The sequence below is a fragment of the Pristis pectinata genome, chromosome 34 (assembly GCF_009764475.1).
Source record: "Pristis pectinata isolate sPriPec2 chromosome 34, sPriPec2.1.pri, whole genome shotgun sequence".
Lineage (NCBI taxonomy): Eukaryota > Metazoa > Chordata > Chondrichthyes > Rhinopristiformes > Pristidae > Pristis > Pristis pectinata.
Window position 1 is genome coordinate 15,915,236 of NC_067438.1, and position 72,089 is coordinate 15,987,324.

The 72,089-nt window shown below is 54.3% G+C and overlaps 2 protein-coding genes and 1 long non-coding RNA gene across 3 annotated transcripts in view; 1 reads left to right on the forward strand and 2 right to left on the reverse strand.

Annotated features, from left to right (window-relative positions):
* Positions 1–11,584: 11,584 nt before the first annotated feature.
* On the reverse strand, positions 11,585–54,088 carry LOC127585898 (uncharacterized). The gene is made up of 10 exons (XM_052043625.1): positions 53,971–54,088; positions 50,270–50,541; positions 42,079–42,339; positions 41,303–41,575; positions 38,026–38,319; positions 35,807–36,067; positions 34,901–35,173; positions 21,031–21,294; positions 14,101–14,148; positions 11,585–12,053 (listed from the first exon to the last, which is right to left on the reverse strand). The coding sequence occupies exons 2-9, from the start codon at positions 50,316–50,318 to the stop codon at positions 14,102–14,104; spliced, it is 1,722 nt and encodes a 573-aa protein (XP_051899585.1). The 5' UTR covers positions 50,319–50,541; positions 53,971–54,088; the 3' UTR covers positions 11,585–12,053; position 14,101.
* On the forward strand, positions 14,363–23,152 carry LOC127585913 (uncharacterized). Its single transcript, XR_007958614.1, has 3 exons — positions 14,363–14,498; positions 20,512–20,613; positions 21,886–23,152. It is a non-coding gene; the product is annotated as an uncharacterized LOC127585913 (long non-coding RNA).
* Positions 54,089–61,118: 7,030 nt separating the features above from the next.
* The window catches only part of LOC127585983 (butyrophilin subfamily 3 member A3-like), a 511,579-nt gene continuing 500,608 nt past the window's right edge, over positions 61,119–72,089 (reverse strand). The window contains exon 8 of the mRNA XM_052043741.1: positions 61,119–61,451. The gene's annotated coding sequence lies outside the window, so the exon portion shown is untranslated. The remainder of the gene's footprint in view (positions 61,452–72,089) is intronic.

Genomic DNA, 72,089 nt, shown 5'->3' on the forward strand with positions numbered 1-72,089 from the left:
GGGTTATTAGGGAGTGATGGGTTAGTAGGGATCAGGAGTTAATGGGGATCAGGGGATAATGGGGAGTAATGGGTTAATGGGAATCGGGAGTTAATGGGGATTCGGGGATAATGGGGAGTGAGGGGTTAATAGGGATCAGGGGATAATGGAGATCGGGGATAATGGGGAGTAATGGGTTAACAGTGACCCCCATGGATGAGGTGACCATCTGTCCCATCACCTCCACCACTCTGAGCTACAGCCTCTCCCTGTCCAACCAGTAACCCTGGTTTCAGACAACGGGTGTGTGGTAACCTGCCTCAATGACTACCGTCCGGTACCGTGAACATCAACCGTAATGAGGTGCTCCGAGAGGTTGGTTCTGGCACAAGTCAACTCCTGCCTCAGAGATGACCTGGATACGCTCCAATTTGCCTCCCACCACAACAGCTCAACAGCAGATGTGATTTCTCTGGCTCCTCACTCTGCACTGGGCCACCTGGACGACAGGAGCTCATACGTCAGGCTGCTGTTCATCGACTACAGCTCGGCGTTCAACACAATCAGCCCATCCCAACTCATCATCAAACTCCAATACCCGGGCCTCTGTACCTCCCTCTGCAACTGGATCCTCAACTTCCTCATCGGCAGACGTCAATCAGTGAGGATTGACAACAACATCTCCTCCTCGCTGACCATCAGCACAAGTGCACCTCAGGGCTTCGTGCTTAGCCCCCTGCTCTACTCTCTACACACACATGACTGTGTGGAAGAGCACAGCTGAAATGCCATGTACAAATTTGCCGACGATACCACTGTTGTTGGACGACTCACAGGCAGCGATGAGTCAGCGTACAGGAGTGAGATAGGACACGTGGGTGAGTGGTGATACAACAACAACCGCTGGCAACGTCAGCAAAACTAAAGAGCTGATTGTTGCCTTCAGGAAGGGGAAGAAGGGTGAACATGCGCCGGTCTACATTGGGGGAATCGGTGGTGGAGAGAGTCAGCAGCTTTAAATTCCTGAGTGTTAACATATCGGGCGACCTGTCCTGGGCCCAGCACATCGATGCAGTCACAAGGAAGGCGTGCCAGTGTCTTTATCTTCTATGAAGGTTAAAGAGGTTTAGTGTTCCACCGAACCCTCCAACAAACTTCCACAGATGTCCTGTTGAAAGTATCCTGGAGGGTTGCATCATGGTCTGGGACGGCAATTTGAATGTGCAGGAATATAGGAGGCTGCAGAGAGAAGTGGGCTCAGCCCAGTACATCACGGGCACATCCCTCCCCACCATCAGTGTGGAGTGCTGCATCCAGAAGGCAACATCTACCATGAAAGATCCCCACCATCCGGGCCGTGCCTTATTCTAGTAGCTCCCATCCTGAAGTCCCACACCACCAGGTTCAGGAACAGCTACTTCCCTTCAACCATTCGGTACTTGAACCGACCCACACAACGCTGATTATTTCCTCAGTATAGCAACATGATGACTACTTTGTACTTTGTAATGGACTTTATTTTGTTCTAATTTTCTTGTAGAGTTTATGATTAACTTATTTTTTTTTGTGAATATTGTGGATCTGATACGATGTGCCGGTGATACTGCTGAAAGTAAGTTTTTCATTGTACCTGTGCATCCAGGTAGAACATAGAACATAGAACAATTACAGCACAATTCAGGCCTTTTGGCCCACAAAGCTGTGCTGAACATGTCCTTACCCTAGAAATTACTAGGCTTACCCATAGCCCTCTATTTTACTCAGCTCCATATCCCGATCTAACAGACTCTTGAAAGACCCTATTGTATCCGTCTCCACCACCGTTTCCGGAAGCCCATTCCCCGCACTCGCCACTCTCTGAGTAAAAAACTTACCCCTGACATCTCCTCTATATCTACTCCCCAGCACCTAAAGAGGACATAGGAATGGCCACCAATACAGCCCTGGGGAAAACCCTCTGACTATCTACCCTATCAATACCTCTCATCATCTTATACACCTCTATCAGGTCCCCCCCATCCTCCGTCTCTCCAAGGAGAAAAGGCCGAGTTCCCTCAACCTGCTTTCATAAGGCATGCTCCGCATTCCAGGCAGCATCTTTGTAAATCTCCTCTGCACCCTCTCTATGGCTTCCACATCTTTTCTGTAGCGAGGCGACCAGAACTGAGCACAATACGCCAAGTGGGGTCTGACCAGGGACCTATATAGCTGCAAAAATACCTCTTGGCTCCTAAATTGAATTCCACGATTGATGAAGGACAATACACCATATGCCTTCTTAACCACAGAGTCAACCTGCACAGCCGTTTTGAGCGTCCTATGGACTCGGACCCCGAGATCCCTCTGATCCTCCACACTGCCAGGAGTCCTACCATTATATTCTGCCATCATATTTGACCTACCAAAATGAACCACTTCACACTTATCTGGGTTGAACTGCATCTGCCACTTCTCAGCCCAACTCTGCATCCTATCTATCTCCCTCTGTAACCTCTGTCAGCCCTCCAAACTATCCACAACACCCCCAACCTTCGTGTCATCCGCAAACTTACTAACCCACCCCTCCACTTCCTCATCCAGGTCGTTTATAAAAATCACAAAGAGTAAGGGTCCCAGAACAGATCCCTGAGGTACACCACTGGTCACCGACCTCCACTCAGAATACTGTACTTGTGCAGATGACAATAAACTCAGCATTGGAACTGGCACTGAGCTGGAAAGACCCCAGAAGTGAAACCACGAACCAAGCCACAGAAACCATCGACTGCATGTGAGGTTTCCCACCTCCCTGCCAGAACTGTCCAATCGCAGACTGATCCTTCTTTGCGTCTGCGGTTGCCGGATAAACTGTGCAGCTGGTGGTGTCACTGAGCCCCAGTGGGTGCGGGCTGACCCCCAGAGGCAGCTGGCGGGACTGCAGGTGTGGCGCAGCCACCGTCACTCCCCAGTCTGTGGGGAGACCCGGGTCCTGATGTGGCCGATCATTCAAAGAGATATCAGGCCGCGCTGTTTGACCCAGAGCCCAGGTGCAGCTGGTTCCCAGAGCTCCAGTCCCCAGGCCTGGAATTCCATTTAATGTTCAGCTAATGTTGTGCCTTAATTTCAGAAGGGCAACAGGGATAAACCAGGGAACTGCAGGCCGGTGAGACTTCCATCAGTGGTGGAAACGTTGCTGGAAGGGATTCTGAGGGACAGGATTTAAGGCAAATCCCAACTTTCCCCAGATCCCTGCCATTCCTATCTGGATGTATCACGGCTTGGTACGGCAACTGCTCTGCCCAGGACGGCAAGAAACTGCAGAGAGTTGTAGGCACAGCCCAGTGCATCACGGACACCAGCCTCCCCTCCTTGGACTCTGTCTTTACCTCCCGTTGTCTTGGTGTAGCAGCCAGCATAATCAAACACCCCACCCATCCGGGACATTCTCTCTTCTCTCCTCTTCCATCGGGTAGAAGATACAGGTGCCTGAGGGCACGTACCACCAGACTTAAGGACAGCTTCTACCCCACTGTGATAAGACTATTGAATGGCTCCTTTATACAATGAGATGGGCTCTGACCTATGACTTCATGACCTCACGATCTACCTTGTTGTGACCTTGCACCTTATGGCACTGCACTTTCTCTGTAGCTGTGACACTTTACTCTGTACTGTTATTTTTTTTACCTGTACTACATCAATGCACTCTGTACTAACTCAATGTAACTGCACTGTGTAATGAATTGACCTGTACAATCGGTACGCAAGACAAGTTTTTCACTGTACCTCGGTACAAGTGACAATAATAAACCAATACCAATACCAATTCGCTGTGTATGTCCTGTCCTGGTTTAACTTCCCAAAATGCAGCACCTCTCACATGTCCGAGTTAAATTCCCCATTTGATCTGAACCCTGTGTAACCTTTGACAAGCTTCTTCACTGTTAGATCACACTTGTGTGCAGTTCTGTTCATACTCTGAGAAATATGTGACTAAATTCGAGAAGCTGCAGAAGGGATTCACAAGCATGTAGCCCAGATTGGAGAGACTTGAATTCTCAGGAGAGATTGGATTGGCCGGGCTTGTTTTCCCTGGAGTGAAGGAGGCTGAGGGGTGAAATGATTGGGGGATATAACATGAGAGGCATAAATAGCGTAGAGAGCCAGAGTCCATTTCCCCGTGGGAGGGGTGTCTTGAACTGGAGGGCATGGGTTTAAGGTGAGAGGGAGGAGGTTGAATTGGGCTCTGAAGGGTAAGATTTTCATTCAAAAAGTAGTTGGTATCTGGAATGAGCTGCCAGATGAAATGGTCGAGGCAGGAACAATAACAGCATTTAAGAGGCTTCTGGACAGGTACTTGAATGAGCAGGGCATTGAGTGATACAGAATGAACGCAGACAAGTGGGATTAGTAAAGATAGCCATGGTGGACAGCACAGAGATGGTGGGCCGAAGGGCCTGTTTCTATGCTGTACAACCCCATGATTCCATAATCCACAAACAGGCAATGACAGCCACAGGCACCATGACCTTTATTCATAATAAAAATACAGTATACAAAAGAACAAACATAGTGCAAAAATCCTTTTACATTCCTAGTGTCCCATGGTGAATACATCCAGCGGTGTTGACAGTTTTTTTTAATCCACAGCATCATGTGGCCCCCTGGGGTGATTCACCATTTCAATGTCTGAAGGGCTTCCCCACCCACCTCTGCCCCTCCGTGTGCGGTAGGGGAAGGAGCCCAGACCCAGAAGGAGCGAGAGATACCGGTTTCACGTGTTTACTACACAGCAAGGTGTCCCTGCACCGACTGCCCAGCACCAGCCGGCTGGGTTCAGCTGCTCCACCGGCTCTGTTCCTATCCTTCGGTAACGTTCCGGCTTCTTTCTGTATTTCCCTGTGATCCATTCTCTCAAGCACGGGCCATCTCCCAGACAAGAATAAAGGAATCAGTGATCAGCTGGGAACCTGGGGAGAACAGGTTATGGGGAAAGTTAGTGGGGAATGGGATTGCTGTGAGGTGGCATAGACTGGGCTGAAATGGCCTCCTACTCTGTCAAGTAGAAATGTAACCTGACTGCAACCTCAACCCATCCATAGAGACCTTTCACCCCTGATTAACATGCACCTTATTCACTTCTGTATTTAAAAGTTTCAAAAGACTCTGCATCCACTGCTGTTTGAGGGTAGAGCTGCAAACGTCATGACTCTCTGAGAAAAAAAATTAGTCTTATCTCTCTCTCTCTCAAATGGGTGACTTGTTATTGTTACACACTGACCCCTGGTCCCAGATTCTGTCACAAAAGGGAATGAGCAGCTCAGGCAGCATCTGTGGAGGGAGATGGACAGTGGACATTTGGGGTCAAGACCCTTCCTCAGGACTGGGTGACAGAGAGGTTAGTTATTTGACTCATGGCCCAGAAACTCGAGCTCATATCTCACCATGACAGATGTGCAATTTGAATTCAGTTAGTAATCTGGAATTTAAACCAAACAGTTAGACCTGGGTGAAAATACAAAAAAAACTGCAGACGCTGGAAATCTAGAATAAAAACAGAGAACGTTGGAAATACTTCGCAGATCAGGTCCAAAGAGTCTTTGACCTGAAAAGTTAACTTGGTTTCTCTGCTCACGTTGTCATAAAAACCCACCTGGTTTCTAAATATATCATCTTTACCTGGTCTGCCAATATGTGACTCTGGACTCACAGGAACCTTTAAAACGTGTCCTCTGAAATGGCCCAGCGGGTCACCGTTCAGTGATTCCTACAAATTCCTTTGTAATTCCTTTTTTAAATTTAAAAAAATCTCCTCACATCCACCTTGCCAGGAGCCTCAGGATCTCACATTTCAATCCATTCCCCACTCACTCTTCTGAACATTTATATAAATTGTAAAAAGCTGAGGTAGCAGCACACCACTCGTTACGTTAACTACTGCACTACCACTGTGCCGTTCCACCACACAATCCCTGAGTACGTTCAACAGTCCCTCCTGCAAATGTAAAGGATCTGAAAAGATCTCTATTCCCAGCTCCTGGTGAACCTCTCACACCTTCCAACATTTTCTGCTTCGATCCACATCTCCACACTTCAGCTATTGTTCGTTGGTGACTCTCTCCAACACACACCCTGTGCATTGAAACCTCAGTACGGCACAAACCATGTTATTGCTACTGTACAGCACATACTGTGAGCTAACACAAAAGGAAAGCACTAAGGATGTCGAAGTTCTGAAGTTAGAAAATAGTTTCTGTGAATACACTGACTTGAAAATTTAATATTGTTTTGCAATCTACAGATCGTTCCCATCAAAGCTGAGATGAGGAGAAATTTCTTCAGCCAGAAGCTGGTGAATCTGTGGAATTTGCTGCCACAGGCGACTGTAGAGCCCAAGTCATTGGGTGCATTTAAGGCAGACTGAAAGGTTCCTGACTGGTAAGGGCTTTTTTTTATGGTTACAGGAAGAAGGAAGGAGAATGGGGTTGAAAAAAGAAAATCAGCCATGATTGTATGATGGAACAGACTCGATGGACCGAATAGCCTAAATCTGCTCCTATATCTCATGGTCATCTGCCCTGTATCTGCCCACTTCCTCAGCCTGTCTAAATCACCCCAGAGATTCTCTACACCTCCGTATCCCCCTCACCCCTCACCACCCCACCCAGCTCTGTGTTTCCCCACTATATGGAGATGTTACACTTACTTCCCTCACCTGACCCATGACCTGATCTGGTGAATATCTGAGTCCAGCTCTGGTCCCTGAGGTTCCCCACGACTCCCTTCCTGTCTGTTCCTGTTCTCTGTCCACCTCGGTACATTAGCCCCAGTCCCATCTGCTTTACTGCTGCACGTTAGTCCCTTACGTGGGGCCATGTTGAAATGTTTCTGAAAGCCCAGGTATCATCTCTTCACCAACACACCCCACCCCACCCCCGGTCTGTCCCCTGTCCCACAGACACAGGACCAGGAGATGAGACGGCCATTGCTGAGCTCCTGTTTTCTAATTTCACCCCAACTCCTTCATGTTGCCGGACCTCCCCCTCCTCCCTGCCCCTCTCCCTGGTCCTGCATGGACCCCGACCACTGACTGTTCTCCCTCCCCCTCCAGAACTCTCTGCAGCTGCTCTGAGACATCCCTGACCCTGGTATCAGGGAGGCCACAAACCAGATGGAGGTGGCCGATCTCCAGTTTGAGAAGTGAATGGGGAGGCAGGGGTTAACGTTGAGTGAAGAGTTAATGGGGGGGGGGGGTGGCAGTGAATCTCAGGGGGCACAGGGTGGAAGAGGGGAGAGCAGCCGCGATCACGGGGAGGGGGAGGAGTGACAGAGGGTCTCACAGAACCCCTGGAGGGAGGTGGGAAACTCCCTCCGGGTGGGTGAACATCGAGGGGACTTCACAGTGGTGCAGCAAAATGGAGACATGCTCAGCAGGACACCTGCGGAGGTTTGTTAGCGTGTTCCCGGACAAGCTGAACCTCCTTAACCCCCGAACAAAGTACAGACTCTGGCGCGCCTTCCTTGTGACTGCATCTGCGTGCTGGGCCCAGGACAGGTCGTCCGAGATGTTAACACCCGGGGACTTAAAGCTTCTGACCCTCTCCACCGCCGATCCCTCCGTCCCTCTCCACCACCGCCGATCCCCAGTCCCTCTCCACCGCCTATCCCCCCCCCACCTCCACCGCCGATCCCCCAGTGCAGACTAGCGCATGTTCCCTCTCCTTCTCCTTCCTGAAGCCAACAGCCAGCTCTTTCGTTGTACTGTGCGCCATTATCCCCAGGGCTGTGTTCACGCCCAGGAATGTAACGCCTGCCCCGTTGTGGAATGCCTGGGATCCAGGGGGAGGTGCTCCAAGCCTCGGTGAAGAGCACTGACCACTGCCGGCCAAGTACTGCAAGTGTTGGTCGTTCATCAGTCTGTGCTGGGGCTTGCTGCACACACGCAGGCCTGGACCTGCTGCAATATTGAGGGACCGTCGCTGGAACCGAGCCCTGAACATCCCCACCCCTGACCTTATGGGGACGGAAGGTCACTGATGAAGCAGCTGACGATGGTGGGTCCAGGACACTGCCCTGAGGAACTCCTGCACTGATATCCCAGGGCTGGGCTGATCGAACCCCGACAACCACTATCTCCATGTGGGGCACGACTCCAGCCACTGGAATGTCCCACCTGCTCCCAGTTTTACCAGGGCTCCCTGAAGCTGGGACTGGGGAGTGCTGAGGTCACTGGACTGGCACCACAATCAGAGGCACCAGTTACGATCCCACCAGGACGGTGGGGGTCTTAAATACAATGAAATAAATCTGGAGTGTGAGCAAACTGGAATGGCCGCAGTCTCAGTGCCGGACCCTGAGGCACAGCGATTGTCAGAAAATCCACCTGATTTCCCCCGTCCTCAAGGAGAGGGAATGTGGGTCTGGCTCGTACTGACCGGTGACACACCCGAGTGTTTGGGAACGGGGCCTCTGGCACTCAGCCGGTGTGTACGCGAGACAGACTGCAGCGAGGACGGGAGCCCAGAGCTCTGCTGGGGACACGGAGGGGAATTAGCGATGTTCCCAGCACAGAGCGCGGGGTGAGAGCGTGTGGGTGGGTGGGTGTATTCTGGGGGGTGGGGGAGACACGTTCCGTGTTCTGGGGGAACACGCTCCGCGTTCGAGGGTGGACACGTTCCGTATGGGGGGGGGGGGGGGTGAGACACGCTCCGTGTTCAAGGGGGACTTATCCATATTCAGGGGGACAGGGACACGCTCAGTGTTCGGGGAGGGGACACGCTCCGTGTTCGGTTGGGGGGGGGACACGGTCCATGCTTGGGGGGAACACGCTCTGTGTTCGAGGGGACGAGGACACGCTCTATGTTCGGGGGGGGGGGGGGTGAGACACCCTCCGTGTTCGGGGGAACATGCTCCGTGTTTTGGGGGGGACACACTCCGCGTTTGAGGGGGAGAACGCACTGTGTTCGAGGGGACGGGGACATGCTCCGTGTTCGGGGGGGGGGGGATTGCTGAGATACGCTCTGTGTTCAAGGGGGACCCGCTCCGTATTCGGGGGGATGGGAACACGCTCCGTGTTCTGGGGGACACGCTCCATGTTCGGTGGGGGGAGGGTGAGACACGCTCCGTGTTCTGGGGGACACGCTCCGTGTTCGGTGGGGGGGGAGGGTGAGACACGCTCCATGTTCGGTGGGGGGGGAGGGTGAGACACGCTCCGTGTTCTGGGGGACACGCTCCGTGTTCGGTGGGGGGGAGGGTGAGACACGCTCCGTGTTCAAGGGGAACCCACTCTGTATTCGGGGGGATGGGAACACGCTCTGTGTTCGGGGGGACACGCTCCGTGTTTGCGGAGGGTGACACTCTTTGCATTCGGGGGGGGGGGGGGATACACATTCCGTGTTCAGGGGGACACGGTCCGTGTTGGGGGGGGGGTGACACGCTCCGTGTTCGTGGGAGGACACGCTCTGTGTTCGGGGGGGGGGAGACACGCTCCGTGTTCGGTGGGGGAATAAGCTCTGTTTTTGGGGGGATGGTGGGGTGGGACACGCTCCGTGTTCATGGGAGGATGAACACACGCTATGGTCTGGGTGTGGACACACTCCGTGTTCGAAGGGCGCGGTCACGCTCCGTGTTCTGGGGGTCACGCTCCGTGTTCTGGGGTTCGGGGACACGCTCCGTGTTCAGGGATGACACGCCCTCCCCACCCCCATTTGTTTCCACGCTCCACCCTTCTCCTCTCCCAGGTTCCACCATCAGCAGCACTTTCTTGCCCCACCCATCACCTCCCAGCCTCTCGCTCTCTCCACCCCTCCCTCCCCCACACCTGCCCATCAACCCCTCCTCACCCGGACCCACCAATCACCTGCCTGCTCTGGCCCCACCCTCTCCCTCCCACTACCCTCCACACCCCCCTCCCCTCCACACTAAGCCCAGATGAAGGGTCCCGACCCGAATCGTCCGCTGTCCATTTCCCTCCACAGACGCTGCCCGACCCCTGAGTTCCTCCAGCAGCGCGTTTCTCGATCAGGCGGTGACGACCCAAACCCTGAAGAGTACAGGATGCTTGTCTCCATCTGCTGGAGCTCAGGACAGGAGCGGGGAGGCTGTGCTACAACTTTATAAACCGTCTGTTTGGCCAGAGCTGGAGATCTGTGCACAGACGTGGTCACCACACCGTGGGAAGGAGGTGACTGCACTGGAGAGGGGGTAGGATGTTGTCTGGGGTGGAGTGGGGCAGTTATAAAGGAGAGGCTCCTTCCCTTGGACAGAGGAGGCTGAGAGGAGACCTGATAACGTAGAGAGTTATAGGGTAGGCAGTGAGAAACATTCCCCGCGGCAGAGGTGTCTGAAATTAGAGGGGTGGGGTAGGGTAAAGGCGCATGAGGTTGAGAATTCTGAGGAAGAATTTTCCCCCAGAGGGAGGGGGTGTCGGGATGTGCAACGCACTGTCTGAGGGGGTGATGCAGGCAGAGACTCTCACAGCATTGAAGAAATATCTAGACCAGGACTCGAATGACCAAGGCAGAGAAGGTCATGGACCCAGTGTCAGTAAGTGGGATGAGTGTGGATGGGCCGTTGAGGGTAAGCACGGACATGGTGGGCTGAAGGGCCTGTTTCTGTGTGGTGACACTGGGAGGTCCCCTGCCTGCGGACACGGGACGTTGTACAGTTCGATCAGAAGTACCGGCCCCACATCTAAATAAAGGAAACCCTGAGGGCGTGAGGAACTGTTGTCCATGAGGGGTTGGGCAGACTTGGTTACAAGGCCCTGACAGCTCATTGACAGTGGGGAACATTTAAGGAACGGATGTGGGATCCACAACAGTCGCACATTCCGTCTGGTACAAACATACAGGAGGAAAAGCAACTCAGTCCCGGCCACAGGAGAGGTTACGGGTAATGTTGGATTCAGAGAGGATCGTGTAAGACTGGCAGGCAAGGTGGCCAACCTGCCCACTGGGTACAAGTCGATTGCAGCACATGGACACTGGTTAAAGGAGCAGAAACAGCGGGTCAGAGTAACAGGCAGGGACGGTAATAGCAGGCTGTGAACAGTTCTGCCGACAGGTAACAGAGAAAGATCGAGTGAACGTCCCCCACAGTCAGAAACCGCAGAGTTCGCCAGGAGAAATGACGGTGCAATTAAACGAATCCTTCACTTCCAACTTCACGGGCAGCTTCCCAGGAACATCGGTTTTCCAACGCACCGTTTCACCGTTGCCCCGTCCGCTCTCTCCCTGCGCACTGTTGCCCCAGCAGCAACCACTCCTCCTGTCTTCTCACACACCCCTCCCACGGATTGTGTGGTCCGTGTGTAACACCCCAAATGCAGCCCCTCCCTCACCATGTGTCACCCCACACCACCGCCCCACCCCCCGGCAGCACCGAGCTGGGCCAAGTACCAGCCATTCAGATCATTCCCACTTCGCCCAGAGTCCTGGTGGCTGCATCCTTCAAATCCCAATGTTGCCAGCGCCACAAACATTCCCGCACAGGGAGCTGGAGTACACACACTCCACTTTATTGGAATTCAGGATTGAAGAGCCTTGACAGTGAAGCACAAACCATCCCTCCCTCCCTCCCTCTGCCCAGCATAAAATCACGTTTCCTGATCTCCCTGTGATCACCACCACCTCCTACAGCCCATGGGTCACAGTGTCCCCTCCGTCCACTCCCCTCCCACCCCCACCAGGGACTGAAGCCGCTCTGGGACAAGGGGAAACTTGACTGAATGAGTAGATCTCCCATTCATCCAACTGTGAGTCTGACCAGATGTTGACCGGGTGCGAGGTGTTGACCAGGGCCGAAGTGTTGACCAGGGCTGTTCCTCAATAAACCCCTTCACTTCACTCCAACTACGATTAAAGCCATATAATTTTTGAAAAGCAACATTACAGTCCGGCTCCTGCAGTAAAACCAGCAAATTGTCAGTATCCCCAAACACAAAGATAAAAGCCCAAATCATAGGATCGCAGTAGAACAACAGGTTCATCACCCAGAGCCCCAGGATTATGTTCTGCCCCCAAACTCACCCCCGCCCCCACCACGAGACTTCTTCATCAACGTCCCGCTGTCGCTCGAATCTCCTGTGGAGGGTCCTGGAGTAGGAGGGAGAGATGATTATAGAGCGAGGCAAACCCAGAGACATTGGCAGTCATCCTGCCCCCAACATCGGGAATAAAACCCAAAAACACCCCCCCCACCACCACACCGAGAATAAAACCCACACACACCCCAACACGGGGAATAAAACCCCCACACATCCCCCAACACCAGGAATAAAACCCACACACACACCCCAACACCGGGAATAAAACCCACACACCCACAACACCGGGAATAAAACCCACACACCCACAACACCGGGAATAAAACCCACACACACCCCCCAACACCGGGAATAAAACCCACACACACCCCCCAACACCGGGAATAAAACCCACACACCCACAACACCGGGAATAAAACCCACACACACACCCTAACACCGGGAATAAAACCCACCCACACACCCACAACACCGGGAATAAAACCCACACACCCACAACACCGGGAATAAAACCCACACACACCCCAATACTGGGAATAAAACCCACATACAGCCCCAACACCGGGAATAACCCCCCCTCCCCCCCCCACACACACACCCAACACCGGGAATAAAACCCACACCCCCGACACCGTGAATAAAACCCACACACAGCCCCAACATGGAGAATAAAACCACCACACACACACACCAACAGCGGGAATAAAACCACAGCCCCCCAACACCGGGAATAAAACCCACATACAGCCCCAACACCGGGAATAACCCCCCCTCCCCCCCCACACACACACCCAACACCGGGAATAAAACCCACACCCCCGACATCGTGAATAAAACCCACACACAGCCCCAACATGGAGAATAAAACCACCACACACACACCAACAGCGGGAATAAAACCACAGCCCCCCAACACCGGGAATAAAACCCACACACAGCCCCAACATGGAGAATAAAACCACCACACACACCCCAACACTGGGAATAAAACGCACACACCCCAACACCGAAAATAAAATCCGCGCACAGACCCCAACAGGGGGAATAAAATTCACACACACCCAACACCGGGAATAAAACCCACACACACCCCCCAACACTGGGAATAAAACCCAAACACACACCTCAACTCAGGGAATAAAATTCACACACACCCCCAACACTGGGAATAAGCCCCCATCCCCCCAACACACACATCCAACACCGGGAATAAAACTCACACACACGCACACCCAACACCGGGAATAAAACCCACATACACACCATAACACCGGGAATAAAACCCACAGACACCCCCCAACACCGGGAATAAAACCCCCACACCCCCCCCAACACTGGAAATAAAACCCACACACACCCCCCGACACCGGGAATAAAACCCACACACACCCCCCGACACCGGGAATAAAACCCACACACACACACCAACACTGGAAATAAAACCCACACACACCCAACACCGGGAATAACCCCCACACACACACTCACACACACACCAACACCGGGAATCAAACCCACACACAGCACCCAACACCGGGAATAAAACCCACACACACACCCCAACACAGCGAATAAAACCCACACACACCACCCAACACTGGAAATAAAACCCACACACACCACCCAACACGGGAATAAAACCCACACACCACCCAACACGGGAATAAAACCCACAGACACCCCTCAACATAGGGAATAATGTTCAGTGATTCCCAATTCTCGACATCCACTGCAACACAACTCAGGCATCCTCCCCCTACCTCACCCTCCCATTCCTATAACTCACCCACCCCACCCCACCCCCCCATAACTCCCCCTCCCCACAAAACATCAGTTGTGGTGGGGGGGGGGGGTAACCCTGGGGACAAACGCAGCTCCAGTGACAAAGTTCGGGAAAACCAGGGACTGGATTTCCCGGATTGGAGCCGAGCAGGAGGCCATTCCCAGGGTGAGGTGCTGCGGGGACGGGTTGCAGCCCATCCGAGATCTCATACTCCAGACCGGGACTTCTCAGTGCCCAGGCTGTGCAGTAGCGACCAGCTCCAGTGACAGAGCTGGGAAGCCCCACATCGCACAGTGTCCCACACGGTTCCTACCTCAGGCCGTGGCAGAGGAGCTGGAGGAGGATTCCCCTTTATCAGTCGCTGTGAACGGAAGGACAGGAGGGAAAACATTTAATACCAATGCAGTGAAACACAAAGACAGTCACATGTACACAGTACGTCGTTGCACAGACACAGGAACACACACAGACGCGGGAACTCACACAGACGCAAGCACACACAGACATGAGTACACACACGCAGGACCACATACACAGACAAGCACAGAAAGAAAAGCTTACACAAGGTACAGAGAGCGAGGTAATGTTAGAGATCTGGAAGAGTATAAGGCTAATAGGAAGGAGTTTAAGAAGGAGATTAGGAGAGCCAGGAGGGGACATGAGAAGGCCTCGGCGTGCAGGATTAAGGAAAACCCCCAAGGCATTCTACAGGTACGTGAAGCGCAAGAGGATGAGATGTGAAAGGATAGGGCCTATCAAGTGCAGCAGTGGGAAAGTGTGTATGGATCCGGAAGAAGTAGCGGAGGTATTTAATGAATAGTTTACGTCAGTATTCACTACGGAAAAAGATCTGGGGGATTGTAGTGGGGACTTGCAGCAGGCTGAAAAACTTGAGCATGTAGATATTAGGAAAGAGGAGGTGCTGAAACTTTTGGAAAGCATCAAGTTGGATAAGTTGCCGGGACCGGATGAGATGTACCCCAGGCTGCTGTGGGAGGCGAAGGAGGAGATTGCGGAGCCTCTGACGATGATCTCTGCATCGTTGATGGAGACGGGAGAGGTTCCGGGTTGCAGATGTTGTTCCCTTATTCAAGAAGGGGAGTAGGGATAGTCCAGGGAATTATAGACCAGTGAGTCTTACCTCAGTGGTTGGTAAGCTGATGGAGAAGATCCTGAGAGGCAGGATTTATGAACATTTGGAGAGGTATAATATGATTAGGAATAGTCAGCATGGCTTTGTCAAGGGCAGGTCCTGCCTTACGAGCCTGATTGAATTTTTTGAGGATGTGACTAAACACATCAATGAAGGGAGAGCAGTAGATGTAGTGTATATGGATTTCAGCAAAGCACTTGATACCCCAGTACCAGTAGATATATAGAGGAGCAGATTGGCAGGCAGTGTTTGGAGAGAAGCAAAAATAACAGGATTGTTATAACGGGAGACTACAACTTCCCAAATATAGACTGGAACCTGCTTAGTGCCAAAGGTTTAGATGGGACGGAATTTGTTAAATGTGTCCAGGAGGGATTCCTGACGCAGTATGTTGACAGGCCGACTAGAGGGAATGCCATGCTAGATCTAGTTTTAGGAAATGAACCGGGACAGGTGAAGGATCTATTGGTGGGTGAGCATTTGGGGGACAGTGACCATTGCTCCACAACCTTTAAAATTGTCATGGACAGGGACAGGTGCAGAGAGGACAAGAAGATATTTAACTGGGGGAGGCCGAACTATGAGGCTATAGGGAGAGAACTTGGGAGTGTAAATTGGGATGTCCTTTTTGAAGGGAAATGTACCATGGAGATGTGGTCGATGTTCAGGGATCTTATGCAAGATGTTAGGGATAAATATGTCCCGGTGAGGCAGAGAAGGAATGGCAGGGTGAAGGAGCCGTGGGTGACGAGAGAGGTGGAACGACTAGTTAGGGAGAAGAAGGTAGCATACGTGAGGTATAAGCAGCAAGGATCAGACAGGGCTCGTGAGGAATATAGAGTAGCGAGGAAGGAACTTAAGAAAGGGCTGAGGAGAGCTAGAAGGGGACGTGAAAAGGCGTTGGCTAGTAGGGTTAAGGGAAATCCCAAGGCCTTTTTCACCTGCGTGAAGGGTAGGAGAATGGCTAGGGTAAAGGTAGGTCCGATTAAAGACAAAGGTGGGAGAATTTGCCTGGAGGGGGAGGAAGTGGGAGAAGTTCTCAATGAATACTTCTCTTCGGAATTCACTAAGGAGAGGGGTCTTGATGACGCGGAAGGGAGTGCTGGTAAGGGTAATGTTCTCGAGGTTGTACATATCAAGAGAGAGGATGTGTTGACGTTGGTAAATAATATCAAGACAGATAAATCTCCGGGGCCTGACGAGATTTTCCCCAGGCTGCTTTGAGAGGCAAGGGAGGAGATTGTTGAACCGCTGGTAAGGACCTTTGAGTCCTCGTCCACGGGGATAGTGCCGGAGGATTGGAGGGTGACGAATGTTGTCCCCTTGTTCAAAAAAGGTAGTAGGGATAGTCCAGGGAATTACAGACCGGTGAGTCTCACATCTGTGGTGGGTAAGCTGTTAGAAAGGATTCTAAGAGATAGGATCCATGAACACCTAGAGAATCATGGACTGATTAGGGACAGCCAGCATGGCTTTGTGAAGGGAAGATCTTGCCTCACAAGCCCGATAGAGTTCTTTGAGGAGGTGACGAGGAAGATTGATGAGGTAGATGTGGTCTATATGGATTTTAGTAAGGCGTTTGATAAGGTTCCTCATGGTAGGCTTCTTCAGAAGGTCAGAGGCCAAGGGATCCAGGGAAGCTTGGCTGTGTGGATTAGGAATTGGTTTGCCTGTGGAAAGCAGAGGGTTGTGGTGGAAGGAGCGCCCTCGGATTGGAGTGCAGTGACTAGTGGTGTCCCGTAGGGATCGGTTCTGGGACCTCTACTTTTTGTGATATTTATAGATGACTTAGATGAGGGGGTGGAAGGCTGGGTTAGTAAGCTTGCGGATGACACTAAGATCGGCGGTGTTGTAGATAGTGTGGAGGGCTGTCGAAGATTACAGAGGGATATTGATAGGATGCAGAGCTGGGCTGACAAGTGGCAGATGGAGTTCGATCCGGAGAAGTGTGAGGTGGTACACTTTGGAAGGACAAACTCCAGGGCAGAGTACAGTGTAAATAGCAAGGTACTTGGCAGTGTGGAGGAGCAGAGGGACCTGGGGGTTCATATTCACAGTTCACTGAAAGTTGCCTCACAGGTGGATAGAGCAGTTAAGAAGGCCTATGGGATGTTAGCTTTTGTAAATCGTGGGATTGAGTTTAAAAGCCACGAAGTGATGATGCAGCTTTACAAAACTATGGTTAGACCACACTTAGAGTACTGTGTTCAGTTCTGGTCGCCTCATTATAGGAAGGATGTGGAGGCATCGGAGAGGGTGCAGAGGAGATTTACCAGGATGCTGCCTGGATTATAGCGTATGGAATCTGAGGAGAGGCTTAAGGTGCTAGGGCTTTATTCACTGGAAAAGAGGAGGATGAGCGGAGACATGATAGAGGTATATAAAATATTGAGAGGAATAGATAGAGTGGACAGCCAGCGCCTCCTTCCCAGAGCACCAATGCTCAAGACAAGAGGGCATGGATTTAAGGTTCTGGGTGGGAGGTTCAGGGGAGATGTCAGGGGGAGGTTTTTCACCCAGAGAGTGGTTGGTTCATGGAATGCACTGGCTGGGGTGGTGGTGGAGGCTGATACATTGGACAGGTTCAAGAGTTTGTTGGATAGGCACATGGAGAAATGTGAGATAGAGGGATATGCGGGAGGAAAGGGTTAGATAGTGTGAGGGTGGTTTGATGGATGGCACAACATGGTGGGCCGAAGGGCCTGTTTTGTGCTGTATGGTTCTATGGTTCTATAAGGTACCCATGCAAGGCTTATTGAGAAAGTAAGGAGACATGGGATCCAAGGGGGCATTGCAGTGCGGATCCAGAACTGGCTGGCCCACAGAAGACAAAGTGTGGTTGTTGAAGGGTCATATTCTGCATGGAAGTCGGTGACCAGTGGTGTACCTCAGGGATCTGTTCTGGGACCCTTACTCTTTGTGATTTTTATAAACGACCTGCATGAGGGAGTGGAGGGGTGGGTTAGTAAGTTTGCAGATGACACAAAGGTTGGGGGTGTTGTGGATAGTGTGGAAGGTTGTCAGAGGTTACAGCAGGACATAGATAGGATGCAAAGTTGGGCTGAGAAGCGGCAGATGCAGTTCAACCCAGATAAGTGTGAAGTGGTTCATTTTGGTAGGTCAAATATGATGGCAGAATATAATGGTAGGACTCTTGGCAGTGTGGAGGATCAGAGGGATCTTGGGGTTCGAGTCCATAGGACGCTCAAAGCGGCTGTGCAGGTTGACTCTGTGGTTAAAAAGGCATATGGTGTATTATCCTTCGTCAATCAGGGAATTGAATTTAGGAGCCGGTAGGTATTTTTGCAGCTATATAGGTCCCTGGTCAGACCCCACTTGGAGTATTGTGCTCAGTTCTGGTCACCTCACTACAGGAAGGATGTGGAAGCCATAGAGAGGGTGCAGAGGAGATTTACAAGGATGCTGCCTGGAATGTGGAGCATGCCTTATGAAAGCGGGTTGAGGGAACTCGGCCTTTTCTCCTTGGAGCGACGGAGGATGAGGGGGGACCTGATAGAGGTGTATAATATGATGAGAGGTATTGATCAGGTAGATAGTCAGAGGCGTTTCCCCAGGGCTGAAATGGCCACAAGAGGACATAGGTTTAAGGTTCTGGGGAGTAGGTATAGAGGAGATGTCAGGGGTACGTTTTTTACTCAGAGAGTGGTGAGTGCGGGGAATGGGCTTCCGGAAACGGTGGTGGAGGCGGATACGATAAGGTCTTTTAAGAGACTATTAGATAGGTACATGGAGCTGAGAAAAATAGGGGCTGTGGGTAAGCCTAGTAATTTCGAGGTAAGGGACATGTTCGGCACAGCTTTGTGGGCCGAAGGGCTGAATTGTGCTGTAGTTTTTCTATGTTTCTATGTTCTATGTTTCTACAACAGGCGCGGGATGCACAGGCGCGGGGTAGACAGGCGCGGGGTGCACAGGCGCGGGGTAGACAGGCGCGGGGTGCACAGGCGCGGGGTAGACAGGCGCGGGGTGCACGCATGGGGTTGATGAGACACAGTGAACACAAGTACAGTAACACAACGATCCAGCAGTGATTTACGGTGAACTTAATTTTGATGGGATTGTAGCCCTTCTTCTCCGCTGTAAAACGCAGACAGTCAGTGAAAAAGCTCCCTCATCCCCAGCGCATAACCAGATGGATTCAGTACCTGCCCAGTGGGGTCTGAGGCCCAATCAAACCGCTGTCAAGGTACAAGTTGTGAAAGGAGAAACGTTGAACAGGACCAGAAGGGGCCCGGCCCAGTGTAACACCACCAGAGTCTCCCCACAGCAGACGGAACAAAGCCGACGGGTGACAGAGGGGGCGGTGGGAGGCTCCAAAGTCTCTATTTACTCTGATACCATCCACCAGGTAGCGGTGAACACGCTGATGAGAGGCACAGGTGTGGCAAGTCGGGGGAAACTGTCCCCAGGGCAGAGGTGCCCAACACCAGAGGAGCAGACAGAGGACTGGAAGTGATCTGAGAGAACAATGTTTTCTCCCAGAGGGGGTTGGGATCGGGAAGGCACTTTCTGAGGGGGAGGGGGAATGGGTGAGGGGTGGATGCACTGTCTGCGGGGGGAGGAGGAGGGAAAGGCACTGAGGGGGAGTGGGGGGGTGGGGGAGGGGGAGGGAAAGGCACTGTCTAAGGTGGAGGGTGAGGGGAAGGCAGTGTCTGGGGGGAAGGTTGTAGGAGCTGGGGGAGGAGAAGGCACTGTCTGAGGGGGAGGGAGAGGGGTGGCACTCTGAGGGGGAGGGGGATTCACTGTCTGGGGGGCAGGCACTGTCGGAAGGGGTGGGGGAGGGGGAGGCAGAGACTCTCACAGCATCGAAGACAGATCGAGACAGACACGTGAATCACCAACGTAGAGAAGGCTGAATGGGATCAGTGTGGACAGGTACTGGATGGTGAGCAGCGACACGGTGGGCCGAAGGGCCTGACACTGTCCTATCTGACTCAGTGACCTCTGAACTGGGGGAGAGAGAGAGCAAAGTGACCAACCCAGCAGTAGGGGGCAGAGAGAGGGAGTGCAGGGGTGTCATTCCGTCAGGAGAAGGGAAGCTGGCTGGGAATGGCGGGCAGGATAGGGGGATAAGGGAGGATAGGGGGAGGGGGAGAAAGGGGAGGGGGATGGGTATAGCGGAGGTCAATAGGGGGTGGGGGATAGAGGGGAAAGGAGGGGGGAGGGGATATAGGACGGGGTGAGGGATAGAGGAGGAGGTGAGCGATAGAGGAAGGGGTGAGGGATAGAGGAGGGGGTGAGGGGGAAGGGGATGGGAGGTGGGGGAATGAGATGAGAGGCGGGGAAGGGGGATGTGGGGTAAAAGGGGATGGGGGCGGGGAAGGGGGGACAGGGAAGGGGGTGGGGATGGGGGCGGGGTCAGAGGAGAGGAATGGGGCAGGGGTGGGGACAGGGCAGGAGGGGGTGGAGGGCGATGGAGGCGGGGGAGGGGGGAGGGGTTGGGTGATGTGGATGGGGAGGGGAGTGGGGGGAGGGGGATGGGGGGAGGGGTGGGTGAACACCTGGGGACACTGATCGCTGTTCCTCACGGCTGCTTCTCTGAATCTCCAACAGATCGGAAATCCAGCTCCGTCCCTGTGACGGTCATTGCAGTGGTCCTGGTCACCCTGGTGGTTGTCGCGGTCACTGTGGGAATCGTCCTCTACTGCAGGAGAGGTAGGGCTGGAGGGAGATGGACCGTTCCCCTGGGAGAGGGGAGACTTGGGAGGGGGGTGTCGACCCAGCATTTTTCAGCACCACACAACCCCCAACCCCAGCAACCCTGCCTCTCTACACCCAAGGGTGTCACCATCCCTCTCCCCTGCCCCTACCCCCTCACTTTGTCAGCCCTCCATCCTGCCCCAGCACAACCGACCCCTCACTGTGTCCCTGCCCCGGACCAGTGGTCAGCAGTGAATCCTCAATGTGTCCTTGCCCTAGGCCAGAGGTCAGCAGTGAACCCTCACTGTGACCCTGCCCTAGGCCAATGGTAAGCAGTGAACACTCACTGTGTCCCTGCACTGGGCCAGTGGTCAGCAGTGAACCCTCACTGTGTCCCTGCACTGCACTGCCCCATCTGTGAGTGCATCTTACCGTGGTGCAGAATGAGGGGCTCGGGGAGACCCTGGTGCTCCACAAGACAGGAGAACTGGGCCGTGTCTGTGGAGTCCACCTTCACGCTCCTGGTCAGCTGGTAGGTGCCGTCGTGATTGGGCAGGATCCCATGGGAACTGGTATCCTCCAGGATCAGGCCATCCTGCAGCAGAGTCACCTCGATGGACTGCGGATAGAAGCCAGTGGCCACACAGGAGAGGCGGCTGTTGTCGCGGGAGGAGGTGAAGGACACTTCGGGGCGATCTGGGGGGACAGGAGGCAGTGAGGGGAGAGCACACAGACTGTAACACCCCCAGACCCGACACACACTGTAACATCCACAGATCCGACCCACAGGCCCAGACCCGACACCCCCCACATCCGACACTCCCCCCACACCAGACACACACCCCAGACCCAACACACACTGTAACACCCCCGCACCCGACACACACCCCCGCACCCGACACACACCAAGCAACCCACACACACATTGATACCCGCAACACACACTGAAGACCCCTCACACACACAAACCCCCCATGCACACACACTGACCCAACCACACACACACTTACCACCCCACACACACTGAACACCCCACCCACACACACAGACACCACACCACACCCCCAACCCCACACACTGGACACCCCACACACACACTGACCACTCAAAACACACTGACCTAACCCCCACACACAGATCCCACCCCCCCCCCCCCACACACACACACACAGGACGGCCCCCACACACACTGACCCCTCACACTCACACACTGACCCCCCACACAAACTGGACCACCCACACACTCACTGACCCCACCCACAATCTGAGTTTCCCTCCTGTTTTAAGAAGACCACTGTCATCCTGGTACCAAAGAAAAGCAAGGTAACATGCCTCAATGACTACCGACCAGTGGCTTTGACATCCACCATCATGAAGTGCTTCGAGAGGCTGGTCATGGCACACATCAACTCCAGCCTACCAGACAATTTGCCTATCGGTGAAACAGGTCTACAGCGGATGCCATCTCCCTGGCCCTACACTCAGCTCTGGAGCATCTGGACAGTAAAGACACCTATGTTAGACTATTGCTTATTGACTACAGCTCTGCCTTCAATACAATAATTCCAAGCAAGCTTGTCACCAAACTCCGAGACCTGGGACTCAACACCTCCCTCTGTAACTGGATCCTTGACTTTCTAACAAACAGACTGCAATCAGTGAGGGTAGGCAGCAATTATTCTCAGCACTGGTGCCCCACAGAGCTGTGTCCTCAGCCCTCTACTCTACTCCCTATACACTCATGACTGTGTGGCCAGATTCTGCTCTAACTCCATCTACAAGTTTGCAGTTGATACCACTGTTGTAGGCCATATCTCAAACAGCGATGAATCAGAGTACGGGAAGGAGATAGAGAGCTTAGTGGAATGGTGTCATGACAACAACCTTTCCCTCAATGTCAACAAAACAAAAGAGCTGGTCATTGACTTCAGGAAAGGGGGCGGTGTACGTGCACCTGTCTACATCAATGGTGCTGAGGTCGAGAGAGTTGACAGCTTCTAGTTCCTGGGAGTGAACATCACCAACAGCCTGTCCTGGTCAAATCACGTAGACGCCATGGCCAAGAAAGCTCATCAGTGCCTCTACTTCCTCAGGAGGCTAAAGAAATTTGGTTTGTCCCCTATGACTCTCACCAACTTTTACCAATGAAAGCATCCTATCTGGATACATCATGGCTTGGTATGGCAACTGCTCTGCCCAGGACTGCAAGAAGCTGCTGAGAGTTGTGGACACAGCCCAGCGCATCACAGAAACCAGCCTCCCCTCCTTGGACTCTGTCTTTACCTCTCGTTGTCTTGGTAAAGCAGCCAGAATAATCAAAGACCCCATCCACCCTGGGCATTCTCTCTTCTATCAGGTAGGAGATACAGAAGCCTGAGGGCACGGACCACCAGACTTAAGGACAGCTTCTACCCCACTGTGATAAGACTATTGAATGGTTCCCTTACACAATGAGATGGACTCTGACCTCACGATCGACCCTGTTGTGACCTTGCACCTTATTGCACTGCACTTTCTCTGTAGCTGTGACACTTTACTCTGTACTGTTACTGCTTTTACCTTTACTACATCAATGCACTCTGTACTGACTCAATGTAACTGCACTGTGTCATGAATTAACCTGTACGATCGGTTTGTAAGATGAGCTTTTCACTGTACCTCAGTACAAGTGACAATAATAAACCAATACCAATACCACACACTGACCTCCCACACACACCGACCCCCACAAACACGCTGACACCCCCACACACACTGACCCCCACACAGACACAGACACCCGTAATACACAAACACCCACCACACACACTGACCCCCTACACATACTGACTCACACACACACTGACCCCCACACAAACTGACACCCCACACACTGAAACCACTGAACCCCCACACAAACAGACACCCCCACACACACAGACCCTCCACAAACACTGACCCACCCCACACACTCTTTGACTCCCACACACTGACCCCCCACACACAATCAGCCCCCACACACACTGACCAACTTCCACACACTGACACCCCCACAAACACACTGACCCCCACACAAACTGAACCACACACACACTGACCCCACCACACACACTGACCACCCACACGCACTGACCACCCACACGCACAAACTGACCCTCCCGCACACACTGATATCCCACCACACACACTAACCCTCACACACACACACACACACACACACACACACACACACACACCCCCAAACCAAAGACCCCCACACACACTGACACCCACACAAACACTGACTCCCCACACCACACACACAGACACCCGCCACAAATACACTGACCCCCCCCCCCCCCCACACACACTGACCAACCTCCACACACAATGACACCCACACAAACTGGACCACCCACACACTCACTGACCCCACCACACACACTGACCACCCATACACACACTGACCCCCCACACACTGACTCACCACCCACACACACTGACCCCTCCACAGACACTGACCAACCTCCACACACTGACACCCACACACACAATGACACCCACACACTCACTGACCCCACCACACACACTGACCACCCATACACACACTGACCCACCACCCACACACACTAAATCCCCCCACACACACACTGACCCCCCCCACTCACACTGACCCCCCACACACTAATCCCCCAAACACACTGAAACACACACCGATCCACCACATACAATGACCCCCCACACACAATCACTCCCCACACACACACCCCCTCCACACACACACTGACACCCGCCACACACTCACTGACCCCACCACACACAGACCACCCACACACACACAGAACCTCTTACAGTGACCCACCACCCACACACATACATAGACACACCCCCATACACAGTGACCCCCCCACACAGACCTCCACACACACATTGATACCCGCACACACTGACCACCACCCCAACACACAGACACCCCCAAACCAAAGACCCCCAACACACACTGACCCCCACAAACATGCTGACACCCACACAAGCACTGACCCACCCACACAAGCACTGACACATGCCACACACATTGACCCCACACACACACAGACACACCCCCACACACACTGACACCCCCACACAGACACACTGACACCCCCAACACACAAACACCCACCACACACACTGACCCCCGACACACACTGACCCACTCACACAATGACAACTCCCACACACACTGACACCCCCTCACAGAACTGACACCACACACACACAGTGAGCCCCAAACACAAGACCTTCACCACACACACTGACCTCCCACACACTGACGACCACACACAGACTGACACCCCACCACACACACTGACCCCCCACTCACACTAACCCCCAACACACACCGCCCCCAAGACACTGACACCCCTACACACACACTGACGCCCCCACACACACACTGACGCCCCCACACACTGAACCCCAGACTCATGAACCCCCCACACACTGACCCCCAACACGGACCTGCACACACACCCTGACCTTCCCAAACACATATTCCCCCCAACACACACTGACCACCTGCACACACTGACCCTACACACACTGACCCCCCCCCCCCACACACAATGATCTCCCCAGACACTGACACCACCCCACACACAATGAGCCACCACACAAAATGGACCCCACACACACAATGATCTCCCCAGACACTGACACCACCCCACACACACTGCCCCCCCCAAACACAGACCCCACACACACAATGACACCCCACCCAAAATGGACCCCCCACACACTCACTGACCCCCCCCACACACAAACTGACCCGCCACACACTCACTGACACCACCTATACACTGACCCCACCTCCACACACAAACTGATCCGCCACACAGACCCTGACCTTCCCAAACACAGATCCCCACACACACTGACCCCTCACACACACACTAACCCCCCCCCACACACTGACCCCTACGCACACACCCAACACACACTGATCCCCCAAATACGCACTGACCACCCCACATCAGACCCACCACAGACACACTGAACCCATACACACATTGGCACCCCCACACCCACACTGAATGCCCCCCACAAACACTGACTGCCCCCACACTGATGCCCCACACACACTGACGCCCCCACACAATGACTGCCTTCCACACATCCACCCCACACGCTCACCCCTCTACTCACAGAAATGCCCCCCACACTGACCCCCACACACTGACCCTCCCCCACACACACTGACCCCCACACACACTAACCCATCCCACACACACACACTGAACCCCACAAACACACTGACCCCCCCATCACACACTCTGACCACCCCCAGACACTGAAACCCCCCACGAACACTGACACACCCCACGAACACTGACACACCCCCACACATACTGACCCCACCACACACACTGACCCCCACAACCACTGACCCCCCACACCCTACACACACTGACACCCCCCACACACCCTGACCTTCCCACACTCAGAACCCCCCACACACACAGACCCGTCACACATGCAGAGATCCTCCCCACAAGCACTGACACCTCGCATACACATTGAACCCCCCCACACACACACACTGACCCGCCACACACACCGACCCCCTACACAATGATCCCCCAAATACACATTGACACCCCCTACAGACACACCCCCACACACACACTGATCCTCCAAACACTGACGCCCCCACACACACTGACGCCTCCTCCTACAATGACTCCCATCCACACATACTGCCAATCCCCACACTGACCCCCACACACAGAAGCCCCCACACACACTGACCCCCCAACACATACTGAACCCCCACAAACACAATGACACCCACCCACACACTGACCGGCGCACACACACACACACTGACCCCCCACACACTGACACCACCCAAACACACACTGACCCCCCGCACATACTGAACACCCCCAACACATAGAATACACACACACACTGACCCCCCGCACACTGACACACCCCCCACACACACTGACCCTCCAAACAGTGATGCCCCCATATACACTGATCCCCACACACACACACTGACACACCCCCACACACACTGACACCCCACACACAGACACCCCCACACACACACACTGATTACCACACACACTGAACCCCCACACTCATTGAACCCCCACATACACTGACACCCCCACACACAGTGACACCCCCCACACACACTGATCCCCCAAATACGCACTGACCCCCCGCACACACTGCCTTCCACACATACTGCCACCCCACACTGACCCCCCACACACTGAACCCCCCCACACACTGATGCCCCCACACACACTGTCCCCCATACACACACTGATCCCCCCCCCACCCAAACTAGACCCCACCACACACACTGACCTGCCACACACACACTGACCCCCCACCCAAACACACTGGCACCCCCAACACACTGTCGCCCCCACACACACTGACCCCCCCCACACACACACTGACACCGCCAGACCCACTGACACCCCCACACACACTGAACCCCCACACAAACACTGACAACCCACACACACTGAACCCCCACACTGACCCTCCCACACACTGACTCCGCCACACACACTGACCCTCCCACACACATACTGACCACCACACTCACTGACACCTCCACACACACTGACGCCCCCACACACAATGACTGCCTTCCACACATACTGACACCCCACACACTGAAACCCCCCCACACATACTGAACCCCCACAAACACAATGACCCCCCCAACACACACACACACTGACCCCACCCAAACACACACTGACCCCCCACACATACTGAACACCCCCAACACATAGAACCAATATACACACACTGACCCCCTACACACACTGACACCCCCAGGCACACACTGACCCCCACACACTGAACCCCACGCACACACACTGACCCCCCCACCTTCACACTCCCCCACACACACTGACACCCACACATGCACACTGATCCCCCACACACTGATCCCCCCACACACTGACCCCCCCACCTTCACACTCCCCCACACACACTGACTCCCTCACACACTGACCCCCTACACTGACACCCCCCACACACCCTGACCGCACACTCAGAACCTCACATACACTGATCCCTCACACAGAGATCCCCCACATACACTGACACCCCGCATACAAACTGAACCCTCCACACACACAGCCACCACACACTGACACCACCTAAACACATACTGACCCCCACACACACTGACCCCCCCACACACACTGAACCCCAACACACACTGACACCTCCACATAGACTGGCACCCCCACACAGACTGACACCCCCACAACACTGACCCCCCACACACTGACCCCCCACACACTCTAACCCCCAGAACATCACACTCCCCTCACACACTGACACCCCCACACACACGGACCCCCCACACACTTACTGACTCCCTTACACTCTGACCCTCCACACAGACACACCCACACACACTGAACCCCCCAGACAGCACAGACCCCCACACTAACACCCCACATACACCCTGATCTTCCCACACACTGAACCCCCAACACACACTGACACACCATACACTGAAGCCCACACACAGACTGACACCTCACCACACACTCTGACCCCCCAGACACTGGACACTGACACTCACCCACACACACTGACCCCCACACACACACTGACCCCTCAGACACCGTACACTGACACCCCCCCACACACACACACTGACCCCCCCCAACGCACACTGACACCCCCCCCACACTGGACACTGACATTCCCCCACACACACTGAACCACAGACACACTGACCCCACACACACACACTGACCCCTCACACACATCCAGACCTTCCCAAACACAGATCCCCCCACACACACTGACCCCTCACACACAAAGTGACCCACACACACAATGACCGCCCCCACTCACTGACATCCTCCCCACACACACGGACGCCCCTCACACAGACTGATCCCACAAACAATCAATGACCACCCCACACATTGACGCCCCCACACACACATTGAATCCCCACACACGCTGCCCCCCACAGACACACTGACCCACCTACATACACACTGACCCCCCCACACACACTGACCCCCCCTCACCTGGCTGAAGGTCTCTCTCCCCGGCCCGGACGTATTTCTGCAGCCACTCGATGCAGGTCTGCTCCAGGTACCCCTTCACCTGCTGGTTCCAGGCCATGTCCCGGTCCCACTTCATCTTGGTGAGGACCCCCCAGGGCACGGGGGTCACCCACACCCCCTGCTCCTTGTCGAAGCTGAGGAAGTCCGTCCTGTCCCAGCCGTACTGGAAGAACCCGGCGGCGGAGCCGTCCTCACGGAGCTCACAGCCGAACATCTTCTGCAACGTGTGGATGCCTGTAACACACCGTCCGTCACCGGGGGGCGGGGCAGACACACCATCCATCAGTTGGGGGGGGGCGGTGGTTGGGACACACCGTACACCAGTGGGGGGGAACCCCGTCCGTCAGGGAGGAGTGAGTCCCCGAGTGTTTCCTCCCTGCCCGCGTGGTTCCTCTCACACTCCCCAGGTGGTTCCTCACTCCCTCCGCCCACCTGGGTGGTTCCTCCCCACCTCCACCCTCCTCCGTCCCTGGGTGGTTGCTCCCTACTCCCCCCTCCCCGTTTCCCCCCGTGGTACCCGACTCACCCCCGGTCTGGTTGGTCCGCTCCTGCAGGATCTGGATGTTCACCTTGTACACCTGCTCGTTGCTCCGAGAGATCTGTGTCTCCCGCTCCCAGTACTCGGGGCCCTGACTCTCCTCCATCCACCGCTGACGGGGTACCTTCCTCCCCAACTCACTGTCGTAGTAAACGATCGGCTCCTCGTCCACATAACCGACCGTCACAAACTCGGGAACCCCCGGCACCGGGGTCACCCCCGTGTAGAAATAATGGAGAGAGTGAGAGCCTGGAACCGGAGCAGAGAGTCAGAGAGACCAGAGATCTGGAGAACCGCACCCCGGGAGGAACCCGGAGCCCCACGCCCTGGGAGGGGGAGACCCGGAGACCTGCACCCCGGGGGGACCCGGAGAACCGCACCCCCGGGGGGACCTGCACCCTGGGTTCCACAGCTGAGGTACCAGAATGGAGCATAGATCATGTTCCTTTATTTAACAAAGGCATCAGCGATAAACCAGGTAACTGCGGGGCAGTGAGCCTGATGTCAGAGGTGGGGAAATTGTTGGAGAAAACCCCAGGGACAGGAATTGTGCACATTTGGAAAGGCAGCGGATGATCGAGGTTATCAACCTGGCTCTGTGTGCGGCAAGTCCTGTCTCACTAACTTCATTGGGTTTTTCGAGGTGGTGGCTCAGGAAACTGATGACGCGTGGGAGATGTTGTCTGTATAAGCTGGGTAAGGCACTGACATGGTCCCGTGTGGTAGGCTGGTCCAGCAGGATGAGACACACGGGATCCGGGGTGGGCTGGCTACGTGGGTCCAAACCTGGCCTGGTGATGGGGGCAGAGGGCAGTGCTGAATGGAGGCTGTTCTGATGGACAGTCTGTGACCAGTGGTGTGCCGCAGGGACCCGTGCTGGGAGCTTTGTTGCTTGTAATATATATTAATGACCTGGGTGTGAATTTAAGAGGTACAATAAGTAGGTTTGCAGATAACAGGAAAATTGGTGGTGTTATGGACAGGGAGGAGGGTTGTCTAACGCCACAGTTGTCTATTGAATGGATGGAAAGTTGGCTTGAGCACTGGCTAATGGAATTTAATTCCAACAAGTCCAAGGGCCTGGGATAGGGCATGCACCGTAAATGGCGAGCACGAAGGAATGTTGTTGGACACCCTGAAAGCAGCAAGGTGGTGAAGAAGGCACATGGCATACGTCTTAGAGTCACGGACCAGACTCAGAGAGTAATACAGCAGATACAGGCCCTTCGGCCCAACTGGTCCATGCCGACCACAGCATCCTCCCTGCTAGTCCCAGTTGCCTGCGTTCGGCCCGTGACCTTCCAAGCCCCTCCCCTCCATGTAACTCTCCAAATGTCTCTTACATGTTGCAATTGTACCCGCCTCGACCACTTCCTCTGGCAGCTTGTTCCAGGCACTCACCACCCTCTGTGTAAAGACGTTACCTCTCAGCTCTCTTTTAAATCTCCCCCCTCTTATCTTGTATCTGTGCCATCTAGTTCTAGGCTCCCCAACCCTGGGGAAAAGATGGCGACAGTCCACCTTATACATACCCCTCATGAATTTATAAACTTTTATGCGGTTGCCCCTCATTCTCCTGCACTCCAGGGAATAAAGATCCAGCGTGGCCGACCTCTCCCTACAACTCAGGCCCTCCAGTCCAGGCAGCATCCTCATAAATCTCTTCTGCACCCTCTCCAACTTGACAGTGTCTTCCCTATAACAGGGGGACCAAAACTGTGCACAATACTCCAAGTGCGGCCTCACCAACGACTCGTATAACTGCAACATAATGTCCCTACTCCTAACCTCGATGCCCTGACTGATGAAGACCAGTGTGTCAAACGCCTTCTTCACCACCCTGTCTATCTGTGCAGCCGCTTTCGGTGAACTGTGCACTTGTACTCCTGGGTCCCTCTGTTCCACAACACTCGTCAGTGCCCTTCCCTTCTCAGCACAAGTCCCACCCTGGTTTGACTGGCCAAAATGCATCACCTCACTTGTTTCCCTGCACTGGGCCAGTGGTCAGCAGTCAACCCTCACTGTGTCCCTGCACTGGGCCAGTGGTCAGCAGTCAACCCTCACTGTGTCCCTGCATTGCACCGCCCCACCTCTGAGTGCATCTTACCGTGGACCTGGGGGATGGGCTCGGGGAGATCGTGCAGCAGGATGAGGGGCTCGGGGAGACCCCGGTGCTCCACACGACAGGTGAACACGGCCGTGTCCGTGGGGTCCACCTGCACGCTCCTGGTCAGCTGGTAGGTGCCGTCGTGATTGGGCAGGATCCCGTAGGAACTGGTCTCCTCCAGGACCCGGCCATCCCGCAGCAGAGTCACCTCGATGGACTGTGGGTAGAAGCCGGTGGCCATACAGGAGAGGCGGTGGTTGTTGCGGGAGGTGGTGAAGTACACTTCGGGGCGTTCTGGGGGGACAGGAAGCAGTAAGGGGGGAGCACACACACTGCCACACCCCCAGACCAGACACCCCACACCCGGCACACACCCCACACCCAACTCCTGACACACCCCCCACACACGACATACCCACAGGCTCGACACATCCCCCCACACCCAACACGCACCCACACATCCGACACACACCCCCACATGCCCAACAACCCCCAGACCCGACACACACAAGCCCATACCCGACACACCTGACAGACACTGTAACACCGCCAGACCTGACACACACACCCCAGACACTATACACACCCCCACACACAAGCCCACACCTGACACAGACCTGACACACACTATATGACCCCCAGACCTAACACACCCCTAAACACAACACACACACCCACACACACCAGACCCGACACCCACTCCCACAACCGACACACACCCGACACAGTAACACCCCCAGACCCGACACACCCCGCAAACCCAACAAAACCCCTCACAAACCCCCAGACCGGCCACACGCCCCCACACCCGACACACACCCACACCCGACACACACCCACCCCACACTGTAATAATCCCAGACCCAACCCACACCCGCAGACCTGACACACCCCCGATACCCGACAACACCCCCCAGTTCCGACCCCCCCCCAGACCCGACACATGCACCCCAGACACTACACACACACCCACAGCCCCAACACACAAGCCCACACCTGACACAGAGCTGACACACACTGTATCACCCCCAGACCTGACACACCCTTAAACCCGACACACACACCCACACACACCAGACCTGGCACACACCTGACACAGACTGTAACACCCCCAGACCCGACACACCCTGCATACCCGACAAAACCCCCACACACCCCCAGATCTGACACACGCCCCCACACCCGACACACACCTGACACACACTGTAATAATCCCAGACCCGATCCACAACCCCAGACCTGACACACTCCCCGACACCCAACACACCCCCCAGTCCCGACACCCGCCAGACGCGACACACACACCCCACTCCCGACACACACCTCCACATCTGACACACACCCCCAGACACCACACACACCTAGGACCCGACACAAACCCACACCCGACACACACTGTAATAACCCCAGACACCACCCACGCCCCCAGACCTGACTCACCCCCCGACACCCAACACACCTCCCAGTCCTGATGCACCCCCCAGGTCTGACACCCCCAGACCCGACAGACACACCCCCACACCCGACACCCCCTCCCACATCTGACACACACCCCCAGACCCGACACACACCCCCAGCCCGACAAACCCACACGCGACACACACTGTAATAACCCCATACCCGACACACCCACAGACACCCAACACACCTCCCAGTCCCGACAACACCCCCGAGACCTGACACCCCCCAGACCCAAGACACACCCCAGACCCGACAAACCCACACCCGACACACAGTAATGACCCCAGACCCGACCCACACCCCCAGACCTGACACGCCCCCCGACACACAACACACCCCGCAGGCCCGACACCCCCAGACCTAACAGACACACCCAACACCCGACCCACACACCCCCACACCCAACACACACCCCCAGGCCGAGAAACCCACATACGACACACACTGTAATAACCCCATACCCAACACACCCCCAGACATCTAACACACCCCCCAGTCCCGACAACACCCCGGAGACCCAACACGCCCCAGACCCGAGACACACCCCAGACCCGACAAACCCACACCCGACACACAGTAATAACCCCAGTCCTGACCCACACCACACCCCCAGTTCTGACACACCCTCCAACACCCAACAAACCCCCAGTCCCGACACCACCCAGACCCGACCCACACACCCTGCACCCGACCCACACACCCCCACACCCGACACACACCTCCAGATGCATCACACACCCCAGACCCAACGTACACCCCCAGTCCTAACACAGACGACCCCCAGACCCGACACACACCACCACACCCGACACACACTTCTCCAGACCTGACACAGACCACCCCCTCCCCCACAGAACCGACACACACCCCAGGACCCGACAGACACCAAGCAACACACACACTGATACCCGGAACACACACTGAACACTCACCCACACTGACCCACCCCCACACACACACTGAACCCCACACAAACATTTGCCCCCCACACACTGAACACCCCACACACACTGACAGCCATCCGGCACAAATACACCTCCCACACACTGACCCCACACACACGCACACACCTGCCAAAAACACACTCAATGACTCCCCACACACACCGACACCCACACACTGACTCCCTCACATGCACACTGAGCCCCACACAGACACCCCTAAACACAGAAGCCCCCCCCACAAACTGACACCCCACAAACTCAATGACACCCCCTCACACACACACCGACCCCCACACACACTAATGCCCCCACATAGACTGACACTCTACACCCACTAATCCCCCCACACACACTGACCCCCCACATTCACCCCCACACACACTAACCCCCCAGAACGTCACACTCCCCCCACACACACTGACACCCACATACTCACTGACCACCCAACACACACTCTCACCACCCCACACAGACACACCCACAAACACTGAACCCCCAGACACAGACCCCCACACTAGCACCTGACACACACCCTGACCTTCCACCACACAGATACCCCACTCACTGAACTCCCAAAACACACTGACACAACACACACACAGACACCCCACACACTGACTCTCCACACACACACCGTCACCATAACACACCAACCCCCCACAGACAATGACCCCTCCCGTATACACACTGACCCCCCAAACACACAGACCCCCAATACACACGCTGACCCCACCACACGCACTGAACCCCCACAGACCCTCTGACACCCTCGGACACACACTGACCACCCACACACACACTGATCCCCACACACTGACACCCCCACACACTGACCCCACGACACACAAATTAACTACCCACACATAAACTGACCCTCCCCACACAGTGACCGCCCCCACTCACTGACACCCTCCCAACACACACGAACGCCCCACACACAGACTGATCCTCCAAACAATCAGTGACCACCCCACACAAACTGACACCTCCACACACATTGACTGCCCACACACACTGACCCACCCAGACACGCTGACACCCCCAGACACACACTGAACCCCACACACACACTGACCCAACACACACATTGATACCCACACACACACTCCCCCCCACAAACACACACTGCCGCCCCCCACCAAAAAACACACTGACCCCCTCCCCCACACACACTGGCCCCCCTCACCTGGCTGGAGGTCTCTCTCCCCGGCCCGGACGTATTTCTGCAGCCACTCGATGCAGGTCTGCTCCAGGTACCCCTTCACCTGCTGGTTCCAGGCCGTGTCCCGGTCCCACTTCACCTTGGTGAGGAGCCCCCAGGGCACAGGGGTCACCCACACCCCCTGCTCCTTGTCAAAGCTGAGGAAGTCCGTCCCATCCCAGCCGTACTGGAAGAACCCGGCGGTGGAGCCGTCCTCACGGAGCTCACAGCCGAACATCTTCTGCAACGTGTGGATGCCTGTAACACACCGTCCGTCACCGGGGGGCGGGGCAGACACACCGTCCGTCAGTTGGTCAGGTCATCCTCCGTCAGTGGGGAGGGACACCGTCTGTCAGTGGGGGGAGAGGTGTGTACACACCGTCCATCAGCTATGGGCTGGACAGACACACCGTCCTTCAGTGAGATGGAGGGCACGCGCCGTCCATCAGTGGGGGGGGGGGGGGGGAACACACCGTCCGTCAGTTGGGGATGTCATCCTCTGTCAGTGGGGAGGGACACCATCCGTCAGCTGTGGGCGGGGCAGACACACTGTCCATCAGTGGGGGGGGGGTGGTTGGGACACTGTACACCAGTCGGGGGGACACACCGTCTATCAGTGGGGGGGATCCCTGTCCATCAGGGAGGGAGGAGTACCCGAGTGGTTCCTCCCTGCCCGTGTGGTTCCTCTCACGCTCCCCAGGTGGTTCCTCACTTCCTCCGCCCACCTGGGTGGTTCCTCCCCACCTCCTTCCCACTTCCCTGAATGGTTCCTCCCCACCTCCCTCCCATCCCCCTCCCTGGGTGGTTCCTCCCTCCCTCCACCCTCCTCCGTCCCTGGGTGGTTGCTCCCTACTCCCCCCTCCCCGTTTCCCCCTGTGGTACCCGACTCACCCCCGGTCTGGTTGGTCCGCTCCTGCAGGATCTGGATGTTGCCCTTGTACACCTGCTCGTTGCTCCGAGAGATCTGTGTCTCCCGCTCCCAGTACTCGGGGCCCTGACTCTCCTCCATCCACCGCTGACGGGGCACCTTCCTCCCCAACTCACTGTCGTAGTAAACGATCGGTTCCTCGTCCACATAACCGACCGTCACAAACTCAGGAACCCCCGGCACCGGGGTCACCCCCGTGTAGAAATAACGGAGAGAGTGAGAGCCTGGAACCGGAGCAGAGAGTCAGAGAGACCGGAGACCTGCACCCTAGGGGGGACCTGGAGAACCGCACCCCCGGGGGACCCGCACCCCGGGTGCCACAGCTGAGGTACCAGAATGGAGCATAGATCATGTTCCTTTACTTAACAAAGGCATCAGCGATAAACCAGGTAACTGCGGGGCAGTGAGCCTGATGTCAGCGGTGGGGAAATTGTTGGAGAAAACCCCAGGGACAGGAATTGTGCACATTTGGAAAGGCAGCAGTTGATCGAGGTTATCAACCTGGCTCTATGTGCGGCAAGTCCTGTCTCACTAACTTCATTGGGTTTTTCGAGGTGGTGGCTCAGGAAACTGATGACGTGTGGGAGATGTTGTCTGTATAAGCTGAGTAAGGCACTGACATGGTCCCGTGTGGTGGGCTTGTCCAGCAGGATGAGACACACGGGATCTGGGGTGGGCTGGCTACGTGGATCCAAACCTGGCCTGGTGATGGGGGCAGAGGGCAGTGCTGAATGGAGGCTGTTCTGATGGGCAGTCTGTGACCAGTGGTGTGCCGCAGGGACCAGTGCTGGGAGCTTTGTTGCTTGTAATATATATTAATGACCTGGGTGTGAATTTAAGAGGTACAATAAGTAGGTTGGCAGATAACAGGAAAATTGGTGGTGTTATGGACAGGGAGGAGGGTTGTCTAACGCCGCAGTCGTCTATCGAATGGATGGAAAGTTGGCCAGAGCACTGGCTAATGGAATTTAATTCCAACAAGTCCAAGGGCCTGGGATAGGGCATGCACCGTAAATGGCGAGCACGAAGGAATGTTGTTGAATACCCTGAAAGCAGCAAGGTGGTGAAGAAGGCACATGGCATACGTCTTAGAGTCACGGACCAGACTCAGAGAGTAATACAGCAGATACAGACCCTTCGGCCCAATTGGTCCATGCCGACCACAGCATCCTCCCTGCTAGTCCCAGTTGCCTGCGTTCGGCCCGTGACCCTCCAGCCCCTCCCCTTCATGGACCTATCCAAATGCCTCTTAAGTGTTGCAATTCTACCCACCTCAACCACTTCCTCTGGCAGCTCATTCCAGGCACTCACCACCTTCTGTGTAAAGACGTTACCTCTCAGCTCTTTTTTAATTCTCCCCCCTCTTATCTTGTATCTGTGCCCTCTAGTTCTGGACTCCCCAACCCTGGGGAAAAGACGGCGACTGTCCACCTTATCCATACTCCTCATGAATTTATAAACTTTTATGCGGTCGCCCCTCATTCTCCTGCACTCCAGGGAATAAAGATCCAGCATTGCCGACCTCTCCCTGTAACTCAGGCCCTCCAGTCTAGGCAGCATCCTCGTAAATCCCTCCTGCACCACCTCCAGCTTGACAAAGTCTTCCCTATAACAGGGGGACCAAAACTGTGCACATGACTCCAAGTGCGGCCTCACCAACAACTCGTATAACTGCAACATAATGTCCCTTCTCCTAACCTCGAAGCCCTGACTGGTGAAGGTCAGCGTGTCAAACGCCTTCTTCACCACCGTCTATCATGTGCGGCCGCTTTCGGTGAACTGTGCACTTGTACTCCTGGGTCCCTCTGTTCCACAACACTCGTCAGTGCCCTTCCCTTCTCAGCACAAGTCCCACCTTGGTTTGACTGGCCAAAATGCATCACCTCACTTGTTTCTCTGCACTGGGCCAGTGGTCAGCAGTCAACCCTCACTGTGTCCCTGCACTGGGCCAGTGGTCAGCAGTCAACCCTCACTGTGTCCCTGCACTGGGCCAGTGGTCAGCAGTCAACCCTCACTGTGTCCCTGCACTGGGCCAGTGGTCAGCAGTCAACCCTCACTGTGTCCCTGCACTGGGCCAGTGGTCAGCAGTCAACCCTCACTGTGTCCCTGCACTGAGCAAGTGGTCTGCAGTGAACCCTCACTGTCCCTGCATTGCACCGCCCCACCTCTGAGTGCATCTTACCGTGGAGCTGGGGGATGGGCTCGGGGAGATCGCGCAGCAGGATGAGGGGCTCGGGGAGACCCTGGTGCTCCACACGACAGGTGAACACGGCCGTGTCTGTGGGGTCCACCTGCACGCTCCTGGTCAGCAGGTAGGTGCCGTCGTGATTGGGCAGGATCCCGTGGGAACTGGTCTCCTCTAGGACCTGGCCGTCCCGCAGCAGAGTTACCTCGATGGACTGTGGGTAGAAGCCGGTGGCCATACAGGTGAGGCGGTGGTTGTTGCGGGAGGTGGTGAAATACACTTCGGGGCGATCTGGGGGGACAGGAAGCAGTGAGGGGGGAGAACACACACTGCCACACCCCCAGACCAGACATACCCCACACCCAGCACACACCCCACACCCAACACACACCCCACACCCAACTCCTGACACACCTCCCACACACGACATCCCCACAGGCTCGACACATCCCCCCACACCCGACACGCACCCACACATCCGACACACACCCCCACATGCCCAACAACCCCCAGACCCGACACACACAAGCCCATACCCGACACACCTGACACACACTGTAACACCGCCAGACCCAACACACACACCCCAGACACTATACACACCCCGACACATAAGCCCACACCTAACAGAGACCTGACACACACTATATGACGCCCAGACCTAACACACCCCTAAACCCAACACACACACCCACACACACCAGACCCGACAGCAACCCCCACAACCGACACACACCTGACACAGTAACACCCCCAGACCTGACACACCCCGCAAACCCAACAAAACCCCTCACACACCCCCAGAGCTGACACACGCCCCCACACCCGACACGCCCCCACACCCGACACACACCCACCCCACACTGTAATAATCCCAGACCCAACCCACACCCCCAGACCTGACAAACCCCCGACACCCGACAGCACCCCCCAGTTCCGACCCCCCCCCCCAGACGCGACACATGCACCCCAGACACTACACACACCCCCACACCCCCAACACACAAGCCCACACCCAACACAGACCTGACACGCACTGTATGACCCCCAGACCTGACACACCCTTAAACCCGACACACACACACCCACACACACCAGACCCGGCACACATCTGACACAGACTGTAACACCCCCAGACCCGACACACCCTGCAAACCCGACAAAACCCCCACACACCCCCAGATCTGACACACACTGTACTAATCCCAGACCCGATCCACAACCCCAGACCTGACACATTCCCCGACACCCAACACACCCCCCAGTCCCGACACCCGCCAGACGCGACACACACACCCCACTCCCGAAACACAACTACACATCTGACACACACCCCCAGACACCACACACACCTAGGACCCGACACAAACCCACACCCGACACACACTGTAATAACCCCAGACACCACCCACACCCCCAGACCTGACACACCCCCCGACACCCAACACACCTCCCAGTCCCGACGCACCCCCCAGGCCCGACACCCCCAGACCCGACAGACACACCCCCACACCAGACACACACCCCCAGCCCAACAAACCCACACGCGACACACAGTAATGACCCCAGACCCGACCCACACCCCCAGACCTGACACACCCCCCGACACCCAACACACCCCACAGGCCCGACACCCTCAGACCTAACAGACACACCCCACACCCGACACACACACCCCCACACCCGACACACACCCCCAGGCCGACCAACCCACATACGACACACACTGTAATAACCCCATACCCGACACACCCCCCAGTCCCGCCAACACCCCCGAGCCCCAACACGCCCCAGACCCGAGATACACCCCAGACCCGACAAACCCACACCCGACAGACAGTAATAACCCCAGACCCGACCCACACCACACTCCCAGTCCTGACACACCCTCCAACACCCAACAAACCCCCAGTCCCGACACCACCCAGACCCGACCCACACACCCCCACACCCGACACACACCTCCAGATCCGTCACACACCCCAGACCCGACGTACACCCCCAGTCCTGACACAGACGCCCCCCAGACCCGCCAGACACCACCACACCCGACACACACTTCTCCAGACCTGACACAGACCACCCCCTCCCCCCCGGAACCGACACACACCAAGCAACACACACACTGATACCTGGAACACACACTGAACACACACCCACACTGACCCACCCCCACACACACACTGAACCCCACACAAACACTTGCCCCCTACACACTGAACACCCCACACACAATAACCCCCCTCACACACACACTGACAGCCATCCGGCACAAACACACCTCCCACACACTGACCCCACACACCTGCCACAAACACACTTAATGACTCCCCACACACTGACCCCCACACACACACCGACACCCACACACTGACTCCCTCACATGCACACTGAGCCACATACAGACACCCCTAAACACACTGACGCCCCCCACACTGCAAACCCACATACATCCTGACCTTCCCACACTCAGAATCCCCCACAGACACTGACACTCCCTCACACACAGACCCCTCACACACAGAGATCCCCCCACACACACTGACACCCGCATACACACTGAACCACCCCCACATACACACACACTGACCCGCCACACACACTGATCCCCTACACACACTGACCACCCACACAATGATCCCCCAAACACACACTGACCACCCCACACACTGAGCCCCCAACACACACTGACGCCCCCTCATACAATGACTCCCATTCACACATACTGCCACCCCCACACTGATCCCCCACAAACACACAGAAGCCCCCCCACACACTGACACCCCATGCACACACTGACCCCCCACACATACTGAACCCCCACAAACTCAACGACACCTTCCCACACACACACTGACACCATCCAAACACACAATGACCCCCACACACACTAACGCCCCCACAGAGACTGACACCCCACACCCACTGATCCCCCCACACACACACTGACCCCCCACACACACTAACCCCCCAGAATGTCACACTCCCCCCACACACACTGTCATTCACACACACACTGACCCCCCAACACACACTCTGACTCCTTCAAACTCTGACCCCCCACACAGACACACCCACAAACACTGAACCCCCCACACACTGACCCCCCCGACACAGACCCCCACACTAGCAGCCTACAAACACCCTGACCTTCCACCACACAGATTCCCCACACACTGACCCACCTACACACACACTGACCCCCTCCCCCACACACACTGACCCACCTACACACACACTGACCCCCTCCCCCACACACACTGACCCCCCTCACCTGGCTGGAGGTCTCTCTCCCCGGCCCGGACGTATTTCTGCAGCCACTCGATGCAGGTCTGCTCCAGGTACCCCTTCACCTGCTGGTTCCAGGCCGTGTCCCGGTCCCACTTCACCTTGGTGAGGAGCCCCCAGGGCACGGGGGTCACCCACACCCCCTGCTCCTTGTCGAAGCTGAGGAAGTCCATCCCATCCCAGCCGTACTGGAAGAACCCGGCGGTGGAGCCGTCCTCACGGAGCTCACAGCCGAACATCTTCTGCAACGTGTGGATGCCTGTAACACACCGTCCGTCACTGGGGGGCGGGGCAGACACACCGTCCGTCAGTTGGTCAGGTCATCCTCCGTCAGTGGGGAGGGACACCGTTTGTCAGTGGGGGGAGAGGTGTGTACACACCGTCCATCAGCTATGGGCTGGACAGACACACCGTCCTTCAGTGAGATGGGGGGCACACACCGTCCATCAGTGTGGGGGGGGGCGTGGGGAACACACCGTCCGTCAGTTGGGGATGTCATCCTCTGTTGGTGGGGAGGGACACCATCCGTCAGCTGTGGGTGGGGCAGACACACTGTCCATCAGTGGGGGGGGGGTGGTTGGGTCACTGTACACCAGTCGGGGGGACACACCATCTATCAGTGGGGGGGATCCCCGTCCATCAGGGAGGGGGGAGTTCCCCGAGTGGTTCCTCCCTGCCCATGTGGTTCCCTCCCATCCCCCTCCCCAGGTGGTTCCTCCCTTCTCCCCCCTCCCCGTTTCCCCCCCGTGGTACCCGACTCACCCCCGGTCTGGTTGGTCCGCTCCTGCAGGATCTGGATGTTCACCTTGTACACCTGCTCGTTGCTCCGAGAGATCTGTGTCTCCCGCTCCCAGTACTTGGGGCCCTGACTCTCCTCCATCCACCGCTGACGGGGCACCTTCCTCCCCAACTCACTGTCGTAGTAAACGATCGGCTCCTCATCCACATAACCGACCGTCACAAACTCGGGGACCCCTGGCACCGGGGTCACCGCCATGTAGAAATAACGGAGAGAGTGAGAGCCTGGAACCGGAGCACAGAGTCAGAGAGACCGGAGACCCGCAACCCAGGGGGGACTCGCACACCCAGGTGCCACAGCTGAGGTACCAGAATGGAGCATAGATCATGTTCCTTTATTTAACAAAGGCATCAGCGATAAACCGGGTAACTGTGGGGCAGTGAGCCTGATGTCAGAGGTGGGGAAATTGTTGGAGAAAACCCTAGGGACAGGAATTGTGCACATTTGGAAAGGCAGCGGCTGATCGAGGTTATCAACGTGGCTCTGTGTGCGGCAAGTCCTGTCTCACTAACTTCATTGGGTTTTTCGAGGCGGTGGCTCAGAAAACTGATGATGTGTGTGGGAGATGTTGTCTGTATGAGCCGAGTAAGGCACTGACATGGTCCCGTGTGGTGGGCTGGTCCAGCAGGATGAGACACATGGGATCCGGGGTGGGCTGGCTACGTGGATCCAAACCTGGCCTGGTGATGGGGGCAGAGGGCAGTGCTGGAAGGAAGCTGTTCTGATGGACAGTCTGTGACCAGTGGTGTGCTGCAGGGACCCGTGCTGGGAGCTTTGTTGCTTGTAATATATATTAATGACCTGGGTGTGAATTTAAGAGGTACAATAAGTAGGTTTGCAGATAACACGAAAATTGGTGGTGTTATGGACAGGGAGGAGGGTTGTCTAACGCCGCAGTCGTCTATCGAATGGATGGAAAGTTGAGCAGAGCATTGGCTAATGGAATTTAATTCCAACAAGTCCAAGGGCCTGGGATAGGACATGCACCATAAATGGCAAGCATGAAGGAATGTTGATGAACACCCTGAAAGTTGCAAGGTGGTGAAGAAGGCACATGGCATACGTCTTAGGTTCATAGACCAGCATCAGAGATGCTGGACCATGCCAACCACAGCATCTTCCCTGTTAGTTCCAGTTACCTGCGTTCGGCCCGTGACCCTCCAAGCCCCTCCCCTCCATGTACCTCCCCAAATGCCTCTTAAATGTTGCGATTGCACCGGCCTTGACCACTTTCTCCGGCAGCTTGTTCCAGGCACTCACCACCCTCTGTGTAAAGACATTACCTCTCAGCTCGCTTTTAAATCTCCCCCCTCTTATCTTGTATCTGTGCCCTCTAGTTCTGGACTCCCCAACCCTGGGGAAAAGACGGCGACCGTCCACCTTATCCATACCCCTCATGAATTTATGAATTTCTACGCAGTCGCCCCTCATTCGCCTGCGCTCCAGGGTATAAAGATCCAGCGTGGCTGACCTCTCCCTGTAACTCAGGCCCTCCAGTCCAGGCAGCATCCTCGTAAATCTCTTCTGCACCCTCTCCAGCTTGACCGTGTCTTTCCTAAAACAGGGGGACCAAAACTGTGCACAATACTCCAAGTGTGGCCTCACCAACAACTTGTATAACTGCAACATAATGTGCCTACTCCTAACCTCGAAGCCCTGACTGGTGAAGGCCAGCGTGTCAAACGCCTTCTTCACTACCCTGTCTATCTGTGCGGTCGCTTTCGGTGAACTGTACTCCCAGGTCCCTCTGTTCCACAACACTCGTCAGTGCCCTGCCGTTCCCTGCACAAGTCCTACCCTGGTTTGACTGGCCAAAATGCATCACCTCCCACTTAACTCAGTTGAAATCCATTTTCCATTTCCTCAGCCCATCTCCCTAACTGATGAAGATCTCTTTGTAAGTCACTGTGACCTGCTTCACTGTCAACAAGACCCCGAATTTAGTGTCATCAGCAAACTTGCTAATTGTGCCATGTACGTTCATATCCAAGTCATTTACATAAATAATTGTTAACAGAGGTCCCAACACTGACCCCTGGGGCACCCCCCTAGTCACAGGCCTCCAGTCGGAGAATCAACCTTCAACCATCACCCTCTGCTTCCTGTCAGAGCGAATTCTGAATCCACCTCGCCAGCTGCCCCTGAATCCCATGCGACCTAATCTCCCAGATCAGCCTGCCATGTGGGACCTTGTCAAAGGCCTTACTAAAGACCACGTAGACAACATCCACTGCTCTACCTTCCTCTATCCCCTTAGTTACCTCTTCGAAAAACTCCAAAAGATTTGTCAGGCATGACCTCCCACACACAGAACCACACTGACTATTCCTGATCAGGCCTTGCCTATCCAAGTGATGTTAGATCCTGTCCCTCAGAATTCCCTCCAGTAACTTCCCTACAACTGAAGTCAGGCTGACCGGCCTGTGGTTCCCTTGTCTGTCCTTGCTGCCCTGCCACACTGTGCAAGTCCCGCCTTGGTTTAACTTCCCAAAATGCAACACCTTGCACTTGTCCAAATTAAACTCCATCTGCCATTCCTGGGCCCACTTCCCCAATTGATCCAGATCCTGTTGTAACCTTGGACAACCTTCATTGTCCACCACACCAATGGTGCGATGGTGTCACCCACACACTGCCTGACCGCGCCCCCTACATTCTCATCCAAATCATTGACATACATGAGGAGACCCAGCACTGATCCCTGATGCACACCCCTGGTCACAGGCCTCCCATCTGAAAAACACCCCTCCACTGCCACCCTCTGCCTCCTACCACCAGGCCAATGTTGTATCCAATTGGCCAGCTCACCCTGGATCCCATGTGATCTCACCTTCTGGACCAGCCTACCAAGCGGGGCTTTGCTGAAGTCCATGTAGACCACATCTACTACCCTTCCCTTGTCAATTCTCTTGAAAAAGTTCAATTAAATTCCTGAGATGCTATTTCCCATGCACAAAGCCATGCTGACTATTCCCAATTAGACCTTGCCTTTCCAAAGGCCTGTAGATCCTGTTCCTCAGAATTCCCTCCAGTAACGTTCCCACCTCTGATGTTAGACTCACCGGCCTGTAGTTCTCCGGCTTGTCCCTGCAGCCCCTCTTAGATGAAGGCAGAACATTAACCACCCTCCGTCTTCTGGCACATCACCTGTGGCTATTGGAGAGGAGGTGGGTGGTGTGGGGGGTCTCTGTAGGGGCAGGTGGTGGGCAGGTAGGTCTCTGCGGGGTGGAGGAGGTGAGTGGTGGGGGGCGTCTCTGTAGGGGCAGGTGGTGGGCAGGTAGGTCTCTGCGGTGTGGAGGAGGTGGGTGGTGGGGGGAGCTGTCTGTAGGGGCAGGTGGTGGGCAGGTAGGTCTCTGCGGGGTGGAGGAGGTGGGTGGTGGGGGGGGTCTCTGTAGGGGCAGGTGGTGGGCAGGTAGGTCTCTGCGGGGTGGAGGAGGTGGGTGGTGGGGGGAGCTGTCTGTAGGGGCAGGTGGTGGGCAGGTAGGTCTCTGCGGGGTGGAGGAGGTGGGTGGTGGGGGGAGCTGCAGTGCTGAGAAGGTGCTCTGTCAATGTCACTTTCCCTATTTCTGTGGGCTGACAGAGAGCTCGGGGTCTGGTCTCGTGGGGTGTTGGGAGTCAATGACCTCCAGAACCGTGAAATCTCACCCTCCCAGCTGATGCAGGCTGGAACAGTCCCGGACCTGGTCCCCACTGGTGTCCAGGAGGTGACCTTTGCATCTGCATGCCCTGAACAGTGGGCACTGGGAGGCAGTCGTGACCACACTGAGGGTTGTGAAGACCCAAGGAAGGGCCAGTGTTGGTGTGAGCTGCAGGGAGCAGGCTGGCTGTGGAGTAGTGCGAAGCATTCTGTCTGTGAATGCCGGTGGTGCCTGGCCCTTTCAATATGCTCAGCGTCAGCCCCCCAGTGTCAGCAACAATCTTTCTCACTCCTCCCCCCCCCCTCAACACCCCATTAAATCTCATGAAGTCCCAAAGCACAGACACAGGCCCTTCGGCCCACAGTGTCCATGATAACTCTCCATACCCATCCACTTTAATCCCGTTTATGAGCACTGGTCTTGGCGAGTCGTGCTCTCCCTCCGCCCTGCCGATGGAAGCCTCGGCTCCCCCTCCCCCCTCTCCAAACCCATCTCTGCTCCAGGGAGAATGTCCCCAGCTTCCCCCACCCCACCCTATAGCTTCCCCCATCTCAGGGAGCGCCCTCACAGACTCTCCCATCGTTCCCAGGACCAGAGACCAGGCCAGTGTTTCACCGTGGCCTGACTGTTCCTGTACTTCTCTGTGAATCGCAGGACCTTCACCAACCGCCCTCAACAGGCCCTGAGGTACAAGGGACATTGTGTTCCCACACCCAGCTCCCTCTGGTCTGCACTCCCTCCGCTCCACCATTTCACCTGTCATCCCTCCTTCAACAACAGAAACAGAAAGAGCTGGAAACCCTGAACAGCTCGGGGCAGCACCCATGGAAACAGTTAATGTTTCAGGTCAAAGACCCCTCCTCAGAACCGGGAAGGTGAGAAAAGTTTCCACCTGCAGAAGTGTGGTGGGAGGGATGGAAAGGACAAGTCTCTAACCCACAGCCCCTCCTTCACTCTGCCAAGGTGCCTCTCCTCCTACCTGCCTGTACCACATTTAACCGACCTCCCACTGCCCAGTCCGATCCCCTGCCCGCCCTCTGGCCCTCCAAGCTGTGTAAATGCCCCCTGCACGTCCAAGCCTCACTCCTTCTTGTGTCCGGGAGAGCAATGCCCCAGCATGGACACAGAGGGCTGAATGGGCTCTTCCTGTGTCACCCCATAAACCCCCAGTGCTGACCAGACCTGTGGTGTCCCACTGTCCACATGTTCAGTGACAAGTGTTCAGGCCTAGGTCAGTGAAGGGGAGAGGTTAACCCATCTCTCCCCCCCCGTCTGCAGTCTCCGTCAAGGTTCCCGACCCCATGTCTGAAGTCTCCGCCGAGGATAACACATCCCTCCCCCCGCCTCGTCTGCAGTCTCCGCCAAGGTCCCCCCCAAACTGATACCCACTGAGATCAGCCTGGGTGGTGTAGAACCACTCACCCACTAACCGGGGCCGAGGTGCCCAGCTGACCACTGACCCACTGACTGTGGGCTTGGTGTGCGGCAGACCACTGACCCCTCAGCCACTGACCGGGGATCTGGGTGCCCAGCTGTCCACTGAATCCTCAGACACGGACCAGGGGCTGGGTGCCCAGCTGACCACTGATTCAATGACCGAGGGCTGGGTGCCCAGCTGACCACTGACACCTTCGCACTGACCAGGAGCTGGGTGCCCAGCTGACCACTGACCCCTCATCCACTGACCAGGGGCTGGGTGCCCAGCTGACCACTGATTCAATGACCGAGGGCTGGGTGCCCAGCTGACCACTGACACAGCCACTGACCAGGGGCTGGGTGCATAGCTGACCACTGACACCTCACGCATTGACCGGGAGCTGGGTGCCCAGCTGACCACTCAGTGACTGACGGGGGTTGGGTGCCCAGATGACCAATGACTCCTTAGCAACTGACAGGGGGCTGGGTGCCCAGCTGACCCCTCAGACACTGACGGTGGGGCAGGGTGCCCAGCTGACCACTGACCCCTCAGCCACTGACCGGATGCTGGGTGCCCAGCTGAGCACTGACCCATTGAGTGGGGACTGGGTGCCAAGCTGACCACAGAACCCTCAGCGACTGACCGGGAGCTGGGTGGCCAGCAGGCCCCTCAGCCACTGATCGGAGGCTGGGTGCCCAGCTGACCACTGACCACTGATCCACAGACCGGGTGCTGGGTGCCCAGCTGTCACTGACCCCTCAGCCACTTACCGGGGGCTGGGTGCAAGCGGACACCTCAGACACTGACCGGGGGCTGGAGGCACAGGTGACCCCTGACACCTCACACATCGGCCGGGAGCTGGGTGCCCAGCTGACTGCTCAGCCACTGACCCGGGGCTGGGTGCCCAGCTGACGACCGACTTCTGAGCCACTGACCGGGGGCTGGTTGGCCAGCTGATCACTGACCCACTGACTGGGGGGCTGGGTGCCCAGCTGACCACTGACCCCTCAGCCACTGACCGGGAACTGGGTGCAAGCAGACACCTCAGGTGCTGACTGGGTGGCTGGTTACCAGCTGACTACTGATGTCTCAGCCACTGACTGGGGGCTCCATGCCCAGCTGACCACTGACCCCTCAGACACTAAACGGCTGGGTGCCCAGCTAACCACTGACCCAGTGACTGGGGGCTGGGTTCCCAGCTGACTACTGATCCACTGACCAGGGGCTGGGTGCCCAGATGACAACTGACCCCTCAGCCACTGACCAGGGGCTGGGTGACCAGCTGACCACTGACACCTCAGCCACTGACTGGGGGCTGGGTGCCCAGCTGACCACTGAGCCACTGACCGGGAACTGGGTGCACAGCTGACGCTCAGCCACTGATGGGGGCTGGGTGCACAACTGACCACTGACCCACTGACAGGGGGCTGGGTGCCCAGCTGACCACTGATCCAATGACCGAGGGCTGGATGTCCAGCTGGCCACTAAAACCTCAGCCACCGACCAGGGGCTGTGTACCTAGCTGAACACTGACCACTGACCAATTTACCAGGGGCTGGGTGTCCAGCTGACCACTGACACCTCAGGCACTGACTGGGGGCTGGGTGCCCAGCTGACCCCTCAGCCACTGACCGGGAGCTGGGTGCCCAGCTGACCCCGAGACACTGACCAGGGGCTAGGTGCCTAGCTGACCATTGATCCACTGATGGAGGGCTGGGTGCCCAGCTGACCACTGACCCACTGACCAGGGGCTGGGTGCCCAGCTGACCCCTCAGCCACTGACTGGGGGCTGGATGCCCATCTGACCACTTACCCCTCAGCCTCTATCCAGGGGCTGGGACCTCAGCTAACCCTCAGCCATGACCGGGGAGCTGTTTGTCCAGATGACAACTGACACCTCACGCGCTGACTGGGAATGGGGTGCCCAGCTGACTGCACAGCCACTGACCCGGGGGCTGGGTGCCCAGCTGACCAATGACCCCTCACCCACTGACCGGGAGCTGGGTGCCCAGCTGACCACTGACCCCTCAGCCAGATCGTGGCTGGGTGCCCAGCTAACCACTCAGCTACTGACCGGGTGCCAGATGCCCCGCTGACCAGAGTCCACAGCTACTGTCCAGGGTCTGGGTGCCCAACTGACCACTGACCTCTCAGCCACTGACCGGGAGCTGGGTGCTAAGCTGACTCCTCTGCCACTGACAGGGGCTGGATGGCCAGCTGACCGCTAACCGGGTGCTGGATGGCCAGCTGACCACTGACCCCTCAGCCACTGTCTGGGGCCTGCCTAGCTGACTACTGACCCACTGACCAGGGGCTGGGTGCCCAGCTGACCACTGACCCACTGACAAGGGGCTGGGTACCCAGCTGACCACTGATGCACTGACCCAGGGCTGGGTACCCAGCGGACCCTCAGCCATTACCGGGGACTGGGTGCCCAGCAGACCCTCAGCCATGACCGGGTGGCTGCTTGCCCAGCTAACCACTGACACTGACTGGGGGCTGGGTGCCCAGCTGAGCACTGACCCCTCAACCACTGCCCAGGGGCTGGGTACCCAGATAACCACTGATCCACTGACCGAGGGCTGGGTGCCTAGCTGACCACTGACCCCTCAGCCACTGAACAGGGGCTGGGTGCCCAGCTGACCCTCAGCCATGACCGGGAGCTGGGTGCCCAGCTGAACTCTGACCTCTCAGCCACTGACTGGGGACTGGGTGCCCAGCTGACCACTGACCCACTGACCGGGGGCTGGGTACCCAGCTGACCACTGATGCACTGACCGAGGGCTGGGTGCCCAGCTGACCACTGACCCCTCAGCCACTGTCCGGGGTCTGTTTGCTCAGCTGACCACTGACCCACTGACTGGGCGCTGGATGCCCGGCTGACCACTGACCCCTCAGCCACTGACCAAGGGCTGGGTGGCCAGCTGACCCTCAGCCATGACCTAGGGCTGGTTGCCCAGCTGACCACGGACCCCTCAGCCACTGACCGGGAGCTGGGTGCCCAGTTGACCCGTCAGCCACTGACCGGGAGCTGGTTGCCCAGCTGACCACTGATCCACTGACCGGGGTCTGAGTGCCCAGCTGACCACTGACACCCACCTGCGGAGACCCCCCCACACAGGAGGACCAGCTGTATTAGACCCAGCATCGTTACTCTCTCCCTATCAGGGCTGTTCCGCGCCCTCCGTCAGTGCACGGTGCGATCCCAATCCGCTCCGCTCCCGGACGACCTGCGGACTCTGTGCGGCGCCGGGCAGGTTCATCCCCGGAGTGCGCGCTGATTGGTCCGTGCTATGTCCTCTTCCAGTCATAATCCAAGCCGTCCATGTATCATCGGTGTCTGGCCAGAAGTTGTCCGAGGAGTTTGAGTCCTTGAGAAATAAAGTCCGAAAATATTTCATTCCGTCCAATCAGGAGCAGAGCTGTGACCGCGTCATCAGTTGCCGGGAGTTTGCAATGACGGACCCCGAGAGTGCGAGCAGGAGGGAGTGGCGGGGACCTGCTGTCACGGAGCCCGTGGACAGACCCTGGGGACACAGGCTAGTGTCAGAGACCTTGGGGACAGAGACCGTGGGGGTGAGACCTGGGGACAGAGACCGTGGGGGTGAGATCCCGAGGGCACACATCCTGGAGACAGAGACCCTGGGGGTGAGACCCGGGGACAGAGACCGTGGGGGTGAGATCCCGACGGCACACATCCGGAGAGATCCCGGAGCAAAACATAATCTGCTGGAGAAACTCAGCAGGTCGAGCAGCATCTGTGGAGGCAAAGGGATAGCCAACAGTTCGGGTCAGAACCGCGTGTGTAGAGGGGGGAGAGCCTGTGTGGAGAGGTGAGGGGGGGGGGGGGGGAGTGAACAGGGCTGTAGGTGATGGGTGGATCCAGGTGGGGGGGGGGAGGAGCTCAGAGACAGAGGCTGTGGGTGAAAGATGGAACCAGTGGGGTAGGGGACAGGAAGGGTGGCCCAAGGAAGGAGAACCCCAGGCGGACAGGTGTGTGAGATGCTGGGCAGGTGGGAGCAGGTGGGGGAGGGGAAAGGAACTGGGTAATGGGAGGGGGAGTGTACAAAGGGAGAGAGAACCTGGCTGGGCAGGTAGAAGTCAGAGGGGAACACATAGGCTAACGGTTACCTGAAATCTGAAAGTTCAATGTCCATACCTTCAGTTGTAGACTGCCCAGGTGGAATATGGGGTGGTGGTCATTTGTATTTGGCCTCCCAATGGCAGTGGGGAAGGGCGAGGACCAACGGGTTGGTGTGGGAGTGGGGAGGGGAGTTGCTGTGACATGTGACTGGAAGCTCGAGATGGCTGTTGTGGACAGAGCACAGCGTCTGCCGGTGTAGAGGAGGCCACATCGGGAGCACTGAATGCAGTCAAATGGGTTGGAGGAGGCGCAGGTGAATCTCTGGTGGTGACGGAGGAGGAGGTGCAGGGTCAGGTGTTGCACCTCCAATGGTGGCAGGGGAGGGGAGGGGAGGGATAGCAGACAAGGGAGTCAAGGAGAGAGTGGTCCCTGCAGAAAGCCTGAAAGGGGGGGGGGGGGGGGGGATGCGGTGCAGAGGGAAAGTTGTGGCTGGTGGTGGGATCCCACTGAGGCTGGTGGAAATGGCGAAGAATAACATGCTGGATGTGGAGGCACAGATCCTGGGGAGTACATAGCGTGGGGACACAGACACTGGGGCATGGCCCTGTCAGTAGCCCCGCAGGCAGACACTTCGGGAGCACGGACCCCGAGAGCACACATTGTGGTCCTAGCCCTGTGGCACAAACCCTGTGGGTACGAACCCCATGGCATAGACCCTGGGTTTATGGAGCTTGGGATGCAGACAAAGGGGCAGACCCAGTGGGCACGATCCCCGTTGCCCTGCCCTGGGCTTCACTCACTGCCCTCACTTCCTGACTGCTGCCTCACGCCCAACAGCTGGTGCTTCGGGGTCCCTGGGCTCCAAATCTGCAGACTGTGCAGAAGAGGCAGGGGGTGAACTGTGAACAAGGTGAGAAGAGGGTGTGGGAACGGGTGGAGAGGAGGCGGGTGGTTTAATCCAGGTAAACGTGCCGTGTTACATTTCTAAAGGTAAAATATGAACAATGCAACATGCAGCAGGAACAGAGGGACCTGGGGGTACGTGGGATTCCTCTGCTCCTTTGGTCATCAGAGAGCTCGGGCTTTAATTTCCCTTCCCTCTCCATGTAATGTACCCAGACAGTAGGTGAAACATCCCCACTGCACAATCCTCCCATTGTTCAGCTACAGGTTTCTCTACCAAACTTTTTTTCCAGTTTACCCGGGCTGGATCTTCCTCATCTCATTGACTATCTTTACTTTAGAATGGTCTGTATCCCTTTCTATTGCTAGTCAAAACTTTATGATATTATGATCAGTGTTTACTGGATGTTCCCCACTGATACTTGCATCACCTGGTCCGTTCATTCCCCAGAACCAAGTGAAGCAAAGCGACTTCCTCACTGGGTCAGAAACACAACGAGTTCCTCTTGAACACACTTCCGACACTGCTGACCATCTGTTACCACCCAATCTCTATCTGGGTAGCAGAATGCCCCCCCAACCCATGATTAATACCCTTTGCTCCCCGCCTGCCCCCCAATTACCCATACTCTGTGGGTCTTGCACATCTCTGCAATTTCTTTGCTGGTCCTGATGAAGCATCTCGACCCAAAATGTCGACCGTTTATTTCCTTCCGAAGATGCTGCCTGACTGGCTGAGTTCCTCCAGCATTTTGTGTGTTGCTGCAGTTTCCAGCATCTGCAGAATTTCTTGTGTCTTTGCAATTTCCCCATTAATTTGGTCTTCAACATCTTCCCCCTCCATCCCCCAGCCCCAGTTATCAGTCTCTAGAAGCTCCCACTGGTGCAACCTCTCCCCTACTGTTTCCCCAATCTAAACAGATACATTCTGTCCTCGATGGTTCCAGGACACCCTCTCCAATCTCCTTAACATACTGACCCTCTCTCCTTCCCTCCCGTCCCTGACTTTCCCGAACACCCTGTATCCAGGAATATTTAGATCCCATTCCCGCCCTTTTGCCCAGCTCACCAACCACTTAATACACACGTTGTGTTGTGGCTGTGCCCCGTGAACCTATCCTGGACCTCCCTGGGTTCTACCTCAGTCCGGGCCAGTCTAATTACTTCCCATTTCTTGTCATTTTGCTCTTTCTCATCTTCTGCTGCTTTTCGATACTGTTTCCTGTGCCCAACACCTTGGCAGATGAGCTTCAACCTCCCCGCACCGCTCTAGTGTTGGGTTCCTTGAGGAAGGTGTTATTGTATTGGAAGCAGTTTGGAGAAAGTTTGTTGGACTAGAATTGTTGGTGGGGGGGAGGGGGTTTGTCCTGTGAGGAAAGCTCGGACAGGCTGGACTTGTCCACCGGAGTTTAGTTCCTGAATGGAACATATGAGGTCCTGAGGGGTGTGGACAGGGTGAGAGTGCAGAGGATGCTCGCTCTTGTGGGACAGTCTGGAACAAAAGGTCACCATTTACAAATGAGAGGTTACCACTTAAAACAGAGATGAGGCGAAATGTTTTCACTCCGAGGTTGGCAAATCTCCCTCAAAAGGAAGCAGAGCCTTGGGTTATTTCTAAGGCAGAGGTAGATGGATACTTGATCGGCAGGGAGTGAAAGGTTACCGGCGTAAGGGTAATGCAGGGTTGAGGTTACACCAATCAGCCATGACCTTATTGAATGGGGAGCAGTCTCAAAGAGCCGAGTGGCCTCTGCCTGCTCCCGATTCGTATGCACACCAACACGATCAACCCCAACAGCTGGAAGGAGCTCACCGGCACAGGGATGGAGAGCAGCTGTTCACTGAGACTAGATCCAATCCTGGTCTGTATTCCCAACCCTGGGACACGGAGCTGTGGGCTGTCACCGTTCACTGATCCCAGAACCAATCCCGGTCTGTATTCCCGACCCTGGGACATGGATCTGTGGGCTGTCACCGTACACTGATCCCAGATCCAATCCTGGTCTGTATTTGTGACCTTGGAACACGGAGCTGTGGGCTGTCACTGTTCCCTGACCCTGGTTCCGAGCCTGGTCTGTATTCTCGACCCTGGGACACAGAGCTGTGGGCGGTCACTGTTCCTTGACCCTGGCTGTGAGTTTCAGCCTAAGCCAGAACACGTGAGGTACACACTGGAATGGGTGAACAGGGAGAAGGTTCTGGAACCAGGCAGAGGTTGCAAACCTGGGGTGGGATCCATGCCAACACATGTTTGAGGGAAGCAGCTTCTGGGAAGAGGCTGGAGAGCAGCCAGGGAGCAGGTTGGACTGTGGACGGTGACAAGGAATTCCAGGGAGTGGAATAGCAGGCCCGGGCTGTGCACACAGTGAGGGAGCAGTGTTCTAAACCTTGGCTCAGGACCAGTGTCCAGGGGGAACTAAAGGCCAGGAGGAGGAGGAGGGGGAGGGGGATGTTCTTACTGCGGGGAGACAGAGGGAGGAGGGGATGAGGCTGGTTACAGAAAATCAAAACTCTGGGATGTGTTTCAACCATTCCAACCCTCCCCCCTCCCTGTCCCACACTCCCCCTGCGTCACCACCCTCCTCCTTTGTCCCCACCCTCGCCCCCCTCCCTGTGCTCATCCTCCCCCTCTCTGTCCCCACACTCCCCCTCCATCCCCACCCTCCCGCTCCCTGTCCTCATCCTCCCTCTCCATCCTCACCCTCCCCCTCTACGTCCTTACCAGCCCCACCCTGTCCCCACCCTCCCCATCCTCACCCTCCCCTACATCCCCACCCTCCCCCTGTCCCCACCCACCCCCTCTCTGTCCCCATCACTATCCCCACCCTCCCCACCCTCACCCTCTCTGTCCCCACCCTTCCCCTCTCCATCCACACCCTCCGCGCCCCTGTCCCCACCTCCCTCAATCCCCACCCTCACCCTCCCTGTCCCCACCCTCCCCTTCTCCATCCCCACCCTCCCCCTCTCCATCCCCACTCTCCCCCTCCCTGTCCACACCTCCCTGCATCCCCACCGTACCCCTCCCTATCCCCTCCCACCCCCTCCCTGTCCCCACACTCCCCATCCGCATCCCCACCCTCCCCCTCCCTCTCCCAATCACCACCCAGCCCTTGCATTACTGTCTCTCCCATCACCATCCCAACACTCCCCCTCCGTGTCCCAACACTCCCCCCCCTCCCCTTCACTGTCCCAATTTCCCTCTTCCCGTCCATTGCCTCAGTCCTTCCCTCTCCCAACCCCTCCCCTCCCTCTCCTCATCACTACCCCACCCCTCCCTCTCGCCATCCACACTCCATCCCCTGCCCCTCCCAAGGCTATGGGGAGGAGATAAATATATCACAAGAGTTGAATGATCTCAGTAACTGAGCCTCAACTGCTCTCTGGGGGGAGAGACTTCCCCTCCTCCCAGCCCACTCCTTATTCTGAGACTGCCCCCAGACCCAGACCACTCAGCCGGGAGGATCTCCCTCTCTGCATCCAGCCTGTCAAGCCCTGTCGGAATTTTGTTGGTGAGCTCTCCTCCCATGCTTTCAAACGCTGGAGAACAAAGTGCCAGTTGACGTGATCGCTCCTCTTTCGGCAAACCCACTGACCCTGGGATCAGTCTGGTGAAACTGTGCTGCGCTCCCTCTGTGCCCAGCACATCCTTTCTGAGGTAGGGAGTCTATATCTGGGAGCCCCATGACCTCTGCACTTTAACCTCGCAGCCCTATGACCTATAACACCAACAAAATACACAAAACACTGGAACACTCAGGGGTAAGGCAAAATCTATGGAGGCAAAAGTGTATGTCGACGTTTCGGGTCCAGACCCTGCATCAGAATGCAGGGTCTGATGCAGGGTCTGCACCTGAGACATTGACTCACCTTTTGCCTCCACAGATGCTGTTCGACCCACTGAGTTCTTCCAGATTCCAGCATCAGCAGTCTCTTGTGTCTTCACCCCCCACACCAAGCTTTGTCCAATCATAGAATCATAGAACAGTGCAGCACAATACAGGCCCTTCGGCCCACAATGTTGTACCGATCTTTAAACCTCACCTACGACTATCTAACCCCTTCCTCCCACATATCCCTCTATTTTAAATTCCTCCATATGCTGATCAAGCAGTCTCTTGAATTTAACCAATGTACCTGCCTCCACCACCACCCCAGGCAGCACATTCCATGCCCCAACCACTCTCTGTGTAAAAAAACCTCCTTCTGATATCTCCCTTGAACTTCCCACCCATTACTTTAAAGCCTTGCCCTCTGGTATTGAGCATTGGTGCCCTGGGAAAGAGGCGCTGGCTGTCCACTCTATCTATTCCTCCTAATATCTTGCACACCTCTATCATGTCTCCTCTCATCCTCCTTCTCTCCAATGAGTAAAGCTCCAGCTCCCTTAGTCTCTCCTCATAATCCATACTCTCTAAACCAGGCAGCATCCTGGTAAATCTCCTCTGCACCCTTTCCAACGCCTCCACATCCTTCCAATGAGACTTGGCCCGACATCGCTGTGACAGGCACAGTGGTCAGACAAAGCTTAAACCAGTCCTCAACTCTGTGTGTGTGAGAGACGGATTGAGGGAAACAGACAAAGAGAGGGAGGTACAGAGAAAGTGACAGAGAGAGAGAGAGAGACAGAGAGGGAGACAGAGAGAGGGGTACAGTGGGAGGGAGACACACTGAAAGACACTCCACCTCCAGGCCCATCACAATTCTGGTGCAGACCATATCAAAGAGTGAAATTATATTTCTGGTGGCCTTGCCTGTGGCAACCTGCCCCTCCCAAACCCATCCACAGCCTGTGAAACATGATGGGCCCAATTCTCTCTCGTGTTTACAAACTTATGGTATGGAAGGAGAGCATTCAGCCCATCATGTCCAAGCTGGCCAATGATGGACTTTAGGGCAATCCCATTTCCCAGTCTGTGTCCATGGCCTTGTAAATCACATCACTCTGTGGTTTCCAGGTACTTTGGACGTATTGAGGGTTTTCCCCTCAGCACCCTTTCAGAGAGTGAAGTAGTGAGCTCCAAACCCCCATCACACACTGAGTACAAAACAATCTTCAACACCCCTTATTCTTCCACCAAACTGAATAAATCAATGTTATTGTCTACCTGGCTGAGGGAAATAGTTCCTCCCTGTTCATGCTGTCTAGACCTTAAATAATTCTGTATAGCTCAGTCTCCTTTTTTCCAAAGAAAACATCCCCTCTAACAAAACACTGCAAATGCTCGAAACCCAAAATAAAAGTGAATGCTGGAAATACCCAGCAGGTGAGGTGGCATCTGTGGAGAGTGGAAATCTGAGTTAATTATAGAAGTTGGTGACGTTAGATCAGAACTGATCAGTTCTGACACAAACTGAAATGGCTGGTTATCTGAAATTGATGAATTCAATATCGTCCCAAGAGCTGCAATGTGCTCAGACAGAATGCAAGATGCTGTTTCTGCTGGAGCAGTGGAAAAGGCCAAATGGGAATGGGATACTGAATTAAAGTGATAGGCAACTGGAAGCTCAGGGTTTTCCTAACAGGTGCTCTGCAAAGCAGTCACTCAGCCCGTAACTGTTTTTCCAGTGTAGATGAGACCACATTGTGGGCACCAAATACAGTACACAACGTTAGCAAAAGTGCAAGTGAATCATTGCTTCACCTGGAAGGGCTATTTGGTTCCCTCGATGGAGGGAGGTAGAGGTAAAATGACAGCTGCAGTATCTCCTGTGGTTGCATGGAAGATTTTCATGGGAAGGGAAATGGGTGCTGAAGGAGCTGAAAGAGTGAAGCAGGGGGTGCTGAAAGGTGAGGAGGGGGGCAGATGTGTCCCCTGTTGGATATGGGATGGTTCATAATCTGACAGGGACTGACCAGGTATTTCCATGTGCCAACTGCCTGTTGTGAGTGAGAAAACAGATCCAACGGGCCTCAAAAGCAAGGACTCTGAACACAGTCTGGCAGTAAATGATTTTCTTTGCAAAAGACGAGCGTGGGAATATGATAACGGGAATAACACACACAAACACACACACAGGCATAGCGAACGTGGGAAAATCACACCGGGGATAAACTACACGCATGCACACACAATGAACTAGGTACATACAATCGAGGAAAAACAATACGATACCCACCACCCCTTGACTCAGTGCAGGCACAGCTCTGTGCTACCAGGACACTAACGAAAACGCTCCCAATATTACAATGCAAATAGCGATTTTTAATGAATCCTGTCTGGTCATCAGATATAATTTGTGGAACTACCTTTTCCAGTCTAGAAGCCAATATTTTGGAAAAAATTTTGGAATGCACATTCAATAAAGAAATAGGTCTCTGAGATACACATTCAGTGGGATCTTTATCCTTTTTCAGAACTAAAGAGATAGTTGCTTCATAAAAGGATTGTGGTAATTTACCTGCTGATAGGGCATCTTTAAAAATTTTACCAAACCAGGGAGAGAGAAGATCAGAAAAGGATTTTAAAAATTCAGCTGTATACCCATCAGGACCAAGTGTTTTACCTGAATTCATTGAAGAAATTGCCTTCTTTATTTCTTCCTCCGAAATGGGTGCATCTAATATTAAACGTTCATTCATGTGATAATTTCCGAATCTTCAAATTCCTTAAAAATTCATGCATTGACGTAGGATCCTCAGGAAATTCTGATTGATATAAAGAAGTATAAAATTCTTGAAAAGATTTATTAATTTGATCATGGTCCACCATGTAAAGATGGTCAGTTCATTCCTAGGAAGACACTGTTGATCTATTGTGTAGCTAATGGTGGTTAGGGCTAGTGCGACTAATGATTTTATAGCAGTTCTGTAGCTGATAGTTTTGATAACTGAGAAGCTTGGTGCCAGCGAGTCTCAGGACTCATAAGTAATGGTGGCACATTTTGATGTTTTATAACTGATAGCCTTGTAGCGAATAAGCCCAGCATTGTTTTATAACTGATAGTTCTGTAGCCTAGTACTGGTACTCCCAATGCCCATAAATAATTGGGGCCCCCTGTGATTGAGTCAGGAAATGACTGTGGTGAAAGACAAATGGTTGTGAGCCAGGAGACAACTGTGAAAGGAGGCAAATGGTGAAGGATGAAACTGTGAAGGTAAGAGAGAACATGATGGATTGTAACAATGGAATTGAGCTATGAAAAAGGTATAAAAGGCCCGTGAGCATTGCTCGGGGGCGGTCAGAGAGACAGTAGTCAGAGAGTGATTAGTAACTGACTGTTTGACTGTCACAACTTTTCTTTGCAAATAAAAGTTTAACTTCTTGAGGAATCTTCTGCTTCTCCTGGTCATCTATTTATTGCGGGTAACCATGACATGGGAACGGCGTTCTCTGTCAATAACTGGGAGGAACTTGGTCATCAGGTGCAACATGCTCTCTGGGCTGCTGTACCTGGTGCAGGTGTGGCCTGTTCCTCGCTCCTCTGCCTCAGTAATTACCCGGGATATCTTCCAGTTTATCTGGGGGTCCAAGATGGAGCGAGTCCGATGGGTCACTGTGCAAAAGTCCCCTGAGAATGGGGGCAAAAGTGTACCAATGTTGCCCTCATCCTGATGCCCACATTCATGTGTGGCTGTATCAGTCGGTGTGTGGACCCCAATTACGTGGCACCAAGTGTCACTACATGCTGAGGTTCTACCTGTCCCTGGTGTTACAGAGGATGAGTCCGGCCCCTCTACCGCCCAACGCCCAGTCAGCTGGACGTTGCCGCACTACCTGCCCTCTGTGGAAGAGTTCTTCCAAGTAAACACCTTTAACCACAGGTCCATCAGGCAGTGGTCAGCGTGGAACGTCCTGCAGACACTGCGGGACAGGGACACTGTGGATCCTGTGGGTTTGTTCCCAGTGCAAACGGTCTGAACCATCTGGCAGAATGTCTCACCACCAGATCTGACCAACAAGCACCAAGACCTCGCTTGGCTGATGGTGAGAGGTGCCCTCCTAGTCAGAGCTTTCCTCTACAGATGACACCGCCCCCCGTGCACGCTGCCCTCGGGACGGCTGCATGGTGGCGGAGACCCACCTCTTAGCAGACTGTGGATTTGCAGAGGGTGTGGAGATGGATGCATGGGTCTGTGTCCCGGTTCATGCCCAGCAGCTGCGTGACAGAGGACTCTCTGCTTTCTGGGCCATTCCCGGGCACACACACCAAGACAGACATCAAGTGCTGCTGGAATGTCGGTGAAGGATGTCCTTCTCTCTGCCTGAAACCTGTTGGTCTCCCAGCACAGCGAGATGTCCGTAAGGGAACGCTGCCGACTGACACAGTCCTGGCTGCAGGAGGATGTGCTGAGGGACGCAATGAAGCTCGGTGCAGCCAATGCAAAGGCTCTGTGGGGTAGGACCACAGTCTGGGTTCCTTCCCCTACCGGACATGGAGGGGCAGAGGTGGGTGGGAAAACCCCTCCAACAATGAAAGGTGTACAACCCCAGGGGGCCACATGAGTGGCACGGTGCTGTTTGTTTGTTCATTTATTTTTTCTTTCTAAAAAATGTTTACACGACTGAATGTATCAACCATGAATGTGTTTTTGCACTGTTTCTTCCTTTGTACATATTTGTTTAATATAAATAAAGATTATTTTTGAAACAGGCTCCAAGTTCCCGATCAGGCTTTGCTGTTCTGGGCACAGAGTGAGAAATGGAGATTGATTGTGAGCAGTTTTGGGCCCCACATCTGAGGAAGGATGTGCTGGCATTGGAGAGGGTCCGGGGAGGTTTACGAGAATGATCCTGGGTATGAAATGGTTAACGTATGAGGAGCGTTTGATGGCTCTGGGCCAGTCCTCACAGAAGTTCAGAAGGATGAGGGGAGAGGGGAATCTCATTGAAACCTACTGAATATTGAAAGGTCTGGATAGAGTGGATATGGAGAGGATGTTTCCAGTAGTGGGAGGGTCTAGGAACAGAGGACACAGCCTCAGAATAGAAGGACGTCCCTTTACAGAGATGAGGAGGAATTTCTTTAGCCAGAGGCTGGTGAATCTGTGGAATTCATTGCCACGGACGGCTGTGGAGACCAAGTCATTGGGTATGTTTAAAGCGGTCGATAGGTTCTTGATTAGTAAGGGCATCAAAGGTTACAGGGAGAAGGCAGGAGAATGGGGTAGAGAGGGAAAAATAAATCAGCCATGATTGAATGGTGGAGCAGACTCGATGGGCCGAATGGCCCAGTTCTGTTCCTCTGTCTTATGGTCTAATGGAGACAAGAGGAATCTCAGGTCCGGACTGGGAAACAGGGAGAGCGGGAAACAGGAGTAAATGAGGGAGGGGAGACCCAGGAGACTCCATTCACCTTTTATATCACACTTCCCACATTTATATTTACACCTGTTTTATTTCCGGGCTCATTGGGGTTTTACAAAGCGGAATCTGGAGATTAAATGGGACCCGATCAGCACCAACCTGTCGTCCACGGGGTCTCTGCCCCACAGACCCTGACCCCGCTCCTGACGCCCGTCCCGGGACCCGACCCGTTCACGGATCCAGAGCGGAACCGGAGCAGATTCTCAGCCACCGGTTTTCATCCACGGTCCAGAAGAAAGGATAAAGTTTCTCCGTGAATTTATTCCCAGTGAAGGTGTGGAGATGGGACTTGGTGTCCGCGCTGTAAAATGAAACTGTCCCGGACTCGTAACTGAGACAAACTTCCACCCTCCCGGGGATGGGATCGGCGGGGAGAGGGGATGGAGGGGAGGTGTTCACATAAATCCTGCCACCTCCCCACCGCCGCCGCTCGATGGTCCAGAATCCGTTCTCCGGTCTCAGTTCGACCCGTCGCTTCCTCTCCACCGACTCTGTGGCGACCCCCAGACCCCAGTCCCGATTCCCCGCCACCTCCACCTCCCAGTAATGCCTCCCCGATGTGAATCCCTCCGATCCCAGCGCACAGGGCCGGGCTGTGAACCTCTTCCCGGTGTCGGGGAGATACCTCCAGGTCTCGGTCCATTTCACCCGCTTCCGATCCTCAGACACCTCGAGCTCCGGATGCGCCGTTTCCACATCCAGGGTCACGGAGACTGGGGGGAGAAGCAGAGAATCAGCGGGTCCCCGGGGGTCGGGGGGAGACTCGGGCAGCGCGGCCCCGAGGAGAGGCGGGTGGACACCGGGAACCTCTCCCGGGGCTTCACCGCCCTACACCCGGTGGACAACTGGATCCTTTCCCGGGGTTTCACCGCCCGACTCCCAACAAGACGATCCCAGGGATGAAAGGATTAAGGTGTGAGGAGTGTGTGATGTCTCTGGGCCTGTTCTCCATGGAGGTCAGAGGGGGCATCTCATTGAAACCTACCGGACACTGCAAGGCCTGGATAGAGTGGACGTGGAGGGGATGTTTCCATCAGTGGGAGAGTCTGGGATCGGAGGGCACAGCCTCAGAATAAAGGGACATCCTTTTAAAACTGACCTGAGGAGGAATTTCTTCAGCCAGGGGCTGGTGAATCTGTGGAATTCATTGCCACTGAGGGCTGTGGAGGCCAAGTCATTGGGCGTATTTAAGGCAGAGATTGACAGGTTCTTGATTGGTGGGGGGTTAAGGGTTACAGGAGAAGGCAGGAGAATGGGTTAAAAAAATCAGCCAGGATTGAAGAGTGGAGCAGGCTCGATGGGCTGAATGGTCTAATTCTGCTCCTACCTCTATGGTCTACTTGTGCTTCCTGTTCAACTGGCAGTTAACAATAGAGGTCACAGCATTTGATCTAATTTCTGTCAGAAAGGACAACAACACAAGAAATAGAAGCAGTGGGACATTTGGCCCCTCACCTGCTTCACCCTTCAGTAAGATCATGGTTGATCTTTTACCTCAGCACCACTTTCCTGTATTAACCCAAACCCGACTCATAGAGACAGAGGGCACCGAACAGGCCCTTCGGCCCAACTCGTCCATGCCGACCAAGGTGCCTTCCTGAGTTCGTCCCATTTGCCTGCATTTGGCCCATATCCCTCGAAACCTTTCCTTTCCATAGACCTGTCCAAATGTCTTTTAAACATTGTAGTTGTACCCACCTCTGCCACTTCCTCTGGCAGATCGTTCCATATATTCATCACCCTGTGTGTGGAAAGATTTGCCTCTCAGCTCCCCTAAACATCTTTCCCCACTCACCTCACCCCAGTACCACATGCTGTAAAATGGTTCAATAATCTGGGTGGCACCTTATCAAAGGCCATCTGAAAATCCAAATACCCCACATCCAGTGGTTCCCCTGATCTGTTCTGCCAGCTCCAAGTTCAAAAAACTGAGACAGGTTTGTCAGACATGATTTCCCTTTCACAATCCACAAGGACCCTGCACAAACTTATCATCATTTTCTCATTGCACTGTTACCACTTCCCTGGTAACAAATTCTTCCATTTTCCTTCTCCTGGTGACAAGTGAACAACTTCCCGATTTCTTGCTCCCTCTTTTCTTCAAGTGTGGGTCACATCGACCACCTTCCAATCTGTGGGAACCATCCTGGGATCTGTGGAATTCTGCTGGTGACAGCCGGCACATCCATCCCACCTTCAACACCTGGGATCAGGAATGTCCGTTACACGTTGACGACACCGTCACATGCACAAACTACAACTGGGAGATGACCCCATGTTTGGGAGGATTACAACAGGAAGTGCCTGGTCACATTTCCAAAAGGAAACAGCAGCAAACCTTCCAAAACGAGCAGAAACTTTCTCTTGCAATTTATCCATAAACTCAGGCACAAACCAGCACTCTGCAGGGTCGCGCTGGGCAGGGCACCAGTGTAAATGGGGAGAGATGTCAGAATGCCACAGTACAGAGGGATCTGGGGTCCTTGTACATGAACCACGGAAAGCTGGCCTTCAGGTACAACTGGTGAGCAGGAAAGGAAATGGAATGAAGGCCTTCACTGCAGAGGGGTGGAGGAGGGCAGTCTTGGTACAAGTGTACAGGGCATCAGTGAGACCAGGGCTGGAGGGAGATACAATAAAACTCCAATAATCTGCCATCCGATAGTTCGGAAATCCCGAGGGTTCAACCCTGGCTCACTGGGGTCTGGTTCCTGCGCTCCCTTTAACACACCAGACCCCTAGTTGCTGCTCTTCCTTTAAACTCACTGGAATAACATCCAATAGTGTAGAAAGTCTGGCGCCACCAAAGTGCCGGGTGTGCTGGATTAACAGAGTTTTACTGCACTCGTACTGAGGCAGCTCCGGGAAGGTTCACAACATTGATCCCGGGGTGAAGGGGTTGTTGTTTGAGGAAAGATTGGCCAGGTTGGGCCGATACTGAAGTTTACAAGAATAAGAGGTGATCTCATTGGAACATGTAAGATCCTGATGGGGATCGATGGAGAGGAAACTGAGGATGTTTCCTCCAGCTGGTGTTTCTAGAACTCGGGGGTATGGTTTCGGGGTACAGAGCTGCCCATTTAGGACAGAAATGAGAAGGGATTTCTTCTCTCTATTACCTTGACCCCAGAGATCTGTGGGGTGGAGTTACTGAATACATTTCAGGGTGAGTTAGACAGAGTTCTGGGCTGTAGGAAGGTCGAGTGTTATGGGGAACAGGCAGGAAAGTGGAGCTAATCAGCCCTGCTCTTGTCATGTGACTCTGTCCCCTCACTGCTGGTGATGGCAGACTAATTAAACAGGTAGTTTGCATCAATCGTCACTATTGGGGATACAAGTAACATCCCACAAAAGGCTGTAAGATGGGAGTTGGAAGGGAGGGAACAACACAGGAATATTGTAATCCAGGGAAGTGGTACCAAGAAAATTGCTGGAGCGTTGGACTGACACGTCCCCGCGTCCTGTCAGATTCCATCCTCGGCTCTTACAAGTATCCGCTCGTGGGATGGTTGGAGAGTTGCTTTTAATTTTCCAAAATTCCCTGCATTCAGATTGGAAAGGTTCCAGGCTCCATTGGATTGGAAAGTAAGTGCAACTCCTTTATTCAAAAGAAGAGATCAGAAGCAGGAAACAACAGGCCAATTAGCTTAACGTCTGTCAGAGGGAAAATACCGAAAGATATTATCACAGCAAGTTACAGAAGGCACTTCGAATAACACATGATGATCGGGCAAAGTCAGTGTGGTTTTATGGAAGGGAATTCACGTTTGACCAATTTACTGGAGTCACTGAAGAAGTGACATGTGCTGTGGATAAACAGGGCCCAGTGAATGCACTGGAATAGATTTCCAGAGGGCATTTGATAAGATGCCACATCAAAGGTTACTGCTGAAAATACAAGCTCATGGTGCAGGCGGTAACATGGTGTGGATAGAAGGTTGTCTGGCTAACAGGAAACAGGGAGTGGGTATAAAGAGGGAGAAGAAAGAGTCACCTCACAAGTAATGTAATATCAGACAGAGCTTCCATGTGTAAATACAAAAGGCAGACAGCAGCTGAGAAAAACTTTGGTCCCTTGGAGGATGAGACTGGGGAATTACTGACAGGATTTAGAGAAATGGCAGAAACTCTAAGGAATTATTTTGCATCGATCTTCACAGTAGACAGCACTGAAACACCCCAATAACAGATAATCAAGTGCCTGTAGGGAGGGAGCAACTTAAAACAATTTCTATCACAAGAGGAAAAGTAATAAGCAAACTAATGGGGCTGAAGGTTGACAAATTTCCTGGACCCAATGGTCTGATCCTGGAGTTTGAAAGGAAGTGTCTGCAGAGATAGTGGGTGCATTGGTTATGGTCTCCTAAAATTCCCTGGATTCTGGAGACATCCAGAGGACTGGAAAACTGCAATTGCAACATCACTGTTCAGGAAAGTAGTTCCAGTCAGCCTAACGCCTGCCACTGGGAAAATACTGGAATCTGTTACTGAGGAGATAATAACAGGACATCTAGAAAATCAGAGGACAAACAGGCAGGGTCAGCATGGGTTGACAAAAGGGAAATGGTATTTGACAAATCTGTGGATTTCTGAGGATCAACAAACAGGGAGGTGAAGGGAACCAGTGGATGGAGTGTATTTGGATTTCAGACGGCATTCAGTAAGGTGCCACGTCACAGGTCACTGCAGAAGATAAGAGCACTGGGGTTGGGGTAATATAACGGCACGGACTGAGGAGATGGGCTAACTACAGAAAACAGGGAATCAGGATAAATGGGTCATTTTCAGGTGGGCAGTCAGTATCAGGGCCTCAGTTGTTGATAATAATGACCTCATGAAGGGACTGAGTGCACTGTAGTCAGATTTGCTGCAGGTACAAAGATGGGTGGGTGAGGACGTTGTGCACGGGGCAATATGAGGTCATCCATCTTGGAAGCAAGAATGAAAGTGCAAATTATTACTTAAACTGAGTGAGAACTACAAAACATTGTGGGTACAGAGGGGTCTGGGTCCAGGTGCACAGAACACAAGGAGTGAGCATACAGGGACAACAGGGAATTAGGAAGGCCAACGTAACATTGACTTTTATTGCAAGAGGTGTGGAGTATGAAGGGAGAGAAGTTTTGATGCAACTTCACAGGATGCGGGTGAGACCTCACCAGGAGAATTGCGTGCAGTTTTGGTCTGTGGATCTAAGGCGAGATATACTTGTGTGGGGGCAGGGAAGGGAAGGTTCGGGAAGTTGAATCCTGGGATGAAGGAGCTGATGTCTGAAGGAAGGTTGAGCAGGTTGGGCCCATTCTCATTGGAGGTGAATGAGAGGTGATCTTATTGAAACAAATAAGCTTCTGAAGGGAACAAAAAACTGAGTGCTGACAGAACTCAGCACGAGTTGAGCCCGATTGGCACCTCCTTCGTGCAAAAGGTTTGGATGGGGCGGAATTTGTTTGGTGTGTCCAGGAAGGATTCCTGTCACAATATGTGGACAGGCCGACTAGAGGAGAGGCCATTCTGGATCTGGTACTAGGTAATGAACCTAGTCAGGTGTCAGATCACTCGGTGGGTGAGCATTTCGGAGACAGTGACCACAACTCCCTGACCTTTACCCTTGCCTTGGAGAGGGATTGGAGCAGACGGTATGGGAAAATATTTAATTGGGGGAAGGGGAATTATGATGCTATTCGTCAGGAACCGGAGTGTGAACTGGGAGCAGATGTACTCAGGGAAACGCACAATGGAAATGTGGAGGTTGTTTATAGATCACTTGCAAGGGGATCTGGGTAGGTTTGTCCCATTGAGGCAGAGAGATGGTACAGTGAAGGAACCATGGTTGACAAGAGATATGGAATATCTAGTGAAGAGGAGGAAAGAAGCTTACTTAATAGTTAGGAAGCAAGGATCAGACAGGGCTCCAGGGAGTTACAAGGTAGCCAGGAGGGAGCTTAAGAATGGACAGGAGAGTTGGAAGGGGGCATGAAAAGTCCTTGGCGAGTAGTGCCATTTGCCTGGATCAGCACCATATCCTTCTCTGCCTTGTCTATTGAAGTGTCCAATTACCCCTTAATCAGTAGTGAATGCATCCAACTCCATCTCCTCCTCTGGCAGCGCATTCCAAATATCAACCACTGTGTGGGAAAACCTTACCCCTCAGATCCCCTTTCAAACTTCTTCCTCTCACCTTAAACCTTTGCCCTCTTGTTTTTGATACCTCTACCGCAGGAAAAACATTTTGACTATCTACTGTATCTAAGCCACTCATAATCTTACATACATTTTTCAGGTCACCCTTCAGCCTCCTTTGCTTCAGGGAAAACAAGCCCAGCCTACCCAACCTCCCCCCATAACTAAAGTCCTCTAATCCAGGAAACATCATTGTGAATCTCCTCTGCACTCTCTCCACTCAATCACATCCCTCCTATAGTGTGGTGACCAGAACTGCATACAGTACTCCATGTGAGGCCTATCCAGTGTTTTGTAAAGTTGAAACATAACACCGAGTCTTATATTCTCTGCTCCGACCAACAAAGGCAGGCACGCCATCTTTTGCTCAATCCCTCAGACCAGTAAAAGAAGACCTTACCTTCATGGCCACATATTCTCTTCCACTCTGAAAACAAAAATAACAGGCAAGACTGAAGAAATGTCTCTTGGATTTAACGTGCAACTAGTTTCACAGTGAAGATTTATAAATGTATAATAGGAGCTCCTATTGGATCCCCTGTAGTATGAGTCTCCTGCAAGTTGGAAGCTAAATGTTCATCATCTGGGGACCAAGTCAATAACTTCACTAGACAGTGCTCCCCATAGACTCAGTCTCCACCATTTCCATCCATGCAGTTTAACATGCAGAAAATTGGGCTCAGATTTACTCATCAGTCCACTCCACAGGCAAAGCTCAGATGTGTGGGCACTGAAGGTGAAAACGTGGATCAGCCCTGAGACCCACTGACAGCACATAATTTTCTTGCCAGAATTCAGCTGACCCGATGGTGAGGGATTCCCCAGGTTGGACCTGGTGATGGAAACTTGCTGATGGACTTTGGCAGGAAATAACCACTCACCTATTTACACAACTACTGTCTGAAAATATGGATAAACTGAGAAGCAAATGTGCCCTGTCCTTTAATCCTTTGGACATCCTGTTGTGGATCTCTGGCAAAGGAAGCTTTGCCCTCTGATGAGCCAGGATCCCTGGGCTTTGCAGGAGGTGCCCAAGTCATTGCCGTGTCCAATATCATCGTACCTGGGAGTGGACGGGTCACGCAGTGAATTCCCTCTCAGTGCAGGGACAGTTTGCCAATCCCACCACCAATGCTCAGAGCACACGAGCTGTGGAATTGGCACCAACTATTGCTGCCCATCGTGGAGACTGGATCCTGCCGGCATCAAGCAGAATGTTTAGCTTTAACTGCTGGTGTCAGATCTGCAAATCCAAGCACATCAGAGATAGAAGCAAGAGTTGGACATTCAGCCCTTCCTGCCTGCTCTGCCATGTGATGGGATCATGGCTGATCTTTTACCTCAGCACCACCTTCCTGCACTCACCCCCACCCCTTGATTTCCTCATCAGGGGAGGTCTGCTGTTTGCTCCTTGTCCTGGTGGGATGGTTTGTGTCCCATGACAGTGATACCCTGCTGACTTGGAGGGGTGGTGGGGGGCGAAAGCGAGAGAGACACTGATTTATTTGTGGTTACACAGTTCCTACAGTGATCAGGATAGAGATTAATCCTATCGCCTTCCTTCTTTCACTGGACAATCCATAAAACAACCGGACTACAGGGCAGCAGCACCTTTGGAATGTGTGTTCATTGGTAGGGGGTGGGGTGGGAGTGGGGACACATACCTGACGGCACAACAGGTTTCCATTGTCCTAAAAAGAAACAGAAAATTGAACAAAGTATATTTATAAATAAAGGCCAAGATATGCTTTAAGGACACATTAAAGAATCCTGGCAATATATTAAACACATGCCTGGGTCAGACCTCTCACCCGCGTCAACATTGTGAATCTTTATGCAAACACCTCCCAGTTTTGCTCCATCAACAGTCACAGTGTAGTTGTATGTTGTGGCCATCAGATGGTTCCATGATTTCTACAGCCCCACACTCTGCCCATTGACACAGATACCACTAAGGTGGGGAAGTCACTGGGGAGAGATTTATCCGAGGGCGAGAGGTCATTGGCTGGGCACATGGTGAATGGGGCAACGTGGACATCAATGTCCCAAACTCCCTCCACCATTGACCCTACTGCCCACAATACTGTCAGATCCAAGCATTCCCCAATGCTACCAACCTCTGCTCCCAAACCTCTGAAATCTCCTCAGTCACCCTGGATAATGTTATTTTGTGCAGTTGAGAGACAGATGAGGAGGACACCCCATCCTCCTTCCAAGCAGCAGAACGTTCCAGACTTCTGTGTCTGTGCACTGCAGTAAGGAGGTTGGGAATGGGCTGGAGGTCCCATGTGCACCTGAACTCTTGCTGTGCCGCTGGACTCACCACAGAATCAAGTTGTGGAGACAAGGAGTTCAATGGACTTTATATCCGACCCCATTACACCAGCCACATCGGGCCTGCTGACATGCAAGGCTTAGTTTATTTTTTGCTTACTTATATTTCAATGTATATTTTTAATCAGTTAACAGTAGTTCCATGTTATTAAATAAACTTATCATGTGAAAAGGTAATTGTGTGTTTTTTATTTTATTTTGCAGCTGGTTTCAAATGTTTCTGAGCAGTGACAGAGCCAGTGACACTGATGGGACCTTCAGGAACTGTGTGGCTGCATAAAACTGGTGCAGCCACAGGGCGAGTGTGTCCGTGAGGTGTGGGCTGGGATCAGCAACCCACGGCCCTTTAAAATTAACCACCTGAGTCAGTGGTAAAATGAATCATTGGTGCAGAAATACAAATCCAACTCTGAGAAGCTTCTGCCGTGTTCCCTGAGGCTGGGCTGAAGAACCCACAGATTTCTGGCCGTCCACCTGTTGCTCTGAGCTCCATGTGGCAGCACAAAGGCTTGGAAAATTCCACCCAGTGCACTTCAGTCACACAACAGAGATTATTCCAGTGCCTGGTCGCACCCACAATATACAGGAGGGGTCAGGTTATTAACCTCTGGTGTAAAGCAGAGTTGTGTCATTAAAAGGCTTCTAATCCTAACAGATAAAAACTATAACATTAAATAAATTTGTAATTGATATAAAACCAGCATTCTTTGCAGTTTGTGAATCTTCCAGTGTTGAACACTTACCAAGTTCTACGATGGATTTCCGAAGTTCCAGCTCTGGAAAGACAAACCAGTGGTACATTAGTACAACAATATGAGAATGTTTGAGGTAATGACAATGAGAATCAAGAAGCTGCAGCTTCAGAGGCTGGAAATCTGAAGTAAATGCAGAGAAAGGATGGAAACACTCAGAGGCCAGGCAGCTGCATAGAGAGGAACAGAATTCATGGTTCAGCTTGATGGTCTCTCATCAAACCTGGAAACAGTCAGTGACAGGGGTGAGGCAGCTGTAGATGTAAACAAGGGAGATAGAGCAAGAGGGCCGGTGTATAATAGGTGGAGGGCAGGAGAGGGTAATGATGGGCAATGGGCCAAGGGAAGAAATACACTGTGTGTCTGGGGAAGGATTAAATGGCAACAGCAAGATCATTCCCAACAGTTGCTGTTGGAGAATGTGGACACAGTGGTCATGCTGCGAAATGGTTGAACTCGGTGTTGAATCTGGAAGGCTGCGAGATGCCTAATTAGAAGATGAAGTTCTGTACCTCAGCTTCTGTTGAGCTTCACTAGAACACTGCAGGAGAGCGAGGGCGGAGAGCTCACACTGGGATGGGACACAATGAAAATGACAAGTGACCAGAAACTCAGGTTCACACCTGAGAACTGAACAGAGATGTTCAGCGGTGATCACCCACTCCGTGCTCGGCCTCACCACTGTGGAGGAGACCAAATACAGGAAACCAAGTTAAGAGAAGTGCAAGTGAATCAGTGTCCAGTTAAATCTCTTCCCACGGCACCGCCTCATGCAGACACAGGAGATGCAACATCTGCCAGTTTACTTCCTTACTTCCCACCTCCAGGGCCACAAATACTCTTTCCAGCGACAATATTTACTGCCGGAATTTCAGAGCCCACAGGGTAATGTGGATTTTGCACCATTTCTCCAGAGAATGCTCTGGTTTTCCACTGAGGTTACAGCAGAAAACTGGGAGAATCCCCGCCGGACTTCCAGACCTGTACTGTTGTTATAACACACCTTTGATGCGTCTGTTTTGTTTCACATTCCAATAAACCACAACAGAGTTTGTAGCGATGAGAAGACAAATGGTCAGGACCAGTGGCAGGACCCAGGCACCAGGGAAGAGCTCATCTGTGGAGTGAAGACCAGTGAATGAGACAATGACAGTATCTGCAACACACACCAGGGGAATTCGTTCAGTAAAATTCCACGAGGTGGAAAGCCCACAGCTGCCCCAGCAGCCTCCTGCCATAACATCAAGGAATGTTTACTGGAAGAACCAGAAATGGCAGCACTGGGGCTGCTGATGGCCTGTTGTAAATGGAGGCTCTGAGCACTTCTTCACTGCCACTGACGTTTAGTGTTGTAACTGCCT

What these genes read in the sequence shown, in the direction of transcription:
- LOC127585898 (XM_052043625.1), bottom strand. Translation starts at nt 50,318, where the DNA reads ATGCTGGGTCTAATACAGCTGGTCCTCCTGTGTGGGGGGGTCTCCGCA. An exon ending in GCGGACCAACCAGACCGGGG is followed by an intron (nt 41,576 to 42,078) that starts GTGAGTCGGGTA and finishes GGTGTGTTACAG; the next exon opens with GCATCCACACGTTGCAGAAG. An exon ending in GCCCATCCCCCAGCTCCACG is followed by an intron (nt 36,068 to 38,025) that starts GTAAGATGCACT and finishes CTCCGGTTCCAG; the next exon opens with GCTCTCACTCTCTCCGTTAT.